The sequence below is a fragment of the Manihot esculenta genome, chromosome 11 (genome assembly GCF_001659605.2).
Source record: "Manihot esculenta cultivar AM560-2 chromosome 11, M.esculenta_v8, whole genome shotgun sequence".
In the NCBI taxonomy this organism is placed as follows: Eukaryota; Viridiplantae; Streptophyta; class Magnoliopsida; order Malpighiales; family Euphorbiaceae; genus Manihot; species Manihot esculenta.
Genome location: NC_035171.2, coordinates 13,745,908 through 13,817,996, shown reverse-complemented (window position 1 = coordinate 13,817,996; position 72,089 = coordinate 13,745,908). Strand labels below are relative to the sequence as shown.

The 72,089-nt window shown below is 34.8% G+C and overlaps 2 protein-coding genes and 1 long non-coding RNA gene across 4 annotated transcripts; 1 reads left to right on the top strand and 2 right to left on the bottom strand.

The window, feature by feature from the left end:
• Positions 1–11,777: 11,777 nt before the first annotated feature.
• Positions 11,778–26,612, bottom strand: LOC110617734 (protein BTR1). 2 transcript variants are annotated; one of them, XM_021760715.2, is made up of 9 exons: positions 26,559–26,600; positions 26,369–26,478; positions 24,502–24,740; positions 24,313–24,419; positions 19,785–19,978; positions 13,128–13,189; positions 12,355–12,450; positions 12,218–12,279; positions 11,778–12,116 (listed from the first exon to the last, which is right to left on the bottom strand). In XM_021760715.2, exons 2-9 carry the CDS (start codon positions 26,451–26,453, stop codon positions 12,020–12,022), a joined length of 942 nt encoding a protein of 313 aa, XP_021616407.1. In that variant the 5' UTR covers positions 26,454–26,478; positions 26,559–26,600; the 3' UTR covers positions 11,778–12,019. The 2 variants fall into 2 exon arrangements, with proteins under 2 accessions (XP_021616407.1, XP_043817775.1); XM_043961840.1 differs by having other exon boundaries at positions 26,369–26,612.
• A 4,020-nt stretch (positions 26,613–30,632) lies between these two features.
• Positions 30,633–31,370, top strand: LOC110617383. The gene has a single exon (XM_021760126.1). It carries the CDS (start codon positions 30,633–30,635, stop codon positions 31,368–31,370), a length of 738 nt encoding a protein of 245 aa, XP_021615818.1.
• Positions 31,371–58,264: 26,894 nt separating this feature from the next.
• On the bottom strand, positions 58,265–60,623 carry LOC122725057. Its single transcript, XR_006352440.1, has 3 exons — positions 60,312–60,623; positions 60,134–60,203; positions 58,265–58,910 (listed from the first exon to the last, which is right to left on the bottom strand). It is a non-coding gene; the product is annotated as an uncharacterized LOC122725057 (long non-coding RNA).
• Positions 60,624–72,089: the final 11,466 nt, after the last annotated feature.

The following is a 72,089-nucleotide window of genomic DNA, read 5'->3' as shown; positions in this document are numbered from 1 at the left end:
GATTGTTGTAGGATGTTTTAAGGGGGTTTTGGGGAGTTTTATAGAGTTGTTCTTGAGCTAGTTTGGTCCTTCATTTGAGTCCACCTGTGTAGGAACGGACCAGAGGAACCGAAGAGAGCAGCAGTAAGCACTGCTTCAGAGTATTCAGAGTCAGCCAGAGGTGAGTGGAACTAAACTTAATGTTTTAAATTGAGAAAGTAAATGCTTTGAGCATGTTCCATGCATCATGATATGTAATAGGTTGAGTGCACTAGAATACACTAATGTGATGCATTGCATTATTCTATGCTTGTACGGATCAGACATAGTGGATTCATTAGTCCTCGTAGTAAAGTCCTGAGGAGCCCTGAGAGGGCCGGGCACAGATTGAGGGAATTTTGAATCAGTCCGTCTGAGATGATGTGATTTACTTGTGATGTGATGCATTCCATGTGAGCATGTTTTATTGACATGTTTGATTTGTTCTACTCACTGGGCTAGTATAGCTCATCCCTCTCCTTTAACCCCAGTCTTGCAGGATCAGAATCAGAGGGAAGTCAGCAGGGTACAGGAAGAGTAAAGACTTTTGTAATAGTATAGTGTGGACATGTAATATTGTAAAGAAATGGTTTAGTATTGTATAGTGTAGAGTATTGTGCTTGACCCATGTTGTAAATCCTTTCTATATACATAATCTGTTTATGTGTTGTGAATGTTTTTATCAGTATGTGAAAAACCAGGCTTAACAGAGTATGAGTTGAACCCATCTAGAGCAAGCTCTAGTCAGGGGTTTTAGAGTACAGAGATAGTGCATGCACAAGTTGAGCCTTGGTTCAGAGCATCAGTTTTATGTTTTTACAGAAAATCTTTGATCATGTATGGGATTTTACAGGTATGCAGAGAGTATAGCAGGCTTGCTACGGGTCCCGGTGACCTTAAGTCGACCTGGATCCTAGCGCCGTAGCGGTCCGATTTCTGGGTCGTTACAATTAATTTTAAATATTATTAGTTTTTAGTTTGATTTGATTAAAAAAATAAAATTTTAAATTTTAAGGATCACCTCTTAATATTTTAACTCTTAATTTCACCTTTTAATCATTCCCCTCTGCTTAGTCTCATCGTTCTTACCCTTCATAGAATGTGAATAAATATGATATCTGAAAAAAATATCCTATTCGAACTCGAATGAATTTATCGTTTATATAGCTATGTATTTATGAATTTATATTATTTTTCAAGATTATTGTTTCTTGTTATTTAGATTAAAATTGTTTTAATTTATTTTAAAATTTATATTTATGATTTTGTGTGGCTATATATAGGGGTGAGCATTCGGTCGGTTCGATTTTGAATCGAATCGAACCGAATAAACCGAAAACTAAAATTTTATTATTTATAAAAATTGAACTGAACCAATTTTGGTCAGAAACCGAATCGAACCGAACCGGTCTGATTCGGTTCGATTCGATTTGACCGGTTTCGATTTTTAATAATTTTTTAATTTTTTTACACTTTATTTTTAATATTTTAAAATTTAATTAAAATATTTTAATATTAATATGATTTAATTTCTCTATATTATTGAAAAAACATATTATTATCACTAATCGGTTCGGTTCGGTTTTTTCAATTTTTTTCTGATCAAAACCGAAGCGAACCGAAATAACTGAAATTTCTGAAATTAAAAATCAAATCGAATCGAAATGTATAAAAAATCGAACTAAATTTTTAAATCGATTCGATTCGATTGATTTTTTCAGTTTGAATTGAATACTGCTCATCCCTAGCTATATACTATTTTTGAGTTTGTATGTTTTGCATGTTAATGGGCTGTTGTTTGGATTCGAGTTTTCCATATTTGCTTTTAGATTTATATTTCTGGATTGAGATCTTAGTTTGCATTTGGTGTTTTTGAATGAAAGATTTTTGGATTGCATCTAGTGTTTTGAATGGTGAAAATATTGATTCATATTCATGAAATCGGTTTTTACATTGAATCAAACTCAACTAAATTATTTCATTTTAATTATTTCTTCTATTTAATTTTGTGTGGTTCTCCAACATATGTAATCTGATTTTTTTATTTTTTTAATTTAATTTAAAATTGATTGCTTATCTTTAATTATGGATAATCTTTACTCCAACTCGCTCTATTTTAATGTGTAATTCATTTTTATTATTTAATTAATTTACTTTATTATTTCAAAATGCTAAAGTTAATTTCTAGATTCCTAGCATTTTTTCTAATCTCTCAATCTTTTAATTTTTTTTTCTCTCACTTCTTCTTAAAGTTCCATGCTTTCAAAACTGTTGATTGCCGTCCTTCCTCCCTCTCACCCGTCACTGGGTGGGTTTTCCCTTCTATATCAGAGCAGTGCAGATAATTTTTTATTTAGATATCATAGTTTGGGTTTATGGACCTAAGAGATGTTTTATTCTAATAGATATTGTTTTTTTCTTTCTCTTTATATAAGCAAGTTGAAAGAAGTCTTAATTATTATCTTATTGTTCATTATAATGTCTACTTGGCTAGTGATAGGTTGCAGACAATAGTCTGGAAGGTGCAACAGCAACAGAAAAGAAAGAATTAATAAAAGACGGTAGATTCAATTGAGGAGAGGCGGCATATTCCATTGATAAAAAAATAAAAAGATATTTAATAAATTTTTAAAAATATATAACTGATTTATAAATAATAATAATATTTAAAAATTAAATAATAAATTTTTTAACTGAAAATTCAAAATCCAAAATTAAAGAAGCAGTAAAGAGCACAAACATATGTCGCCCCTCCTCAATTGAATCTACATGAAGACTTTTAGAACTATATCATTGATGCATGAATGATAATTAGCCAAAAAATAATAAAATATTTTTAAAATTATAAAATTTTAATTTTAACTTTAATAAATTTGAGTATGATTGAAAACATGAAAAAAAAATAAAAGTAAGGAAAATTTTTATTAATAATTCTAGATTTTTTAAAAGGTATAGTTGGACAATTAATTTAGCGTGAATAATTTTTTTTATTTTAACATTAATTAAAAATCATATCTTTTCAAAAAAAAAAAAAAAATGCTACTGATTCAGTAATATGAAGAAAAGCACTAATCACATTTTCAATACCAATTATTAAAAATTTTAAACATTAATATTATTTTAAGTTCATTTTGTGTCACATTTTGGAAAAGTATTTCATAATTGAGATATTTTGCGATTTTTTTTTCCAGAACAGATATTTTGTGATTCTGAATACCAAAATCCATTATCCATCGATGATCCATTGTCGGTTTTTGCGAATATACAACATAATAAAAAAAATTAATTAAATATTTTTATTTAAAAGTCAAATAAATTCAATTCAATTATTTTAGCTAAATGAATCTTTAAATTTTACTTTTTAATACTAAATATATTTGAACTTAATATAATATTATTTTTTTAATAATAAAAATTTATTTTTTATAATTTGAGATATTAACTTTTAATATTTTAATTATTTTAAAATTAAAAAATAAGATAGAAATAATGAATAATTTTTAAAATTATAAAAACAAAAATTATTATTAAAAATAATACTTTATTAGTTTATTTGATCTTAAAATTTAAAAAATGTATTTAGTAAAAAAATAAATTAATTATTTTTAAATTTTTTTAATAAAAGTATAGACATTTAATTTAAACTTATTTCTAAAACAAAAGTAATGCAAAAATTTGTAAATTAGTATATAATTCGGATACTAGTATCGGAAACGGCTTTTTCCAAAAATTCAAATCATATTTGTTTACTTTGATTTAAAATTTAATTGAATAAATTGAAATTTTAAAATTTAATATTTATAAAATTTAAATTAAATTAATTTTAAATAAAAATTAATTTAAATTAAAAATTTTAATTTAATTCGATACGTTTTAATAAATTTTTTATTTTTAATATTTTAAAATTTAATTAAAATATTTTAAAATATTTTTATATTATTAAAAATAATATATTATTATCATTAAATTTAATTTTTTTATTTTTTTATTAAAATTAAATTAAAATAATTAAAATTTTTAAAATTAAAAATTAAATAAACTGAAATAAATAAAAAATTAAACTAAAATTTTAAATTAATTCAATTAAATCAATTTTTTAATTTAAACAGAATATTTCTCTACCACCTAATTAGAACCTATAATAAATTCAGAGGGCACTGTGGCAAACAAGCTCCTCCAGTCTTTAATCATATGGACTTTAGATTGCAAGACTTCTTGAGGTAAGAAAAAATAATAGAGTGAAAGGCAGCGAGACAAAAAAAAAAACAATGTAGGATTATAGCTTTGGTTTAATTATCTTGATTATAATTGAAATGAATGAAAAAATTTTAATTATTTAATTAAATTAATTTATTGAATAATTGAATCAAAATAATTAATTTAATTCAAATTAATTTTTTGATTAAAATTAATACGTGGTCATTTAATATAAAATACCGAGATGATATCTAATAATTAGATTAAATTTGGCAGCTAAAAATTCGAAAGACAGTGAAAAACTAAATTGAAAGGAGGTAGAGAAAATTATTGGGTACTTTAGATGTATCACATCATCATGTTGAAATGATGTACCAAGCTAATATAATTATTTTAAATGATCCATCAAACTAATAGAATCGCAACAAGTAATTAAAAAGAATTGAAACTACCCACTAAATCAATACTATTACTAAAAAATTCATGCTGATTTCAAAGTTAATTCAATTTAAAATATTTTAATTACTTATTTGAATATTATTGATTTATTGTACTACCTTAATATGATGATGAGGTTGCATTGGGAATATCTAATAATTTAGCCGTGGTCAAGGTATAAGTTGAACAAGGAGTCAGATCAAAATGCTCTTAGAATTTAGAGTAATTTCTAGAGCTTGGCAGGGCCTTTTTTTTCATAACTAAAAGAGACAACTTTCATTAAGGAGAAGAAGTCTTGAAAGTTGTTTTAGAATACATTCCTGGTCGCGTCAATATAAAATAATCACTAAATCAATAATGGGCTTGAGTGACGCCTACGGAACAGTAAGAGATCAGATCCTGGGGATGGACCCTCTGCCCTCTGTAAATAAAGCCTATTCTATGGTACTGAAATTTGAGTCTCAGAAGGATATTCTAGGAAGCATTAATGGGAACACTGAACCTCTAGCCTTGATGAATAGAACACATAAACAATATAAAGGGAGACAAAAAAGACCTGACAAAAAAAGGGGGCATTGCTCCTACTGTGACATGGATAGACATGTTAGAGAGGGTTGTTTCAAGTTGATAGGATACCCTGAGTGGTTTAAAACGAAAATTAAGAATAATGGACAGCCTTCTAAAGCAAATAGAACCATAGGACATGAACGAAAGGTTGTGGCAGCTGTTGAGGGCACCCCAAATAAAAGGGACACACCTCTTGACATGCCTAACACATCTACTCATATAAATGATTTCAATATCATGATGAACTCCTTACAACAGGAGGTAAGCAAACTGATGAAAGAAAAGGCTGTGCTCACAGCAAATAATCATCAATTTGACTACAACAATGAATATCATTCAGACTCAGATCCAACTATCTTTGCAGGTACCTCTAACTCTAAGTCTATGTCTTGTGCATCTATTCATAAGCATTGTAATTGGATTCTTGACACTGGTGCCACTGACCACATGTCTTCAAATCAACCATTCTTTAATGAGTTAGAGCTATTAAATAAGCAAGTTTTAGTCTACTTACCTGATGGCAATACTATGAAAGTTTGCTACACTAGTTCTATCACACTTTCAGATTGTATGCACCTGAAACATGTCTTATTTGTTCCAAAGTTCAATTACAATCTCCTTTCTGTTAGCAAATTAATCAAAGATTGTAAGCTAAGCTGTTTTTTTCTTCCTACTTGTTGTGTTATTCAGGACCTACTGACTAAGAAAGTGGTTGCTGTGGGCAAAGAGGAAGCAGGCTTATACATATTGAATCAGATGAGTTTTATGCCCATTGAAATTGATAAACAATTAGTTGCTATTCTGAATACTATGCCTGGATTACATTCCTTTGTAAATACCATGCTTTCTACACATTCAATAAATAAAGAAAGCCATACTTTTAGAACTGAATCTTGTATGTCTGCTACTAATATTGTCGATTGGCATGATAGACTAGGGCATGCATCCCTTGGGAAACTAAAACACATTACTGTGCTTAAACATACTAAGGATATTCCTTTACAGTGCCAAACCTGTCCCCAAGCCAAGCAGGCCAGGTTACCTTTTTCCCTTAGTACCACTATTGCTAAGGAGCCCTTTGATCTCCTCCACATAGATATTTGGGGCCCTTATAACATAGAAAGTATCACAGGAGCAAAATACTTTCTCACTTTAGTGGATGACAATACTAGGGCCACTTGGACCTTTTTAATGCATCTTAAAAATCAAACTGTCCATATCTTATCTACATTTCTGAATATGGTGCAAACTCACTTCAATACCTCTGTCAAGACAATAAGGACAGATAACGGATGTGAATTTCTTAGTAATGAATGCTCTAGATTGTTAAATCAAAAAGGCATAATCCATCAAAGATCTTGCCCTCATACTCCTCAACAAAATGGAGTTGTTGAAAGAAAGCACAGGCATCTTTTAGACATGGCTAGAGCTATCAAAATACACTCTCATGTCCCACACACTTTTTGGTCTGAATGTGTCCTTACTGCCACCTATCTAATAAACAGACTTCCTATGGCCAAATTTGGGTGGCAGAGCCCTTATGAGCGTCTCTATGGGAAAGCCCCTGATTACTTCCATCTGAAAAAATTTGGATGTCTTTGTTTTGCAACCAAAACAAACACTCACAAAGACAAATTGGTAGCAAGTCCATTAAGGCAGCCTTCATTGGTTATGCCAGTAATCACAAAGCTTACAAACTCTATGATCTAGCTACTGGTACTATTTTTGTTAGCCGTGATGTTGTATTCTATGAACACATTTTTCCTTTTAGCACACAATATCTGCAATCCCCTGTGATGCTACCTATTCCAATACCTGATTCAAAGCCTGCCCCATCTATATCATCACCTTCTCAGCCTTCCCCTGATCTCTCTGGCCTTAGAAGGTCTTCTAGAGTCATTAAACCACCTTCTTGGTTAGATGACTTTGTTGCCTTGGCAATCACCACTGTCCATCCTCCCATTTCAACCATTCACCTTTCACCTTCCTATCAAACATATGTCCTGAATATTTCTCGCATTCCAGAACCTACCACCTACATTCAGGCATCCCAAAATACAGATTGGGTTAATGAAATGCAACATGAATTGCATGCCCTCGAACAGAACAACACCTGGACCCTTACAACTCTTCCTAAAGGCAAGAAAGCTATAGGTTGTAAATGGGTCTATAAGGTCAAATGTAAACCAAATGGTGAAATTGATAGGTTCAAAGCCCGGTTGGTAGCCAAGGGTTACAACTAAATTGAAGGTCTTGACTATAAAGACTGTTTTTCCCCTGTTGCCAAATTGGCTACAGTTCGTATTCTCATAGCCCTTGCTACTCATAAACAATGGCCTGTCTTTCAACTTGACATAAACAATGCTTTCTTGCATGGCACCTTAGATGAGGAAGTCTATATGCTTCCACCACAGGGATATGATAAGGCCCTGCCCGGGCAAGTCTGCCTCCTCAAGAAATCTTTGTATGGGCTTAAACAGGCCTCTCGGCAATGGAATCTTGAGTTTACAAGCTTTTTGCAAACACTAGGTTTCACCCAATCTGCCCATGACTACTGTTTATTTGTTAAATGCACTACTGACTATTTTTTGGCCTTGTTAATATATGTGAATGACATTCTCCTTACTGGTACCTCTACTGTTGTTATGACTGAGGTTAAAAGTGCCTTGCATTCCAAGTTCACCATTAAAGACTTGGGGTTTCTAAAATATTTTCTTGGCCTAGAAGTGGCTAGATCCTCTACTGCTACTCTTTTAAGCCAGACCAAGTATATTTCTGATATTTTGAGGGATGCTGGTATACACTCATGCAAACCAGCCTCCTTTCCCTTGCCTAAAGGCCTGCATCTCTCTCTGGATACAGGAGATATTCTCCCTGACCCACATATTTACAGATGCCTAATTGGGAGGTTACTCTATGTTAATCTTACACGGCCTGACCTCAGTTATGCTGTCCAGCATCTGAGCCAGTTCATGCATCAACCCCGCAAGCCTCATTGGGAGGCTGCCATGCATGTCCTTCGCTACTTGAAAGGCACTATACATCAAGGGCTATGCTTCCCTGTTACTGCCACCATGCCTCTCACAGCTTACTGTGACTCTGATTGGGCCTCCTGCCCCTTTTTGCGCAAATTTCTCACTGGATTCTGCATATTTTTTGGTTCCTCATTGGTTTCCTGGAAAACCAAGAAATAGCCCACTGTCTCAAAATCATCCGCTGAGACGGAATATCGTGCCATGGCTAGTACTGTTTGTGAATTGTTGTGGATTTCTTATATTCTTCAAGACTTGCAGGTACCTACTCAGCTGCCAATCCCTCTCCACTGCGACAACAAGGCTGCCTTGCACATCGCCGCTAACCCGGTTTTTCACGAACGTACAAAACACATTTCGATTGATTGCCATATTGTCCGTGAGCAGCTTCAGCGGGCTTCATCCACCCTTTGCATGTTTCCACTACTGCTCAACTTGCAGACTTGCTCACCAAGCCCTTATCTTCTGATCAGCATCACCGCCTTTGTTCCAAGTTGCCCCTGGTCTCCATCCCAGTTCCAACTTGCAGGGGGCGTGTATAGAATGCAAAATAATCATAAAAATAATATTATTTTGTTGTTGTATTGTTTTGTTATATCCTTTGTTGTCTCATGGGTATAATTGTCCTTTTATGAGTCTGAGCACATGTTATACTCCACGTGAGGGGTATATAGGCTCCACTAAGACAGATTTCAGATAACTTTCTCTTGTAAATCTCATTACATCCTGAATAGAAGGCAAAAGGCATATTTCTCCTTCTCTCTCTTCATTTTCTCTTCCACGTCAGATTCACCAGAAGTATCATCCGGGTCAGATGTTGTTTCCTCCGTGCTCATGACCTCTTCATTGATAGCAACTTGTTCTTCAACCGCGATCTCCTCTTCAACGGCAATAACCTATGCTTCAATAGCAAGTTGTTCCTCAACACTGGATGATGAGAGGTCTTTGTTCCGCTGTTTAGCCTCTTTTCTCAGTTTTCTTGCGGTTTTCTCAATTTCTAGATTGAACTCGAGTCTGCCTGCAAGATTAGAACGTGTCATTCAAAAAGAATTAATAAAACAATTTAGAACCAGTCCCCAACAACGGCGCCAAAATTTGATGGGCGTCGAAACTACCAAAAATAAATTCCTGCTCAAAAATAAATTCCTGCTTAAAAATAAAACTTGTGATAATGGTAAGTAGGGTTGATCCCACAGAAACTGGTAAGTAAATTAATTCTATTGAATGAATAAGAAATAAAAATAAAATAAAATAAAATAAAATGGGAGGTTTTGAATGTAGAAAAATAAATAAAATCAATTCAAAGAAAGAAACAATTAAATTTAAAAGAAAGAATCAAGATGAAAGCATTTAGGTAAAAGAATAATTTAGTTTCAGTTTTTGTTGGTTGATCACAGATATAAAATAATCTCAATTTAATTATTGATAAATCAGTTATAGATATCGAAGACGCTTCAGGTATCCAATCCTTTCTTAGATTTTAAACTAGTTAAGAGACACTCATTAACTAGCTTTAATCTTGGACAACCGTAGGAGAAGCTCCTAATATTTAATCTGATTATTGCATTAAGAATCAAAAGAATCTGATTTTAACTAATAAACGATAGACACTCGGTTCATTTAAGTTAGATTATATTATTCCTTAGAAAGGGCTTATACAATCTAATTCACTACTTATTTCAGTTTAACTAAACAATTACGGATTTAATTAACCTGAATAGCAATATATTATTCTATCAATTGAGCAATGACGCCTTAATGCAACAACCAACAGAATAATATTAAGCAATAAATACAGGAATAATATAAATACCAAGAATAATTGAGAAACAATAGAATCACGTAAATCTCACAACCAATTGAACTGAAACTTTAATTATTTTTTAACTGAAACTTTAATTATCCTTTAACTGAAAATAAGAAACTTAGCCACACATATTTATGGCTAAGAATGGGAGATGAAAGATGAGATAGATATCAGGTACATCAGAATATTTTCTTTTATAGTGCTAAGAGTCCTAATTTAATCTAAATACAAGTAACTAAAGTCAAAGTTGAGTACAGCTTGGCAGATAAAAGTTATCTGTTTGGTTATCTGATTTGAAGTTGGACTCTATTCGTAAAGTATGTTTATACTCATAATGTAATCTATAACACAACTTGTCTGTAAATTAGAGTTTAAGTATGACTTTGTTCCTTATACTTCTACGAATTTGATTGTAACCACGTTTGATTTCAGAATGTAGAGTCCAAATTGGATTTTTCTCTTATTATTCTCTAATCCTACCAAGATAATAAAATTTAAACGAATCAATCTATTTTAAATTAAATCAAATTCAATTAGTAAATATTTTAAAATATTAAAACTACATAATTATGGACATTATCAAGTTGATGCAATAATGTGCTTGTCAATGAATTTAATGTTGAGGTACATAGTGTGGATTCTTCCTTGTATATGAAGTGAGAAGGAGAGCATTCACATGATGAATAGAACAAAATACTTTATCTTCTCTAATCGCACTAAAATCATGTATTGAAACCATTATCGATGCAATTAGAAGGAGAAATACGACTGCGATGATGCTTCTCATTTATTCACAATAAAGAGAGAAAAACTATGTATTTACGATCAGGCATTTGAATTTAGAGATTTTAAAAGTTAAAGGTTTCTCTTATTTTACGTTACATTTAAGACTACAAGATTAACCATGAGTCAAATGTGGGCTAAAGAATTTAATGATGTAGCAATTAATTTAAATTAAAAAAAAAAAGAGAAAATACCACCTTTCATGACATGTGGTCACTCTCACTTTTAGTCAAAATTGATTTCTAGACTTATCACAATTGCAACTAATCTCAAGATTGAGTTATTTTATGTAAAAATTAAAAGATTATATATAATTAAAAATTCAGGCAAAGGTTTAGACTTTTAAAAGAAGATATAAAAAATTATAGACAAGTTGGTGAGTGTTGCTTTGACAGAGACGATAAGACCATAGGAAACTATTCATAAAGAATAATCCATCCGGATGTTGTAAATATAATATAAAGGATAACTAACAGGGACCATGCGCATCAGAAGATCTTCATGCATGGCGTTGACAGATTAGTCTAATCGCTTTTATTTATTTATTTGAATTGGAGTTAATTAGATTTGTATTAGATCTTTATGCATGGTGATAAATTTCCAAAATGTTAAAAAGGCTTTTTTTTTTTAAATTTCTTTTTAAATTAATTGTTTATCTAACTTGGAAAAACTTGGACGTGTGAGTCCCAAAAATAATACTCTTCTCACTCAATAAGGATCGGGTAGACAGCTTATTAATGGGTACTTGAAGCAAAAGATGAAGGAATTTTCCCAAATCAGTCTTCTTCCTTCTGCAATGAAAATTTCTTGTTTTTATTTTTTAACAAATTTATTTTCAAGTTTATATTAATAGTAAAACTTCTTTTTTTTTTCTCCAATTATGAGAGGCATGCCCTCAGAAGAAAGTCTAATTCCTAGCCACCCCGCACAGGAACTGTTTTTAACACTCAATTGAGTGATAACTTGAGTATAATTAAATAAAATTCAATATATTATTCTGTTTTACTTATAGTTCTCTCCGAAAAAATTCCAGTTCTTTTTGCTCGTCTGAGCGAAGTTTTGGAATTGCCAACTCTCTTTGAGAAAAGTGTATGGACAGATTTCTAGATTAACAAGCATTGAAATTGACAGATCCACGGAAAAAATTCAGATTAGAATAATTCAGAATTCTTGAAAGCTAATCTGCCCCCCTCTCAGAAGCATAGGCTACCTTCTGCATGATCATTCCCTCGGCTGCACGTATGGCTCTCTGTGATCCAGTGATGGTGATTTTCCTGCCAAACAACAAGGAAAATATTTACAAATAACTCAACATCCGACAAGTCCAGAGAACTTTTGGCAGCAGAATAATCAACTCAAAACTTGTTATTTTTACCTATCATTTGTTCCAGACATGAAATCGCCTCTATCCGAAATTTTTATCCTGGCTCCGCTAACCTGCACAAATTAATGTGCCCCCCTTCAGACCATTATCAATATCACATAATAATTAAGGAATCTGTTATTTAAAACCTGGCTGATTTCCGTTATGTTTCTGCCACCGCGACCAACAACCAGTCCAATATGCTCATCTGCAACACCAATTGTCACCGAGTTGGTACGATCCTCCTGGAAAACACCAGCAGGTCATCAATCACAGTAAGCATCATATGTGTTATATGACCATCGCTGAAATATACTACAATCACCATTTCAAAATTTTTTGTGAACATCACTGAACTTTAAAATAAATAAATAAATAAATAAAATTGATAGCACGAAGACACTCTGGAATGAGAAGAGGCAGATCATCAACAGAAAATTATCAACTAGAAAGCCTAGCGATCTGAAAAAGAACACAACATATCACAGGCATCACCACTCGTATATGACCGTATACAAAGAGTACAAAGTTGTATGTCCTCATTCTTCAATTTAATGAACTTTGGACATTATCAACTATAAAGCCTAAGCCATCTAAAAAAGAACACAGCTGATCACTGGCATCACCGCTCGTGTATAACCATATACAAACAGTACAAAGTTGTATGTCTTCATTCTTCAATTTAATGATCTTTGGACATTGGAAGCCAATTCTCAACAGTGCAGCTCAAATTTTCTGTGATCAATCCACAGAGCATATAAAGGAATCTCGATAGAACTGAAATACAACTACTCATAAAGCACAGAGCATCAAGTGTATTTGTTCATAGTATGGAAACAGAAAGAAACCTATTTCTGACATAGAGCAGTACATAATGCAAAGAAATACAATTAAGATTAGATCATTATGGAATAAAATAAACCTTGTTATTCTGAAACTTTCCAGCAGCTCCATTTGCTCCATAGTTCACTGAATTGTATGCTACTGTTTCAACAGAAAGAAGCATTTACACTTGAGAATATAACCAAAGCCAGAGAAGAACCATCTAACATTAAAGTTCAAGACATCCCACAAGGTATTAAATTTCAGATAAATGAAACATCAAGAGCACAAAGAAAACATCCATCAGACATCTTATGTGCAATTAAAATGTAGATTAAGGGCCACTTATAATCATTGTTAGATTTATAGAACTCAAAATTCTTGAAGGACTTCACTGCAATACAATAAAAACACACCAGGGATCATCCAACTTGAAACAAAACCTCCAAGTATCTTTCAGTCAATCAAGTCCAATTGGAAAATGGTACACAATAGTACAAAATAACAAAAATATACCATGTGTGCCACATTTACATGCCAGTCACATTGACTATGATTACTATAGAGTGTTTTAGGACTTACAGAGAAAGAGCACTGCAAGATATAATTGAACAATCATTATAAGAGGCCACAACGTTCTCAGAATTGTACTAGGACTTGAAGGCCACTTTACCAGAGTCACAATTGTAGAACTCAGTTGACATTAAAATCTTTCTTGTAACTCAACCAACAATGGTAAATTCTGTTCCAGTTGTATTCAATGGGTCTAAGATACATGCACATAGCAATATTTTGTTGAGCTACATATAAGCCCTTTAAAATAATTGAGCCCCTCAACTCCTGAGCTCTAAGAGCCAGTAAACAATTATGTTTGTAAATATGGATCTCAAAAGGCGGTTGAAGCAACTTAACAAGAGGAGGAATTTGAAAAAATCAACCATTTAATGTCTCTGAGGCCTCAGGAGGGGCCTACCTCTAAATAAATAAGTTATTTCCATGTCTCCCTTCCATCTCAACAAGGCATTAACATGTGCATATGCCCCAAACCAGTGGATACAACTAAAACAAAAATAAGCAGTTTACTAACCAAATTGATATAATTATCAGGAAAATTTTATATTTTTATAATCAAATACTAAATGCTAGAGTTATTAACTGACCCTACAAGTCGAAAACAATACTTTAAAGTAAAAGTGATCAAAGTGCATGGAGGTTTTAGCAATTTACCCATTTAAAAGTTTATTGAATAAACACTTTACAAAGTTCATAGAAACTGCCATATAGGAACGTAGTTATAGTTTGTTTAACCATTTACATTTAAATTTTCATATACACAATTTTCCCTTTTTCCCCTCACCAACTAAATACATTTCTTTTTCCTTTTGTTTTGGTGGAGAGAGACAGATCCTAAACCGCATTGATATTGTAAAGACAACTTTGATTTTCAATGCATTGTGCAAGAAAACTTTACTTGATGCAATTTTTTTTTTCTATTCATAATAATAGTCCTGAAACAAGTTGGCATCAATTGTTATGTTTTTTGGAGGATTAATTAACTTTACTTTGTATAAAAGATCATACATTTACAAAACAATTAATTAAAAGCAAGAGAATCAATTCTAATTAATGAGGACACTTCTGAAAACAGGCAGCAATTTAATTTGATAAGAAAAGAGAAATTTTCTAAATTTATGACACAAACCCCAAAAGATCTGTGTAATTTCATTCAGCTTGCAATCAAACAAAATTCTGCAGTTCTCTCTCTCTCTCTCTCTCTCTCTCTCAATCTTGTGAATTGTCAGTGGGGGTTTTTTATAAGCTTCATGCCATCTCAGTTGGTTCAGAACAAGGAACTTGCCTCAATTGAGATGGAAAATCCTGATGGATGTGATGATTACATTGATTCTTGCAACAACGATCCAAGAGCTAGAGCCCTTAATCATAGGGACCAAATTTTGCAACCATGGGTGCAACGTCTAGCAAATGGATCTCAACTTCAGGTGTATGGAAAGATGCTTTGAAGAAATTGTGGTTCATCTTGATGCTTTGGAAATCACTACAAACAAAATCAGTGTGATAGAAGGCCAAGAGGGGTAAAGGCAGCTCGTGTGATCCTATTAACTGACCTTTTTCTACATGTAGGAAAAATATCTATGAGGAAGATTCAAAGGAGGACAATGACTATGAACTAGGTGCTATGGACATCCATGCAATGAATTGAGAGAGAGATAAAGAGGTGCACATTGACCAATTCTGCACATTCTTAGTATGTTTATGGAGAAGATTCAAAGGATAATGACCTTGAACCCATCAGGTTCAGTATGCATGAATAGAGAGACGATTATTGGAAAAGCAGTGCGTGTGGATATGATGTGGATTTCTCCAACTACAACTCAAGCACACATGAACTTGTAGCCAAATGCAAATACACCCAACCAAAGTAGAGATGGCGAAGGAGGAAAACAAAGAACAAGAAGAGCAACTTGAATCCAAAACTCAATGTGAAGTTGAGGAAACGAATGTCGAAGGATCAAAACTAGAAGCTTTCATCAAATTTCCTCTTGCTATGGTTGAAGATAGAGCAAGAGGAAATGTGTCTTGGGGAACAAATAACATCAAGTTATGGAAATATGTTAGGACTCTCAGAAATAGGATCGATTTATGGGACGAGGATGAGGAATTAATGGATCAATGGGTGAAGAATAAAGTGGTTATTTCTTTTTTGACCTATAATAAAGATCGTACAAGCTCATTATGAGATAACTTAAAAATCACTTGAGTTCAGTACTCAACAACTTTTTGACAAATTTTTTATCCTCCTTCCTTTATTAATTTACTACACTTAAATAGCAAAGAGAATAGCAAAGAGAAGAGATAACCTCTTTTAACAAACCATAAATCTCAAAAGTATGAACTAAACATGGAGGATCACCCTCCTACAAGGAATTGGAAGCACATGACTGAACTAAATCCACAGCTCAATCATGTTGCAAGAAAAACAGAATTTCTCAATTGTCTTGTTTAGTGGCTTTGACCTGATCCTGCATTTCAATATTTTTCTTTCTCCATGTGTGAATTTCTTGTATACTAGCAAGGGTTTGCTAACAAGATTACATAGTTATTAAAGGCTCAAAAAGCATCAAGATGCAAAGGGTCCTAGGACTTAGACGCAAAGCATGGGCACAAGCCTAAATGAAGTGAGGTGTAAAAATAAAATTTAATAAACAAGAAATTCTAGACAACCAAGAAATAAATAAGACCCAAATAAGAAGTTAATATTTCTTTTCGACATATATGACATATAATTAAGAAATATAATATATTACTTAAATAGCATGTTAATGCCTTCTTAAAAAAATAAAGAGAGATTTCAATAAATGGCAAATCTATTCATTCTATCAATAACCAAGTTGGATATGGTTTGTCATCAGAGAGTTACCTTTTTCTATTGATTCCTACGGATTGTATCAAAAACAATCCCAGAATGAGGTATTCAACTCCAAGGATGAATTGAAAAAGACATCTCTATTGGCGAATGCCACAATAATATTACAAAAATAACTCACATAACACTATCAATGAAATTTAAAAATGATAATTCAAATAAACTAGAAATAAAGGAATATGAAAAGTAGATAAAATGAGAAAGATAATAAGAGAATATTGGAAACTAGCTTATGAGGAAAGAGTTTAAAACGACTAACTTCGCTATTGTTAATGTCTGAAAACATCTTACTCATCAATATTGGATTTTGGCAGATTCATAAAATTTTAAATCAAGATTGTTTTTGTCGTGGATAGAAGTACTTGCTTAAGGTGAAGACAAAGGTGTACTTTCCTAAATTATTGCGATTGGGACAAGGCACATGTCTAAGCGCTTAAGTCATTAGGTTGGCCTAGTGAGCTTGAGCCCAAAGTGTGCTCAAGGCATGCTTTCAATAACTACAAGAGATTTTAATGGGAGATGAGGAAAAACAACACATAGAACCAACATTGAAATTGAAAATTTGTCTCTAATTACTCTACTATTTTTGTTTGTCTAGGTATTTTTGTGGATCCAAAGGACAATGCGGAGATGCTCACTTCAATTTTGCATTGTTCACCTTTTCTGATGATTAAGAAAGCAACATGTTGTGCCTTCCCCATGAAGATTTTCATTCCCTTTCACTTCAAAGATTTCAGGACAAGTCTATTCTAGGGAGGAGAATGATATGGAAGAACTCCAACTAGGGGACAAGCTCTTGTAATGTTGGGGAATATGACACGGTGGCTCTAAGCCCAAACCAGGGTTGGAAGTGTATGCACATATACCAGCTGCCCACACAGGCGTGTGGTCTCCTATCCACCAGCATGAAGAGACAATTTTCAGTCCCTAGATGCGTTCCAAAGCAACCCAAACTCACTTAGAATACCTAAATTGTCAGGACAATACTGCATATTTAATTTATTATAGTTTCCTATTTTAGTTAGGACTTGCTTTTGTTTTCCTATTTCAAATATAGGAGAAGAGATCAGTTTCATGTTTTATCTAGGACTTGGTTTTCCTATTTAGTTTAGATACTCTTGTCTGTACTTTAGTTTATCTAAGCTTCCTAGCTAATAGTTTCATATTCCTAATAGGTTTAGGAGCCCCAAAAAGACACTATAAAACCCAAAAATCTGCATAACTTCATTTCAGATTCCAATCAATAGAGATTCTGCAGGGTTTTTTCCCCGCTCAATACTTGTACATTGTATGTGAGTGTTTTTGTAAGCTTCACATCCCATCAACTTATATATGATATCCCCAGAAGCGGAGGACTTTGAGTCAATCAAATCAGCTGCTATTAAATTCCAATCGTCTCTTCACTCTGCAATCAGATCAAAATCATCTTCATTCCAAATCATCTTCTATCATTGGAAAAAAACAGTCTAGTCTTTCAAGAAGAAATTTTCTGAAAAAAGAGGTTGGGTTGTTTTCCTATTATTTTTAAAGACAAGATTGACGAGTAGGCAGGAGGAGTAAACATGGTTTTAAATCGCGGTCACGGCCACATTCGCAGTTGCGGGTAACGGAAAGAGACCTGTAACGGCCATAACGTAATGGTAACGGCCTGGCGCTACGCAAATTTTTAAAAAAAATTTGCAAAATTCATAAATAAAATGATATTGATTAGATTTAATTTATAACAATGTATACAAATGCATAATAAACATAAATATATAAAATATAGATTATTTAACTTAAGTTAAACATCATATAGTTTAAAATAAGAAAAATCAACATAATCTTTATAGATCGAGTAAACTAATAGTTCAAAGTACAATTTTAACTCAAAACTAATACTTTAATCCACAAAAACTTACAAAAAAAAGGGAAAAAAACAACAATTAAAAACTAAAATAGATAAAATTTAACTAACTTTTTAGAAGAAATAAGCTTGGAAATAGAGTAATTTATAATGTATCTAAGTTTATACGAGAAATATGCAGGGAAGATTGAAATTTGAAAGAGAAAGGGAAGAGAAAACTTAAAAAATATAGTCTTTGAAGCTGCTGAAAAGTGCAGAAACTAATGAAAATGAGAATAGGGAGCAAAAGATAAAGAATATAAAAGAATTTTAATTACGCCTGCAAATCAGGAGGGGCCGTTATATAACGGAATAACGGGTAACGGCCCCCCAAAACCTGTTACATAATGGCCGTTACATCACGTAACGGCCGTTATTTAAAACCATGGGAGTAAACCAAAGAACAGAAAGATATAGCAAGTAGCAAAGGAAGAAGGAACTAAACTTCCTTACGAAGTAGGAGCGAAAGCCAAAAGGCTAGAGAAAAGGAAGGTGATTCCTTGAACGCTTAGCACGTTGTCGCAATAGGCTGTGATGCTAGATGGTGAAGTTCGAAGGGGAAGAAAGCCAGTAACTTTCTTTATCACCGAAAGTAGCAACAGAATGATCTTAGTCCTTTGACTCTTCTTCACTGGATTCCCCACTCTGATGGAAGTGAGCTACGAAAAGGCAGTGAAAGGTTTGACTTTGTTCGGGTGAGTGAAAGTCCTGGGTTGCGTAGAGAAAGGATAATAGAATTTTGAAGCCAAAAAGACTTTCACTTTGCCCTTTTTCCACCATAGACAACACGCACAATAGTTCATTAAGATTCAAGAGCAAAGAGTTCAATGCAAGTTCAATAAAGCTATGCGCATTTATGATCCATTGATCGAGAATCCAATCAATATATAGATAGATAGATAGATAGATAGATAGATCTTGCTACACTAAAAATTCCCCAGTAAAAATGCCACTTTTTGTTCACTTTCCATTTACTGTATGTCGAATTTTACTGTTGTCAATTTGTCATAATCCATAACATATAATTAAGCTTTTAAGTCTCCTTAATACCTGTTATAACCTAGTTATCTTCCTAGACTTTTGATTCAAGGAAATACATAATATTTGGTTTAAGTCTAAATGAATATTTAACTATTGCATTATTTGCTCCACTCACTTCTCTTTCCTGAAGATGCACAAGTTCCTCTTGCTAATCTATTTTCTTAATTTTCTGCATCAAAAGTATATATAATCAATCCCAGTTTGTCTGCCAATTTAAGAACTTCTCAGATCTGCTCAAAAAAACCCCTTGAATTTCCTAATCATCAAACATGTTAGAGCTAATGAAGGTAGATCAGTCCAAGTTTTGGTCCATATAATGGGGCAAGCTAAAATCAGTTGATATAAAAACAATAACATGAACGATAAGCTAATGATAAAAGATAAACCTGCATATGAAAATGGGGCATTCATAGTCTGAGAGTAATGAGGGTCTTCAAATAATTTAGACAAGATGAGATCAATTGCCCGAATCTGCTCTTCCAAAGTTCCAGTCAATGTCACCAGCCTATCATTCAACCCATAAAAATTATTATCCTGAGGAGATATCTTAATGCCAGCTTGAGACTCCTCGATAAATGACCTGTAGAAAAGTAAACCAGAAATTAGCATATTTCCTTTTCTTCCTCTGCCACATAAAGCAAATAATCCAGCTAACTTGTAGCTGATACTGTAATAAACATTATCCAGAAATGAAAATTTGACCAAAAATAATTGGGTAAATTATACTGATGGTACATCAACCTAGGGTAACATCAAGATACTTAAATTTTAACTTTTAGCACAGTACCCCTGATCTATAACCTTCTAGAGCTAGTTTCCAAGTTGCTTATGCTGACTTGGCACTTATCTAATTAAAAAAAAATTATATTTTTCAGTTTTCACCCTTAATTTAATACTTGCCACAAAAATAGTTTAATTAATTAAAATAAGATTTATAATCAATTTCTCTCTCATGTTCGCCCTCTCTCTCCCCCACTGTGTTTCAGCCATCTCATGTCTCATCTTCTCATGCACCAAATTCATTCGAAATCTCCATCTTCGGTAACAAAGGGAGACTACTCAACAACTATTGTCAACAACATTACATCCATCATCACTGCCAATCAATCAAGGACCATCCCCTGCAACGGTGAATTCGTGAAACCAAGTGGCAATGAACAAGCCCTACTATTGTTACCATCAAAGCCTAAGAGCATTTGGTTCCAATGTCTGCCATCGTCATGTCCCATAAATATTTCTTTTTGTTCCATTTCCATCTTTCTTCTTATCTTATTAATTCGAGAATAGCATTCTGGGCTGGGTCTATCAATTCATCACCATTGGAGCTGGGTCTTCCTTTCTTTCCGGCTTATTATTTATTTTTGGTGCTCTATCAATTTCACTTCTACCTATTTATGCTTCTTATTAAAAAGGTAAGTTTAGGAGGGTGGCAATTAGGGCTGGGTCTTGATTCATAATCAATGGAGGCCCACATGATCTGGAGTTGACATGAGAAAAATGAAAATGGTGGTGGAGATTTCAAGGATTTGCAAATAAGACTTTGGTTAATGACGAAGAAGAACAACAACCACCGGGTGAAGGTTGGATTTAAGTGATGAATAACGAGTGGTGAAAATGGGTTGAAATTCAGGAAGCTGTGAATTCCTAACAAATTAAATCTTACTGCCTTCAAGTGGGAATGAATGTTTAGTTTCACAGGCATGAAACATTGTCTCTACCAATACAAATCCTACCATTTCAGATAAGCTTACATAGAAGTCATTCCAGATAAGCTTACAGAGAACTCAAGGTTTCAAACAATAAAAAACAGCTACCAAAATTATAGCATCGAATAAGTAGTCAAGACTATTATCAAGTCTAGCTCTCTGAATTCATCATCCACATTCTTTAAACAGCAGCATTTGCAATAATTAGGATATATAATTTATAAATTTAATGGAAGATGAAGTTGATTAGAAGTAGTTTGTGAGGGTTTCAACAAGACATCTCAATATGCAGATGGTGATTAAAGGTTTTGTTGCCAATCAGCCTTTCTCCTCCACCACAATCACACAAGTCTTTTAGTTTTCTAGTTGATGGCAATAGGAATGGCTGGAAACATTGTAAGCCACAGAGAGAAGGGAAAAAGAGAGAGGGAGAACAAATTAATCATAAAAATACTAGTTAATTAATTTATTTGTCAAAATACATATGTAATAAATGCCATGTAAGGATCAAGCAACCTGAAAACTGGCTTTAGAAGGTGATAGGAGGTATTGTGTTACTTGAATTAAAGATCAGGGAGTTTTGTATTACAAATCAAAGCGTAGCTACATTATAGTTACATACTACTAAGCTGATACCGTCAGTGTAATTTACCCAAACAAATAGAATGGCAATAATTATAATGTTACCCTTCTTTGCTAAATGATGTCACCATGAAATGGTGTTTACGAAAATGAGAAAAAAATAATAATAATAATCATGTAACACCATAGGCTAAAAGAACAAACTTCAAAAAAATAGCAAGGAATAAGGCAGATGGCAGACAAACATCCACAAATAAATATATACAGAATAGATCACAACATGGCTATGGGATGGAGGGGTAAATGCCTTGGTGCATGATCCAGGGCTAGTTACACAGTTACAGTATAAAGGAAAAGAATGAAAAAGCAAAAGCAAAAGATTGTATGTATAACTTTCTCTCTGGGTAAAATGATCAGCAAGACCAACTTCAAATCCAAAAAAAAAAATGAGATGGGTAGTATACTTGATTTATATTGAAAAAAAAAAGGACCCTTGGTGAAATGAAAGCAAGAACAACTTCACATTTCAGTAGAATGAAAGCCAAAAAACAACTTAATCAAGGTAATGGGTAAAGCTTTGAGATGAGTTTCTTGGACAAGGCTGGTCGGAATTGGCTAGAGGAGATTGCTTTCAGCTGCTGCCAATTCCTCTCTTTTCCCCCTCTCTATTTTGGTGATGGTAAGCTTTCTCTCATCCTTTACTCTCTTGTCAAGACAAGATTCTGGTTACAGTTTCTAGAGGATTCTGAAATCACTCTTCATTCCATTTTTCTTCCCCCCCCCCCAAGAAGATTCTTTTACTTATTCAAACGTTCTAGCCCGCGACAAATTCTGTTTTCTATCACAGACAGGTGTTGCAATTCACTCCGCCTGAAGAAATTTTGTTAGTTAAACTTCAAAACTCAAGCAAACATCACCACACTATATTACCGCCGGCTAATGCTCTCGAGTTGGTTGCTATCTTATTTTAAGAGTTAACTTTCTTGGGAAAATTTTCTTTTTTGTAATAGTATTTGAATTTATTTAGCTTGCATTTCCAGCGAGGTAAGCTTTCACATTTAAACATAAAGGACATGTCCATATTATCTAGTCCCTTAGACATACATGTATTAAGTTCTCACTTAAATAAAGCTATATATAAGCTACCACATAAACAATTGTTGGATTCATGTTCAACTCATTATCTTCATGGTAACCACCTAGCATTCACAAGGCACCAAGATTAATCTCTCATAAATTTAGTGTTGCCATTGTTTTGCGATCGTTAAAACGACAAACATCCTTGCCCAGATGTTGTTCACTAATTACCATCTCTTTATAACTCAAACAAGTGTTCCACTCTACATATGAAAGCTCTGGTATACACGCATTATAATTGTATGCATTTCATTGTACCACTTAACCTTCATCTATATCTTACTATCACTCTAGCATAGAAATACTATGGTCTCAACTTATAGCTAGTAGTCTTAATAACTAATTATGAACGCTATTAGAGCGATATTTCTTTCTCCAATTACAAGCAATACTCCTAATTCCCATCATTTAATCCCCAATACTTACTAAATTTGATTAGTTCTCTCCAAAATATGCATGTACAAGAATTTCCTAGTATTAAAATCCAAATGTGAACTACAAATTCATGTTAGTGCATACCAAACTTTCTAGAACCCATGAGTAATGTATTCAACTGACTTCAAAAAGAAAGCAAAGAATACCTTCAGTAAACAAAATAATATTACATTTTCAAGATGAAAAAAAGGAGCTGGTGTTCACCTAGATTATAAATTCTTTCAAGTCTATTCAAGACCTACTAGAACAGACCAACCATACTAGGAGAAGTTTTACTTTGGGACATGAGAAGTGGATTAAGTAAAAGTTTCATTCCTAACAAAAGAAACAGCCCATAGACCACTACATTGCATCAGTTCAAATTCTGTGCATCTCCACAATACATTCCGCTTGTCAAAAATCCTGTCATAAACCCAGATGCCCAGCATTGCCAACATATGTGGTGTTTCATATGCCAACAATGTTGTTCCATTTTATGTTCAGGCAAGAGGCATTGTTGCAAGTTGCCTACATTGCGAACCAGAGGGCCTTAGGTGTTACTATTACAGATTCACCTGAGTAATGTTCTTGAAAATGGGTTGTACATCCAGGGTTTCCTGCATTGCCCTGGGAAAAGGGTTTTCTGGATACCTCATTACTAGGAAACAGCCATGCAAACTTGAAATAATATTTGCACAAACTTTTGTTTTTGTAAGTAAAATTCAAACACTAAATAGAATGCTATAGTTAAATTCAAACACAAATTAGTATTGCAGTAGTTTCTCATGAAATTAGGAGGATTCTGGACAAGCTACTGACTAGAGAAATTTGAACAAAATTGAACATGTTTTCACTCTCAAATAAAGGATATGAATAACAAAAATAAAATAAAACAACCCAACACTTGTTCACACCTTAATCATACTTGCAATTATTATAAAGGGAATGAAATATGAAACAAGAAACCTAAAGGCATAAAATAAAATTATATTTTCATCCTATAATTTTTAGCCATGACAATTAAGGATATTCTATAAGCATAAGAAAAAAAAAAATTTTAAAGCACTGTTCATACTTTATGATAGCTCCTCCCTTCCCAATTATGCTGCCGCAAGAGCTATTTGGAACAATTATTCTCACTTTTGTTCTTGGATCGATATTGACACCATCTTCAGCATGAAGCTGACAAATAAAAAAAAAAGTGATGAATCAACATCAGAAAACAAATATCATCTATGGGAAAAGCCTGCATCAAAATAATCACCTCGCTTAGCAATTTAGCAAGAATGAGTTCCACAGCCTTTATCACATCATCCAAGGCTCCAGATATCATAATTATCCTATCAGACGTTCCTGGGAAAAATTCATAATTGCGTGACAACTGAATTCTTGCTCCAGATTGTGACTGAAAATCACTGATGGTGGCACCACCCTTTCCAATAACTGAACCAGCTGCGGCATTTGAAACAAGAAATCTAATGTATGTTGGCTTCTCAACATAATCTGACAACAAAAAATGTACAACCAAAAACAGATTAGCATATAGAAATAAACCAGTATATAATCATATGCCATAGCATGAATTCATTTCTCACGAGCATGTGTTAGCGTGAAAATCAACTTTTAAAATTAATATGCGAGCTCTGACCAAATAAAGCAATCTCTTAGTTGCAGGGCCAATAGGGCCATTAAAGCAATACAGAGAAAAAATGCATGTTTCAGGAATCCACATGCTGGTATGCTGCATAACAAAGAAAAAATAACAGTCATCAAATATACATCAAGAGGTAGACAAAGCAATTAATTTTTTATTATGTTTGTATACACTTTTTAAACTGCAAAATATCATTTGGATTTCTGCAAGCACAATTCTTGTCTTTGACCTCTTGAACCAGCAGAAATGGGATATCAGATAATCAAGAAAACTAACTTCACATGCTTTATCATACAAATTAAATTAAAATCACTTGATTAGAGTATAACGATTCCATAAATCATAAACTAAAGAACAAATACAAACAAATTTAAAAAAGAATAGATAAATTCCTTACTTTTAAAAAAATAAGTCCACAATTAACAAAACAGCTACTGAGTATTGATCTCATATACGCAATTATGGAACTCAAGAAATTTTGGGGTGCAGAACAGTACAGTCAATACATATCTTAAGGTCCACAGTTAACAAAACAGCAACTGAGTATTGATCTCATACATGCAATTATGGAATTCAAGAAAATTTTGGGGTGCAGAACAGCACAGTCAATACATATCTTAAGGCATAATGTGGTTCAGGCCTCAATTTAAGAGATAAAATATATTAGCAAACTCAATACTGTGGAGAAATTTACATAAAACGAAATTTCATCCAAGAACAGAAAACATAGGATTCTCCTCAGCATTGAAAATTGGAATAACACAAATAATAAACAAGAGAAGCCAACCAGATAGCTTATCAAAGTATACATATGTGGAGATGCAAATGTCAAAGAAAGCATGTAAGGTAACTAAATTATTTAAGATGGACTTTGAATATTTTAATGCACTTAAAGAGCATAAATTAAGAACTCATACCCGGAATTGAAATTAAAACACTACATTTATTACAAACCACAACATTGATAGACTTGGAAACAAGAATTTGATTGATTAGGCAATTTTTAAAAAATTTTAAGCTTCCTTCACTTACATGGGGATATAATTCAAAATTAATAGAAACTATTTTTTTTTTCAAAAAAAAAAAGGTGTTACCCATTGACAAACAGAAAATTAGCACATATGCTGAAATAAAACATAAACATCTGTCAATTCTCCACATTAGAGCGAAACTAATCCAATGAAGTATTAGAAACCGAACAGAATCTAGCACTTTCATTTCCTCACCCCCCCCCCTACATTTCTTACCATACAAACAGAAAAATTAGGGTTAGGGTCTAAGTCAATGTCAAAACAACCATAAACGAAACAGAGTAGCAAAATTAGCACATAAATTCATCACACTTCCTTTCAGTCAAAATTAGCTCTAATAAACACAGAATGTAAATAAACTTTTATTTATTTGAAAAATGAAAGGAACTACTGGCTTCACTCATTGCTTGAAATCGTAGAGACAGAAAGCAGATCAGATCAGATACCAGAAGTAAGCGATTTCGGCGGTGGAGGAGATCTCTTACGCGGCGCCTCCGGTGACGACACGTAAGACGACTCCGTGGATTCCATTTGAGGTTATCGTCTTCACCTCCTCCTTATCCAGAGAGAGCGACGCGACGGTCAATAGTAAGAAAATGTAATAGAGATAGAAAATCAAGCAAATTGTATACTCACAACAGCGGGAGAGAGAGAAAAAGAGAGAGAAAGGGAAGGTCCTGTGTGTTGGTTCAAGTAATTTTATTTATTTTTATTTATTTTTTTAATTTTTTTCCAGTTGGGTGCCCCTGCAAATTGCAATGGCTAATTAGGTCTCCTACACGTATAGTCGTTTTGTTTTAGGCATTAGACGCGGAGAAAACCGCCTTTGCCAAAATTCTAAACATTAATTTACATGTGAATCCCTGAATTTTGAAAAATCCACAAACTAGTTCTTGATTTAAATTTGTATAACTATTAAATCCTTAAGTGTTAATTCTGATTAACAAATTCATCCTTTCGTTAAAGAACAGTGATAGTTTGTCGTTAATCTTCCTTTAATTGAAAATTCATATTTTTTTAATAACAAATATGCCCTTCAATTACAAAGCATGCTTGAACCTTCCCTAAAAATTGTAAGGAAAAATTAATATTGATCCTCATATTATAAGAAAATTTTATAATTTTTAGCGGATAACACTAATTTTATTTTAATAGCACAATCTAATAAGAGACTACTATATTTGTTCAATTTATGTTTCTTAATTTAAATATCATAAGGAACTCTTATTAATTAGTTTCTAAATTTTAAAAAATATATTAAAATATTTTAACATTTAAAATATTTATTAATTAATTTTTTTATTAATTTTAATCGTTAAATATTATAAAAAAATTTTAAAATATCTTTAATAATTAATAGATTTTTTATAAAATTAAAAGGATTAATTTATTAATTTTTTTAAATTATAAGAATTAAATTATAAAATATTTAATAATTAAAATTAATAAAATAAATAATTAATATATTTTTTAAATATTATAAATATTTTAATATATTTTTTAAAATTAAAGAACTAATTAATAATTTTTTATAATATAATAATTAAATAATAAATTTCTCAAATCTTAAATGGGATTGCAAATTGTATGTAGTATTGGGATGTCACATCTAGATTTGTATCATAATAGCTTATGTTGTTGTTTGCAATACACATCAGTTTATCATGGGTCAATCAATGATTCTCTTCAATGTTTTGTTTGGATTGATATAAATTCAGAGATAAAAAAAAAAAAAAGAAAGATAAATTAAAACTTTCAAAATTCTCTTATTTCAACATTAAAAAAAAAGAGAGAAAATTAAGATAGATTGAGCGAAAAGAAAGAAAATTATGACAGTTTGTTTTATAGAAAATATTTTTTATAAATATTTTTTTATATTTTAAGTATTTAAAAAATTTAATTAATAAAAAATATTTTCTGATCAAAGAAAAAAAATAAAACATTTTAAGAAAAAAAATATCCTCTAATGAATAATAGTTATTTTCATTTAAAAAACTTAATTTAAGATTCTATTTATATGTGGAAAATAATTTATATTTATAAGATATTTTCTGTAAAATTCATTTTCTGTAAAAAATATTTTTTAAAAAATATTTTTCAATAATATAACTTATTTTCTATTATCTAATTTTAATTTAAAAAAATAAAATTTATTAATAAATTTATATATAAAAATTTTAATAATATCTCGAAAAAATAATGTTTTTTTGAAAAGAAAAAGTTATTTATTTTTTTTGAAATTGAGAGAGTTATTCATCTTAAAATTGCTATAAAATATGTAAAATACTTTTTAAAAAATATAAAAAATATTTTTTAAAAAATATTTTTTTATAAAACAAATGAAGTTTAAGATAATTAGATTATATTCTCATTATTTGGTATGAATGATTTTGCAATTAATCTAAAACTTCAAATGGTATTGTTTTAGTTTTCATAAATTATTTTTTTCTCATACTTTTCATTTTCCAAATCTTCTGAAAAAAACTAAATAAGGAAAAAGAGAATACAGGTCATTTTTTTTTTAAATCATCAAATATTTATTTATAAAAGATCTAAAATCATAAACATTTAGTTAGGATTTGTAAAGTTTAACATGAGCCTCTATTTTACCTGATGACACATTAAAATCTCGTCTTTTAAATGAACTTCCATATTTCGATTCTAATTCAATAAATACACCATAGCATAATTAATGTTGTAGCATAAACAAAAATATTAAAGCTTTAAAAGGAATGTATGAAAATTTCATACTTCATTAATCTTCTTAAAGGATAAAGGCAATCCGGTCTAGATTTTGTAAGAAAAATATAATTTGAAATTTTAATTTCTTTTAATTTAGGGATATTAATATTGAAAAATATAACAATTTCATTGCATTATTTGCCAAAATATTTGATACTTTAACTTGTTTTTGCTAAGAATGAAAGATTTGGATTAATTTTGCAAAAGCATAAAACTTTTAAATTTTGACAATAAAGTTAAATTTGTTCATAAACTTTTAGATGAGAGTCAAATAACCTCAATTTAATTTTTTTGTTTAAATTTCTTTAAATCTCTTGAAAATGGGCAAGACGACTCATATCATTGTTAGACTAGTAGTATTTGGGGAACATATTCTAAAAAAAATATAAAATTAAAAAAAAAAGGAGAAGAGAAAAGAATATTAAAAAAGAAAACATAACTCTAAGTTTAAAAAAAAAAATTACAGGCATTAGAGTAACAATAATAGCACTCAGCATCCACGCGAAGACAAAGTATTGAGAATTTTTCCAAATTTGAGCTTCTGCAATAACCCAACATCACAAACAAAATTTGTAAAGGTTTTCATTACATGGTAGTTATTATAAATTTCAGATCTAAAATAATTAAACTTCAGCACATTTTAATATTCTTTACAAATCTAATACAATCAATCATCTTTGAAGATGAGACTATACAATCATAACCCATAACAAAATCAACTAAAGAATAATAACAATGACCAAGACTACGTTGGATCATGATTTATTTAAATCAAAACTCAATTTCTTACCTTGGAAATAGAAGAACTCCCCAATCTCATTAAGTAAAAACAACGAGAAAAATTTTTTTTGAAAACAATCAAAGATATATACTTATATGTTTAAAAGGTAGAAAATTTTACTTCTTGAACATATTTTTGTCCGAAATAAAAGAGAAAATACACGTTGTCATTCAATGACCTATATTCAAGGAAATCATAAACAAGAAAACCAAGCCCTCTAGTCACTATACAATATCTAATAAGACAAACTAGATTCACATACTGAACACTAACAATAGCTGCAACTTCCAATTAAAATTCATTCACTTCACTCTTTCTGAAAATACCCAAGGATAAATCCCTCCCTCTCCAAAATGCAGCAGTTCAAGCATTTAATAATGCTCCATATAAAAACTTCTCTAATTGCGCTAAGAGCTCACAATTAACAACTTATCCAATGGACTAATAACTCACAAATAGCAATTTTTCTAATGGTGCTAGCAACTCACAGATGAAAGATGAAATGAGACTGTGCTGCAATGTTAAAAAATTAGAGATTGGAGAATTGTTGTTTTCATTTTGGGATACTTTGAGGGATTTTAGATGATTATGCATTTTGCACATTAGGGATTTCACATCTCCCATTGTAAAAAATAGTTTTTCATTCTGAATGTTTTCCACATGTCTAAAGTTGTTAATATATAAACTGCAGTAACTTCAGCAATGTGGCAATGACAGCAACAACAGCAACTTCCAGAGCTTATTTGCTGTTATTTTACAGTTGTAACATACTTCTCTCAAGTGGACTTACTTCTCTCAAGTGGACTTCTCTCCAAAAGAGTTACAACTAATTTCTCTCAAGTTACTTAGCAATGAAGTGTTTCAAAACAGCTGTTTAATTTATGAGCCAAATTTAGCGCCAATTCTGTTTTAATAGTTAGTTAGAATGAAAGATTCTGGATTAGTTAAGAGTTGTATAAATAGTAGAAGCAGGAGCTTAGATTGATGGGTTGTACAATTGTAATCATTTTTTGATCATTAATGAGAAATTCTTCATTTCTTCTCATGGTATCAGAGCTGAAGTTTAGACAGTTTGCTCTGAAGCTCCATTTCTTCTTCATATTTTTTGTTGCCTTTTGTGATCATTCTTGATCCTTGTGGATCGTGTCTGAGATAGCTTTCTTTGTGATCCTTGTTGATTGTGTGAGATGGCAAATGCTACAAACCCTACTGCTGCAAATGTAACGCTTAATCCAGAGCTTGAATTAGCATTAACACTGTCAAATTCAGATAATCCTGGCATAAAACTGGTTAGTAATCCTCTTACTGGTCCAAACTACTTGTCTTGGACAAGATCCATGATAATTGCCTTAAGAGCCAAAGATAAGCTTGGATTTGTTACAGGCAAGATATCTAAACCTAATTCTGACGCTCCTGAATATAAGAAATGGATAACAGTAGATTCTATGATCATTTCATGGATTTTAAACTCAATTTCTAGAGATCTATCAGATGGATTTCTGTATGCACCATCTGCTCATGATCTATGGAATGACATAGCTGAGAGATTTGGGGAAAGTAATGGTCCTTTATTTTTCCAAATCAAGAAAGAATTGGCTAATATAAGCCAAGGATCTATGACTCTTGCTGCTTATTATAACAAATTAAAAAGATATTGGGATGAATTGTCAATACTTTGTCTCTTGCCACCATGTGCTTGCGGTGTAGCTAAGGAATTAACTGCTTTTGAAGAAAGGGAGAGATTGATACAGTTTCTCATGGGCCTGAATCATCAATATGAGAATGTGTCTAATCAGATTTTGTTGCTTGATTCATTACCTTCTGCAAGTAAGGCATATGGAATGGTACAAAATGTAGAAAAACAGAAAGAAATTCAAGTAACATTTCCTGAATCTTCTGACATCACAACTGTTATGGCTGCTTAGAGATTCAACAACTCTAGAAGGCAATCTTCAGGTGACAGTAAGTTTAATTTTAAGAACAAAGCGGACAGGTACTGTGATTTTTGTCAGACCTCTGGACACTTGAAGGAGAAATGCTTTAAACTCCATGGCTATCCAGAATGGTTTTCTGACTTCAAGAAGCAGAAATATGGAGCAAAATCCAACAATACAATGGCCTTTAATACCATAGCTGAATCTCCTTTGGATACTGAAACTACTAATGCTCCTCATATTGTCACTGACAATATGATAAATAGTATCTCCAGAATAGTGCAATTTGAGATATCAAAGGCTCTTAAAGGGAAATCTATCCAGTCAAGGGTTGAGGAGGTTGCCACTGCACATCAAGCTTCAAGCTTTGCAGGTATTGCTTCTGTTAATTGCTCTAGCAACTTTAAATGTATGGATAAAGGAACCTGGATTATTGACTCAGGTGCCACATACCATATGTCTGGTGACCTTGCCCTTTTTGATTCCATTTCCAAGCTAAAAACACCTAGACATGTCAGACTACCAGATGGAAGAACAAAACTTGTTACCCACATTGGAACCATTCAACTTTCACCTAGAATTACCTTGTTCAATACATTTTACATCACAGATTTTCATTGCAATCTTTTGTCTGTGAATTACCTTGCCTTTACCTGTAAAATCTTTGTTACTCAATATCTTGACCACTGTGTGTTGCAGAGTAAAGAAGAAATTGCTGTTGGATTAGTTGTTGGTAGGTTATATCATATCAACAAACAGTCCTTTTCCATTACAAAAGTAAATAATACTTGTACAGCACATAAACCTCACTTGTTTCAGCTTTGGCATAGCAGATTAGGACATCCTTCTACCAATAAAATGAGGCATTTATCTGTTGTACCCATCATTAGCAGTGATGTACTTCCTTGTACTGTTTGCCCAATGGCTAAACAAGAAAGATTTGTGTTTCCCTCCAAAGTTGAACATTCTCTCACTATCTTTGAATTGTTACATATGGATCTATGGGGACCATATAGAATTAAATCTGTGACAGGTGCATATTATATGTTCACCATTGTTGATGATCATTCTAGGTTCACTTGGACCTATATGTTAAATTCCAAAACTCAAGTACCTTATGTGTTAACCCATTTCCTTGCTCATATTGAAAATCAGTTCAAAACTCATGTCAAAACTGTCAGAACAGATAATGGTTCTGAATTCTTAAACAATGACTGTTTTTCTTTGTTTAGTTCTAAAGGTATTAGACACCAAAGGACATGCGTATATACTCCACAGCAAAATGGAGTTGTTGAAAGGAAACACAAGCATTTGCTATAAGTGGCAAGGTCCTTAATGTTTTAATCCAAGTTTCCTTTATATTTTTGGTCAGAAACTCTTTTAACTGCCACACATTTGATTAATAGACTACCATCGGAAATTTTAAAATGGAAAAGTCCATATGAGTTAGTTCATGGTCATAAACCCAAACTTGATTATCTGAGAGTTATAGGAAGTTTATGTTTTGCCACAAATCTATCTCCTGGCAAAACAAAATTTTCTGTAAGAGGTCTACCAAGTGTCCTATTGGGCTATGGTCCACAACAGAAAGGATACAAACTATATAATCTTCATACCAAACAAATTTACATTTCCAGAGGTGTTAGATTTCATGAAAATGTGTTTCCCTTTCATCTCACTAACCCTTCATCTGTTAAAGACTTCTGTTTGCCTGAATGTATAGTAGATGAAATGGCTATACATTCTTCCACTATTCCTATTGAACCTTCTTTCAATCCTCTTACAGATCAAATTCCCAATGTAAACATCTCTGATTTATCCTTGTCTTCTCCAATCCCATCCATGGGTTTGTCATCACCAATACATAATTCAACTCCTGTTGAACCAAATATTGAGTTAGAACCTTTATCTACAGAAATTACTATGTGTAACACCCCTACCCGGTTATTTAATTAACTGAGTCGGAGACATTATATTCTGTAACAATTCTCTTATCTTTCCTTTATTTTATATCATGTAAATCATGGCTTTTTTTTTTTAACCAAAAAATCCGGCAGAGTTTCCCCTAAAATATGGACTTAATTCCACCTGTGAAAAGTAATATCACACTTCTATCAATTTCAACCTTAACCCCCAAACTTCTTTCATCAACAATATCATTTCAATTAAGATCAAACACTTCATAATCATCTCAATACAAAAACTTATACTAGTCATCCATATTTACACCAAAATTAAAATATTCAAATATATCTAATTCAAACCATATACAACCTTATCTCTAAAACTTTATGTACATGCCATATTTTCAAAATTAATTTTGTATAAAATGTACAAAATATATCCCAAGACAGTCAATGATGTAACTCCGGCTGGGTTGATGCAGACCTTGATCTACTATTCCTTGAATTTACAACCTGCGCGAGGAAAAAATAAATTCCTACGCGCTAAGCAATTTGCTTAGTGGTGCTCAACTCTTTTTTTTTTTATAAATAAAACATTTAAATCAAAATTCATTTAACCACAGTAAATACAGTAAACTATATAGCAAATAAGTTGAAATAAAACTAAATCATATTATGTGAAATTTCACATATATACATATTTTCATTTCATAATCTTTTTCTTTTTATTTTTTCATCATGTAAAAAGGTTTATTTCCTCTTAATACTTTTATTATTCTCTCTATATATATATATATATATATATATATACCAACAAAAATTAAGGATCGTTTACTAAATTAACAAATTTCTGATGTGGAAGATCAGCCTAGGCCGCAACCACAGAGCATACTTAGGCAACAATTAAGCACAAATTTATTTTTAGGCTTGGGTTCCTGCAACCTTAACCTGGGATCCCCAGAGTTAAGTTTGAGTGTGGAGGGAGAAGAGAAAGTTGCCGTCAACACGGGCTTTTTACAGTAGCAGTTTATAGCAAAACAAGATATAAAACTTACTTTATAAAAATTTAATAACTGAATACAGAATTATTGAAAGAGAGTTTTACAGAGGAAGAGTGTGAAGATAGAGAAAAAAGAGAGAGAGGAATACAGGTGTGCCTTCACAAGGGGAGAGGCTCCCTTATATAGAAAATTCTAAGCCTTTACTGTCGATTCACGAGAACCTTACTGTTAGTTCACGCGGATTTTACTGTTTATGAACAGTGCTTTGTCTGCCACTTTATCTGATGCTTTTTACTGTTGACACATAATCTTTCTGCCACTTCTTTATTTTTTACTCTTTTCCACCGAAATTCTGATTTAATTGGTCTGTCTTTCTTTATTCTGAGTCTGTCGAGGACGATGAGGTGTCCTTCTTTTTTTTGTTCTTCTGCTTTAGTTTGTCTTTCTTTTCCCTTTTTACTTTTGCTGTCTTTTTACCTTTTCCTTTTCCTGTTTTACTTCGAATTTTTACCGGCGGTAGAATTCTGTAGCAATCATCTTCATTACTGTCATAGTGTGAAGATATCGAGTTTTTACCGGAGGATGACGTACTAGAGGACGCTGTCGACTCCGTCTCTGAGCTTGACTGCTTTTTAGTTTTTCTTCTGCCCGCTTTCTTTTTCATTTTTGATTTACCAGAGGATTTTACTGATGATTCTTTGGAAGATTGTTTGTCTTCCGGTTTTACTGATACTTCCGGGCTAAGCCGATCGAGCATTTTTTGACAAATCAACTTATACTCTTCGGGTGTTTTAGCTGCTGCTAACATGGCCTGGCATTGAGCCTTTTGGGCTCCAAATGTGGGCTCTCCTTGCATTGTTAATTTACCAGCATATGAGGCCTCTGGAAATTGGGCCTTTTTAATGATCCATTGTTTTACTGTTTCTTCCGTGGTCGGGTTCCTGAAAGCTCCCCACCATTTTATTTTATGCCTTTTTACTATAACAGGGATATTTAATTCTGTCACGTACTGAAAATCAAAATACCATTGATATACCCAAGGTAAAAAGAAGTTTAGCCCAAAATACATCAAAGGTGGTATATATTTTTCATTCTGAGGTGGTTTAAAATTGGTTTTAAAATATTGATATATATGAAGTATTTCCTGAGATAAAATATCTTCAGTAATACCTCTAGACTGCCACCATGTAAAGAACCAGTTTGGGAATTTGGTGACAGTCTTAATAGTATGTTGGTCAAAATATATTAACCATGAATGGGTTGTTGTAGGATTTTGAATACTAAAAATATTGGTCCAAGCATCAATATAATCAAAATAATTATATGAAATAGAATATTTTTTTAATTTTTTAAATGCAATTCCAGTATATAAACTTGGCGCAGGCCAATCTTTAGGATGTATAACATTCTTAATTTGAATAGAAGAATATGCTATTATATCCTTATGGGTTTTATCAAAATTATGCTTGATTTTAACAGATCCAGTTTCTTCCAAAATACTTTGATAATAATTCTGAGGTTTTGAAATATCTTTCGGAGTGAAATACCAATTCTCAGGATAAAATTTTCTGACTACTTCCCATGGGTTTATATTATTAAAACCGTATTCAACTTCAATCTCAAACTCAAAAGCGGGTTTTAAATGCCATTTATAAAATCCAGTGTTATACCCATGAGATGATTGGATTTTTGGCAAACCCACAGCCTTCAACGGATTTGATAAGTCTTTACTGTCTACCGTTTGAGACAGACTAGTTGTACCATGAACGGGTACAATCGCTTTAGGGTTTAGATTCATACCTGAGGCTCCTGAAGAGGAGGCCATACCTTGCAGGGCTTTAATGACTTCTGGGGATTGGCTTAACTGCTCAATCCAAATTTTTAAATCTGTCTGGCTATGGTCTTGGGGTTTTATTTGAGTCTTGCTGATCTCATCTGAATGTTCAGACAAGGCTTTAGGAGTTGGACTTGGGCTTCTCTCTTTATCTTTATTTTTGCTCTTCTTTCGACCCATTTTGCTGTAAAAATTCCCTTGTTAGAAAATCTGGAATATTGTTTTTGCTTCCTTTAATAAATTCAATATCAAAATCAAAAATACTTAAAATTGCTTGCCATCTGGCAAAAATCTGTTTTGATGCAAGATTTTTAACATCTTTCTTTAAAACATCTTTTGCAGCTTTACAATCAATTCTGACTAGAAATTTTTGATTTAAAAGATCAGATTGAAATTTATTTATACAAATTACAATACTTAAAATTTCTTTTTTAATGGTAGAATAATTTATTTGGGTAGAGTTCCAGTGTCCTGAAGTAAATTGGATTATCTTCTCTTTTTCTTCTATCCTTTGTTTTAGAATTCCTCCATACCCTATATCCGAAGCATCTGTTTCGACAATTTTAAAAGCTTCAGGGTTAGGGAGATATAGGCATGGGATCTCTTTTATTAGTGTCTTTATGTATTTTATAATATCTGTGTGTTCCTGGGTCCATGGTTTTGCATTCTTCTTTAATCTATTATGAAGAGGTTTTATCATTCTATTTAAATTTGGGTAAAAATCTATAACATAATTTAAACATCCTAAAAACCTTTGTAATTGGACTTTATTAGTTATCTCATCGGGAAATTTATCTCCAAAAACCATTGTTCTTTCTATTGGTTGGATCTTACCTTGTTCTATATAATGGCCTAAAAACCTAACTTTAGTCTGAAACAGGTTCATTTTAGTTTTACTTAATGCTAATCCATTTCTTTTTATTATCCCACAAAATGTTTTTAAGTGTTTAAAATGTTCTTCAATACTTTGGCTGAATATTAAGACATCATCTATATATACTATACAAAATTTTGAATAAGGGTTAAAAATGTCATTCATAATTCTTTGAAATTCTGATGGCGCGTTTTTTAAACCAAAGGGCATAACGTTCCATTCATACTGTCCAAAAGGGACTGTAAATGCCGTTTTATACCTGTCATTAGGGTGAATTTGAATCTGCCAATATCCTGATTTCATATCAAATTTACTGAAGATGTTTGCATTATATAATCTATTTAAAAGATCCTTTTTATTTGGTATAGGATACCTAATCCATTTTAATGCTGTGTTTAGTGGTTTATAATTTATAACTAGTCTTGGTGTACCTCTCTCTATTTCTGCACTTTTATTTACATAAAAAGCTGCACATGACCAAGGACTTCTGGATTTACTTATTAATTTTTTATCTTCTAATTCTTTAATTTCCTTTTTACAATGTTCTAATAATTCTGGTGCCATTTGAATTGGTCTAGCTTTAGTTGAAATTGATTTTTCTTCAAACCCTTCTTCATATGGCAGATCTACAATGTGTTGTTTCCTATTCCAAAAGGTATTAGGATGATCTGCACATAATTCTTTTTCCATGTCATTTTTTAGATTTTCTATTTTCTTTTTTATAATTTCGCTTTCCAATTGCTTTCTAATCCTTACTACATGTACACTGTTTTTTAAATCTTATTCTTTAGACTTTATTACTGAATTTATCTCCATTGTCCTAATAGAATGAGCTTTTATTAGATTTAAATTTTTCCTTTTTGGTTTTTCTGTGAAATTTATCTTAACCCTTTTATTTCTTGTCTTAAATTCTATGCAATTTTCCTTGACTGTATAAGGTGTTATTAAGTTTATAAAGGAGGTTCCTAATATCACCATATGACTTATTTGTTGTGATAATAGAAATATAGTTTTTATTTCTAAATCCTGATTTATTATTAATGCTTCTGTTTTTCCTAATATATTCAGATTAGTTTTATTTGCAGTTTTTAGCTTTTCTTTCGTTTCCTGCCAAAATTTTTTAGGCACTAAACTGGACTTTATACAATTTAAATCTGCTCCTGTATCAAATAATGCTATAGTATTTAATTTAAATTCTGCTGATAATTTAATTGTTAGTTTTACTAAATATTTTCTGGAAGTTATTTCTTGTAATAATAATATAAAATTATTGTCTTCTTCATCATTTTTTAATTGGTTCATTTTACTAGGTTCTTCTTCTTCTTCTTCCTCCGAAGAGGAGGATGGTTCAGAAACTAGTTGGTTTTCTAAGATTTTTATTTTCTTTGAATCTTTCTGAAGTTGCTGCTTTAATTCTTTTACCTCAGCTTTTATTGTTTTAATTTCTTTTTGCAGTTCTTCAATAGTTATTTTTTCTTTAGGTTTTTTATTTTTACTTAATATTTTAGTTAAGTCATAGGGTTGTTTTTCTATTTTGGGCATGGTATTTTTAATTTCTTCTGATTCATCAAAGCTTTTAATTAATCTTTTAAGGAATTTCTCTTTGGTTTTGCTGTCCTCAATACCATTTATTAATTCTAATAATGAATCCTGTTCTTTAGTTAAAACATTTATTGACTGTTCAGACGAGCTAGTTGCTAACTCATCTATTTGGTTTTCGCTTTCAGTTATATCTAATTCCGAGGTTTCTGAATATATATATAATTCTTGGATTTTATTTGTTATTGCTTCATCTAATTTTAACTCATTTAATCTTTTATTAAATCTACAAAACTTAGATGTATGATCCTTTTGTCCACAATTATAACATGTTAGATCCTTAAAGGACTTTTTATTTTGGCTTTTGTCTTCTGGACTTTTCTTTGTATGTTTTTTATAGGTTTTATAATTTTTTCTTTTATAATATTCTTCTTTATTAGGTTTTGTTATATATCTCTTTTTATAATACTTATCTTTTTTATAGTATTTTCTTGGCTTAGTTTTAGAGCATTGTCCATTACAACTTCTATCTTGTATTGTTCCATAATCAAATTGCTTGCAAAAGGATCCTAACTCTTGTTTAGTTCTATGCATTTCATATTTTAAAGTTTTTTGTAGTTTTAAATCCTGACATATCTGTAATCCTTCTTTCTGTATTATGCTTACTAATTGTCCATATGTTAATTTTTTATAAGGTATAGGATTTCCAAAATGCTGTTTTACATTATTTCGGACTTTTTCTCCTAAAAAATAAGGGAGTCCTGCTAAGAATTTTTCTTTCCAAAAATCTTGGTTCGAGTCTTCCCTTAGCATTAATCTTGTTAAGAAGGTAGTTTTATAGCTCTGAAAATCACTTAACTTTTTACATTTTAAATTACCTAAAAGTTCTGCATTTTTGTCTTTTAAAAGGGAAGGGTCTCCTATAAAATGTAAAGAAATTGTTAAGATTAAAGTTGATACTGCATCTTGGATAGTATCTCTAGACTCATTGTATATAGGTTCTCCATCATTATCTACCTAAACAGAATTTAATATTTCTAATTGCTGTATATCTGTCAGATGGTAATCCCACCATCCTTTTAGTTGTCCTGTAAATCCTGCTATAATTATTTCAGCTATAGCTCTATCTGAAGCAAATGACTGGGTTTTATACGCATTGGCTGCCATAGTCATTTGTTGTAGCAAACTTAAGATATTATACTCAGATAATCCATCTATATTCCATTCATAGACTGTCGAAGCATTATACTTAAACTGAGAAGTGGTATTGGGTTTTTCTATTATTCTTAGGTCTGGTGCCCTACTAATTATTTCTTTATGTGATATAGGATTTATTTCAAATTGTTTTATATCTTCTGAATCTGGCTGACTTTGCTCAGACTCTGATTCTTCATTTAACACATTTATATTTCTAGATTGAGGAGTTTCTGGGGTAACATTTTTACTAGATTCTGAAACTTCTATTTTACTTAACTGGTCTTTTAGATTCTGCAAAAATTCATTTTTATTTGCTTTTAATTCTTTCTGGCTTGAACTAGATATTTGGTATGGTTTAAACATGTGTGGTTTTATTTCTCTTCTCTCTTCTATTTCTTCTTCTCTATTTTTTAAAATTTTCTCTATTTTCTTTAACTGGGTACCTATACATATTAGGCTTGCATTACCAAAGTTGTTCTGCTCTATGACCTTTTTATCTGTATCACTTTCTTTAGCTATCTTATAGGGTGCACAAATTATTTCATTTTCTCCATGCTTTATTTTACTAATCGTTTTAGGTGGAAAATCACTCTGTATTACTTTATCATTTACTATCCATTCTGGCCTTTTATCTGTTACAGTTATTGGATTTATGCTTTTACTTTTACCTATCTTGAACCATTCAAAGAATCCTATTTCTTCTTTATTTTGACTGATAAAATTAAGATATTCTTCTTTTAAATTTTCAAATTTATGTTCTCTAATAATTTTATTTAGCTTACTCAGATTCTTTGTCTTTGTTATTTCTTTTAAAAATTTCTTTTCAATTTTTTCTTTACTAAGAACATTTACTTCTCTGTTTATATTTTCTGTTATGGCAGATGCTGATGGTGACTCTGGTGATGAAGGTGCTATTTCAGCTTGTTGATTTAAATAATTTTCTACCGGGTTATAAACTGCCTGAGGGACTGAAGCACTATAATCTACTCCTTTCATTCTAAGCTGTCTATCTGGGATATCTGATGTAGAATATCTAGGTCTTACTATAGTTTGTAGAACTGGTTTAGGTTCATTTCCTTTATATGTAGCATATATTACCGAGGGTAGGTTTGAGACTCTACCTATATCTTCTGTTACTTCTGAAGATGAAGATCCTGTATACCTAGTACTTACACTTCTGCTAAACTTTAATGATACTTTACCGTCCTCAAACTGTTCAATTTTGCTCAAATTTGTATTTGGTTTTACCTTTTCTGGTTCTGGTGGAGGAACTACTCCTTCTAGTATCCACTCATCTGGTAAGGTTATATCTTTCCATTGAATCGTTTTAGGAATTACCGTATTTGTTTTAGTCAAATCTGTCTGTAAGAATCTTGTTTCCCCTATTTTAGGTTGTAATTTATATTTAGTCCCAAAAGCTGAATTCATAGCTTTGTAATGAATTTTATATATTAATGCTATAGGAATGGAACCTTGTTTCATCCTATAATTATGGGTTTTTATTTCTAAAACAATACTTTCTAAGATATTTAAATCATTTAATGAAATTGTCATATCTGGGTATACTTCAAAAGATACAGGTCCCTCACTAAGACTTGTCTCAACAGATCCTAACAAAGAATCTTGAAAATTTAAAAATCTGGCATCTCTAACTACTGCTAATATACTGGTATTCAATCCTTCCCTAGTTAGAGGTTTTATTCCTACCTGGATTAATCCTATATGAATATATTTATATTTTTTACTTCTATGATGATTTAATGTTTTAGATGATAAAAAAGTTATTCTTTCAAAAGGTTTACTTAGTTGAAAATCTCTTTCCTCAGTTTTTATCACATAATCTGTTTTAAAAATATTTAATTTAGGAATTTTATAAATTTGTTCTTTATCTACTTTGGGAATTTCCCATTCATCTATGGCTTTTACAAAGTCTTCCAGAATTAACTCATTTTTACTTATTATTCTTTTAATTTCTGAAGATTCAGAGTCATCTGATTTTACTGTACTTACTGATTTACACAAAAAAGGATCCATTTCTTAGAATTTTGAATTATGTTGCGGCCACTGCCTGTTATACCCTATGACGCCTAATACCTTTGGCTAAAACGGGTTCAGTTGGCATACCCAAAACATATTTTCAAAGTGTTTCAAAAATGAATTCTTAATTACGTATTTCCCTCCTAGCACAAAAATTTTTTGGCTTTGAAACCATACCAAATATCTAGTTCAAGCCAGAAAGAATTAAAAGCAAATAAAAATGAATTTTTGCAGAATCTAAAAGACCAGTTAAGTAAAATAAAAGTTTCAGAATCTAGTAAAAATGTTACATTAAATCATCATAGAAGTAAAAAATATAAATATATTCATATAGGATTAATCCAGGTAGGAATAAAACCTCTAACTAGGGAAGGATTGAATACCAGTATATTAGCAGTATATATATATATATATATATATATATATCTTTTGGCCCCTATAAATTTAAATGGGACTGTTAAGTCAGATAAGGAAACTGTAACTATAGGGCACAAAGTGCCAAATAACTGTATGGCTCGAAAGCCGAATCTATAACTGTAGGATACCTCATTGTATCCCAAAAATCCGTGTAACTGTAGTGCAGTACTGCAAGATCTGTATATGGCATGCCACACCCTTAAACTAACTCACAATTCCCATCAAACTTACTAGGGCCACACTTTAAATAATTTATACATTTAAACAGGGACAAAAACTTGCAATACAGTGTCACTGTCAATTATTCAAACTATAATACTTTATCATATTACAACACCACTTTAAAACCTTACTTTTAAACATTGTCATATCATGTAATTCTATTAATTTAATACACCTACATAAATTATAAATTCATACTTTAATCCTTAATTAATTCACTATTATTCTTTTTAATTATTATTATTATTTTTTTTAATATAATATTTATTTATTTATTTATTTATCACAATATACCTTATTTCTTTTTTTTTTTCTTTGAATTTCTATTCTTATCTCATATTCTTACACTCTATCTCACTTTTCTTATTCCTTTAATTTCTATATTTTTTTTTTCATCTAATCTAATACCTTTCTCTTTCTCTTTTTTTTTTTTTTTTTCTTATTGCCACTATATCTAACCAACTTATATTTCTATCAAAGAAAAATGGAGTCATTACATTAGATCCATAACCTAAATTTTTGGTTAAATTACATAAAAATTTTAAAATTTTCTATCTATTGAATCTATTATTTCTCAACTTTGATTATACAATATAATTACACTATTATTCACTTGGTCTTTCTATTAGGGTAGTAAAATTTCAAATAGAACATAAATAACAATTTCTTGAATTTATTAAAATAGAGTTGAGCACAAACCTTCCCAAGATCTTCCACAAGCCTAAAATTCTCTAATTTTCCTTTTCTTTTCCTTTCCCTTCCACTTCTTCTTCATGAAAAAAAAAAACCAATAAATCAAATTAATACAATATTTTTCATAATTATGCACATAAAATGATAAGACATAACCCTACAACAAAAACCCCTAACATACCTTTCAAATTTCCAATATGTAATTAATATTTCCTCTCCCTCCACCTTGAATTTTCTACTTGATTCTTCCTCCTACTTTGAATATTTAACTAGGGAAAAGACTTGGATGAGATGGGCTAGCAATTTGGGGTGAAAAATTGGAAGAAAATGGAGTAGAATTGAAAAGAAGAATTTTAGGGAAGAAAAATGGAAATAACGGGAGAAAGAAAGAAGATGATCCCTAACTCTTTTCTTTTCTTTTTTTTTTTTTTATTCATTTGGGTTAAAGTGGCTAGCATTAAGCCACTTGTCCCAAATTAAATGTTTAATTTATCTTTTCTTTATCTTCTCTCTTTTTCTTTTTTTTTTCTTTCTATTATTGTTATTGATTTATGATTTATTTTTATTTTATTTTACTTTATTATTATTATTATTATTATTATTTATTTTTATTTTTATTTTTTTGGGATGTTACAACTCTACCCCTCTTATAAAAATTTCGTCCTCGAAATTTTACCTGTATTAAAGAGATGAGGATACTGTGCTTTCATGACATCTTCGCTCTCCCAAGTTGCTTCTTCTACGTTGTGGTTCCTCCACAGGACTTTAACAAGAGGAATTCTTTTGTTTCTCAACTCTTTTATTTCTCTTGCTAGAATTTTCACAGGTTCTTCTTCATATGACAAGTTTGGCTGTACATCCACAGATTCTGCTGGGAGGATATGAGAGGGATCTGACCTATATCTTCTAAGCATTGAAACATGAAAGACATTATGTATCTTGTTAAGTTCTGGTGGTAAGGCTAGCTTGTAGGCTACTGGTCCTACACGTTCCATAATTTCATAAGGACCGATAAACCTAGGACTCAGTTTGCCCTTTTTGCTAAATCTCAGCACTTTCTTCCAAGGTGAAACTTTCAGGAATACTTTATCGCCCACTGAAAACTCTATATTCTTTCTTTTCTTATCTGCATATGACTTTTGTCTGTCTGCTGCTGCCTTTAACCTTTCCTTGATGATCTTAACCTTTTCTTCTGTTTGTCTTATCAAGTCAGGACCCACAAGTTTTCCTTCACTTAGCTCTGTCCAGCATAGAGGAGTCCTGCATTTCCTCCCATACAATGCTTCATAAGGTGCCATTTTAATACTGGCCTGATAGCTGTTGTTGTAAGCGAATTCCATTAATGAAAGATACTTTTCTCAGCTTCCTTCAAATTCAATAACACAGCTCCTTAACATGTCTTCTAAGATCTGAATTACCCTCTCTGACTGTCCATCTGTTTGGGGATGAAAAGCTGTACTGAAGTTCAATCTGGTACCCAAGGCTTCATGCAATTTTTCCCAAAATCTTGATGTAAACCTCGGGTCTCTGTCAGATATGATAGAGATAGGTACGCCATGCAGTCGTACTATCTCATTTATGTACAATTCTGCTAATTTCTCAAGGGAATAATCTATTCTGACAGGTAGAAAATGTGCAGACTTCGTCAATCTATCAACAATCACCCATACAACATCTTTCTTTCTTGGTGTGAGTGGCAGACCAATGACAAAATCCATAGTAACTCAATCCCATTTCCATTCTGGTATAGAGATTGGTTGTAGCAACTCAGAAGGAACTTGGTGCTCTGCTTTTACCTGCTGACAGGTTAAGCATTTTGAAACAAACTCTGCTATGTCTCTTTTTATTCCTAGCCACCAATAATTTTTCTTCAAATCTTGGTACATTTTGGTACTACCAGGATGCATTGCGTATGGACTACTATGAGCCTCTTCAAGTATACTCTTCCTTAACTCAGTTATGTCTGGCACACATATTCTGTTATGGTAATACAAGCAACCATCAGCTTTAATTTCAAACCCATTGTCCTTCCCATCCTGTATTTGTCTTACCTTCACTGCAATATCTTTATCTTCCTTCTGAGCTTCCTGGACTTGTTGAAGCAAACTGGGCCTAACTTTCAGTTCTGCAATAACAGCTCCATCTCTAGCCAATGTCAAGTGAGCATTCATAGCTTTGAGTGCAAGCAAATATTTTCTGCTAAGAGCATCTGCCACCACATTTGCTTTGCCAGGGTGGTAGTCAATAATACAATCGTAGTCTTTTAACAGCTCCATCCATCTCCTTTGTCTCAAATTTAACTCTTTTTGAGTTGGCAAGTACTTTAGGCTTTTATGATCCGTATAAATATAACACTTTTCGCCATATAAGTAATGCCTCTAGATCTTTAATGCAAAGACTATGGCTGCTAATTCTAAATCATGAGTGGGATAGTTTCTTTCATGTGACTTTAATTGCCTGGAAGCATAAGCAATAACCTTTCCATCTTGCATCAACACGCAACCAAGTCCATTGTGAGAAGCATCACTATAAATCACAAAATCCTTACCTGACACTGGTTGTGTAAGGACATGTGCCTCTGTGAGCAGAGCCTTTAATCGATCAAAACTGGCTTGACACTTGTCATTCCATTCAAACTTGATATGTTGCTGCAACAACTTTGTCAGTGGAGCAGCTATTTGAGAGAATCCTTTCACAAACCTTCTGTAATAACCAGCTAACCCCAAAAAGCTTCTGACTTCTGTAATGTTCTTGGGTGGCTTCCATGCAAGGATAGTCTCTATCTTTTTGGGATCGACCCTTATGCCTTTTGCAGATACTACATGTCCCAGAAAAGATATTTCATTCAGCCAAAATTCACATTTGCTGAATTTAGCATAAAGCTGTTTCTCCCTCAGCGTTTGTAACACAATCCTCAAGTGCCTGTCATGCTCTTCTTTTGTCTTTGAATAGACAAGAATGTCATCTATGAACACAACAACAAACTGGTCCAAGAAAGGGTGAAAGATACGATTCATCAAGTCCATAAATGCAGCTGGAGCATTAGTCAAACCAAATGGCATAACAAGGAATTCATAATGCCCATATCGAGTCCTGAACGTAGTCTTTGGACTATCTGCATCCTTTACTCTGAGCTGATAATAACCTGATCTTAGGTCAATTTTAGAAAAGACACCCGCTCCCTTTAGCTAATCAAACAAATCATCTATACGGGGCAGTGGATATTTATTTTTGACGGTCACCTTATTGAGTTGTCTGTAGTCCACGCACAATCGCAGCGAACCATCCTTCTTCTTAACAAATAGCACTGGTGCACCCCAGGGAGAGATACTGGGGCGTATGAAGCCCTTATCGAGTAATTCTTGCAGCTGCACATTTAATTCTTTTAATTCTGTGGGAGCCATCCTATAAGGAGCAATTGATATGGGTGCAGTGCCTGGTACAACTTCTATGGCAAATTCTACTTCTCTTTCTGGAGGTAATCCTGGTAATTCGTCTGGAAAGAAGTCAGAGAAGTCGCAAACAGTAGGTATATCTTGCACAATAAGTTTCTCCTTCTTAGCCTCCAAAACACAGGCTAAGTATGCCTCACAACCCTTTCTTATCATTCTTCTGGCTGCAGTAGCAGAAATAATATTGGAGAGAAAATCTGATCTCTTGCCCACAACTACTACTTCTTCTGTAATACCCGGCTAGACTCCGGTATCGAAATTCCTACCGTCCGGTGGAATTTCAGATGTCGGAGACCTCTAGAAGGGTAAAACCATGTTTTTATGAAATGTTTTAATGTTTTTGATGATTTTAAGTAAAGAGGAAATGAGTTTTTGAATAAAAACACCCTTGGAAGAAACTCAGGTTCGGCCGCCGAAACTCAAGTTCGGCAGCCGAACATGCATGCTTTTCGGGTGCGCCTTAGGCCCCCGAAGGCATAAGTGAGGGAAGCCCAGGTTCGGCCGCCGAACCTCAAGTTCGGCCGCCGAACATGGCATGCATGCGGAGGCACTTTCGGCCCCCGAACGTGGCCTGGCCAGCCACTATAAAAGGGGCCCTTAGCCGAAAACGGGCGAGCTTTTTCCCCATTTTCGGCCAAGGTGAGTCCTTCCGCCATTCCTCACCATCCCTGAGTTCTTTCCTTCAAATCTTTCAAGTTTTTCACAAGTTTTTGCTTTGTTTTGAAGATTTTCGAGTTTAAAGCAAGTTTTGGAGCTTTGAGGTTTAAGAACTCAAAATCTCCCACCTTCTAGTTTAGGACGTCTCTCTCTCGATCTTCAAGAGGTAAGAGCCGATCTTAAGCTCATTTCATGTTTAAAGTAAGTTTTATGCAAGATCTATGGGGTAGAATGCATGTTTAGCTCATAGTTAGGTTTTTGAGTTAATGTTATGTTTTGAGCATGTATGTTGGATTTGTGTTGTTGTTGTGTGTTGTAGTTGGGGTTTAAGTTAGTTTGAAGCCCCTAGGAGCCAATGTATGTATATTTGCATGATTTGGATGAGTTATATGCATGTTGAAGGATTTGGGAGGCAAATGTGCATAAAGGAGCCAAGTTTCTGCCCTTTGGCAGAAACCAGGTTCGACAGCCGAAGGAACTTTCAGCCGCCGAACATGGCTGGGGAGGCAGGCCTTTCGGCTGCCGAAGTTGCCCTCGAAAAGAGACTTTTGTCTCTGTCTGGGACTTTCGACCGCCGAAGGTGCCGCCGAACCTGCCTGGGTTTCGACTCTGGAGGGACTTTCGGCCGCCGAAGGTGCCGCCGAACCTGCACTGTTCTGCCTTCCTTTGCATGTTTTTGCATGATTGTTTTGAGGTGTTTTAGGGGGTTTTTAGGGGATGTTTTTAGAGTTATGTTCTAGTTGTTTGGTCCCTCATTTGAGTCCACCTGTGTAGGTTCGGACCCGAGGAACCGAGGACCCCAGCAGTGAGTTCAGCTGCTTCTGAGTCAGTAGAGCTTCAGCAAAAGGTGAGTAGAATAAACCTTTATGTTTTTAAAGCAAATGAATTATAAAGTTGAGCATGTTCATGCATCATGAATGTCATGTGATGAATTAGGTTGTTTGCATTAGAATTCACGAATATGTTGCATTGCATTTATGATGTTGATGTGGATTGGTCATTGAATGATCCTTTAGTCCTCATATGGTATGATGATGCTACGGCATGAGATGGTATGGAAGTCCAGGTTGTACCCATTCTACGTCCCTGGCACTATGTAAGAGAAAGTCCAGGTTGTACCCATTCTACGTCCCTGGCACATTGGTATGTATGATATGCTATGTTAAGAGAAAGACCGGTTGTACCCATTCTACGTCCCGACACTTTGGAAATGTGGAGGACTATTGGTGACAATACCATCCGAGATGTGATTTGTTGTGATGTGTTGCATTACATAATGGCATGAGATTTAAATATTGTTTTCTATTATTCTGCTCACTGGACTCTAGTAGCTCACCCCTTTTCCCTAATCCCCCAGGATTGCAGGTACGGGCTAGACAGAGAAGTCAAGAAGAGTAAAGTCATATGTATGTAATAGTTAGAATGTGGACATGACAAACTGTATAATGATGTATAGATGTGTAATGTAATGATATTGAGGTTTAGAAGTGTGCTTGACCATAGTTATTGTAATCCCTTTTTTATTACATGATCCTGGATAATTATTGATGATTATGTTAGCCAACTCAACACATGTTATGCTACCCATTGGGGGCATTGATGAGATCCCATAGAGGGGTCAGGTTATGATGATGATTATGTATATGTTCAGTGCATGCACAGGTTGAGTTTGGCGTATGATAGAATGTATGAAAGAAAAGTTTTAATTTTTATGTATTTTTCTTGATCATGTATGGGATTAAACAGGTTTCCAGGATGTATGTTTGGCTTGCTACGGGTCCCGGCGGCCTTAAGTCGACCCGGATCCTAGCGCCGGTAGCGGTCCGATTTTCGGGTCGTTACAGAATGGTATCAGAGCCCTAGGTTCATATGGTCGGACCTAGAGTGTCGGGCTCATAGATGTTATAGAAGGTCAAGCATAATAGGAAGATCATGTCCACTAGGATAGGATGTAGAGTCCTGTCTTGATTGATGATGTGAAATGCCATGATTATATGCATGTGCATTAATGATATGTGATGTATGTGATGAGGGTTCATGTGTGCCCACATGAACCATATGATGCTAATGTTTGCTTGTTATGTGCTGCCTTTCAGAAAACAGGATGAGGGGAACTCGTCGATCAGTAAGATTGACTGGAGTACCACTTGAGGATGAGGGCATGAGCGCCCGTCCTCCTACATTGCCTAGGGCAATGTCAAGCAGGTCCAACAGGGACAGAACAGTAAGAGACCCTAGAAGGTCTTTGGATCTGGGTAGAAGCAGATCAGTCAGAGGAACAGTTCAGGGAGGAGCGTCAGAGGACATGGGGGATGATATGGATGTAGAGCAGAGGAGGGATGGCAGTTTGGGAGTTAGTATGTCAGAAGAGGGAATGGGAGAGTCCCAAGGAGGCACTCAGGCCTCGGGATTTGTTCAGCCACCCCACTACCCACACTACTCACAAAATCCCGGGTATTCGATGGGAGGTACATCGGATTACCCTAGCTTCACCCCTTATCCCACACAGATGCCATACCCACCCTACTACCCACCATATCCACAATACCCAATGTATCCACCCCCACCTCACTATCCAAACCCTACCTCGGAAAATGTTGCCCCACCTCCACCACCTACAGAACCAGCAGCCCCAGCTACTCAACCTCCTAGACCTAGTTCAGCCAGTGGGAGCAAGGTCAAGATGACCGACTACATGAAGTTGGGTGCTCCCTAGTATGAAAAAGGGGATGACCCGTTTGTGTATCTGGAAAGGGTTAAGGTGATTACAGATGAGATTGGGGCTGATGATAGTAGAGCCATCCAGATGGCTGGGTTCACTCTTAAGTGCAAGAAGGCACGGGAATGGTTCAAGAATTATGTGAACCCCAGAGTAGACAGCATGTCTTGGGAGGAGTTTGCAAACGAGTTTGCAGGATGGGCTTTCCCAGATAGTTCAAGGGAGCTGAAGATGATAGAGTTTGAGCAGTTGAGGCAGACTGATGAGATGGGAGTAGAGGAGTTCACAGACAGATTCTTGGAGCTGTTGCCATTTGCAGGGCAGAATCTTGACTCAGACCAGAAAAGGTCAAGGAGGTATATCATGAAACTCCACTCTAGATATTCCTCCTTGATCCAATCAGCAGACAGGGAGAGCTTTCACGCCATAGTGGATATGGCCCGGAAAATGGAGGCCAGTGCCATCGTTCAGGGAACAGTTAAGCAGTCAGTGGCACAACCTTCTGGTTCTAAGACCCCAGGCTCTTCTTCTTTCAGTGCAGCAGCTTCAGGTAGCAAAAAGTGGAGTAACACCACTAGGAAGCCCAAGAAGAACAAGTTTTGGAACAAGGTCAAGCCTAGTCTAGGACTAGGGAGTGGCTCAAGCTCTGGCGCGGATAATGCAGTTTGCCCAAAGTGTGGTAGGCTACACAGGGGGGTTTGTCGGGCTGGGACAGCAGCCTGCTTCAGATGCGGGCAAGAGGGACACATGGCTCGGGAGTGTCCCAGGGCAGCTTTTGGAACACAGTCTCAGCAGACAGCTTCTGGCAGTGTGGCTCAGCCAGCAGCTCCAGCCATGACTCAGGCCAGCGCCAGAGGCAGAGGGAGAGGGGCAGCCTCTTCTTCAGCGGGTTTCAGAGGTGAAGGTCCATCAGCTCCAGCACGGATCTTCACGATGACTCAGCAGGAGGCAGACGCATCTAACACCGTGGTGGCAGGTAATTTAGTCATTGGTTGTTCAGATGTGTATGCCTTGATGGACCCTGGTGCATCTCATTCTTTTATTGCTTCGAGAGCCGTTCAGAGGTTGGGGTTGATGATCTCTGAGTTAGAGTGTCCTCTCTGGGTCAGTGGACCCAAGTGTGATCCATCAGTGGCAGAGTCAGTCTGCCAGTGTAGTCCTGTGTTTGTTGAGGGAAGATGCTTGTCCGCCGACCTTGTGGTTCTAGATTTGACAGATTTTGACGTCATTCTAGGGATGGACTGGTTATCTACCCATGGTGCAACCTTGGACTGCAGGGACAAGGTAGTTAGGTTCAGAGTTCAGGATGGGTCAGAGGTTGTCTTCAGGGGAGACAGGAGGGGTACACCTAGAGGTCTGATATCAGTTCTTCAGGCTCATAGGTTGCTTAGGAAGGGATGTCAAGGGTATTTGGCTCATGTGAGAGAGCTTAACAGTCAGGTTAGAGAGCCCGCCTCGGTGCCAGTGGTTAGAGAGTTTCTAGACGTCTTCCTAGACGAGCTGCCAGGTTTACCACCTGCTAGGGAGATAGAGTTCGAGATAGAACTGATGCCTAGAACCCGACCGATCTCTATCCCTCCCTACAGGATGGCTCCAGCCGAGTTGAAAGAATTGAAGGAACAGTTGCAAGAGTTGGTAGAAAAGGGCTTCATCCGACCGAGCACTTCACCTTGGGGTGCACCAGTTTTGTTCGTGAGAAAGAAGGATGGATCCCTTAGACTTTGTATCGACTACAGGCAGTTGAACAAAGTCACTACCAAGAATAAGTACCCATTGCCAAGGATCGACGATCTATTCGACCAGCTAGCCGGAGCAGGTTGTTTCTCCAAAATAGATCTGAGATCAGGGTACCATCAGTTGAGGATCAGAGAAGAAGATGTGCCAAAGACAGCTTTCAGGACCAGATATGGGCATTTTGAGTTCCTTGTAATGCCGTTCGAGTTAACCAACGCCCCTGCAGCATTCATGGATCTCATGAACAGAGTGTTTAGCCAGTACCTGGATCACTTCGTTATTGTCTTCATAGATGATATCTTAGTGTATTCCAGGAATGCAGAGGAGCATGCCCATCATCTGCGGTTGGTCTTGCAGACCTTGAGGGAACATGGCTTGTATGCCAAGTTCTCTAAATGTGAGTTTTGGCTGAGGAGCATTTCGTTCTTGGGGCATGTAGTGTCAGAGAATGGGATTGAGGTGGACCCCAAGAAGACAGAAACTGTGGCTAACTGGCCTAGACCCACTTCAGTGATGGAGATCAGGAGTTTCTTGGGTTTGGTAGGTTACTACAGGAGGTTCGTTCAGGACTTCTCAAAGATAGCAGCTCCTCTGACTAGACTAACCAGGAAGAATCAGAAGTTTCTGTGGACCGACTAGTGCGAAGAGAGTTTTGAAGAGCTTAAGAAGAGGTTGACTTCAGCACCAGTTTTAGCTCTGCCATCTAGTGATGAGGACTTTACAGTCTTTTGTGATGCGTCCCGTGTGGGACTGGGTTGTGTACTGATGCAAAATGAGAGGGTGATTGCTTATGCTTCTAGGCAACTGAAGAAGCATGAGTTGAATTACCCCACACATGACCTTGAGATGGCAGCAGTAATCTTTGCGCTCAAGATGTGGAGGCACTACCTCTATGGGGTAAAATGTGAGATCTTTATAAATCATAAGAGCCTGCAGTACATCCTGAGTCAAAGAGATTTGAATTTGAGACAAAGGAGATGGGTAGAGCTGCTGAGCGACTACGATTGCAAGATTCAGTATCATTCGGGTAAGGCGAATGTCGTGGCAGACGCCCTAAGCCGGAAGTCACTAGGCAGTCTATCCCACATCACGGCAGAGAGGAGACCAGTGGTGAAGGAGTTTTACAAGCTCATTGATGAAGGTCTACAGTTGGAGTTGTCTGGTACAGGTGCCTTGGTTGCTCAGATGAAAGTGACACCCGTGTTTCTGGAGCAGGTGGCTCAGAAACAGCATGAGGACCCAGAGTTAGTGAAGATTGCCAGGACTGTTCAGTCAGGCAAGGACAGCGAGTTTAGATTTGACAGTAAGGGGATCCTCCGCTATGGGAGTCGACTGTGTGTACCAGATGACATAGGGCTAAAAGGAGACATTATGAGAGAGGCTCATAATGCAAGATACAACATTCACCCCGGGACCACCAAGATGTATCAAGATCTAAAGAAGGTTTATTGGTGGCCGGCTATGAAGAAAGAGGTGGCACAGTTTGTGTCAGCCTGCGAAGTGTGTCAGAGGGTGAAGTTGGAACATCAGAAGCCGGCTGGAATGCTTAACCCGCTACCTATTCCAGAATGGAAATGGGAGAATATAGCTATGGACTTCGTAGTGGGGTTACCGGCAGCGTCCAACAGATTAGACTCCATATGGGTGATTGTGGACAGACTCACCAAATTTGCTCACTTCATCCCTGTTAGGAGTGGCTATTCTGTGGACAAGTTGGAGCAGGTATATGTTGATGAGATCGTCAGGCTACATGGGGTTCCTGTTTCGATAGTGTCAGATAGAGGGCCCCAGTTCACCTCCAGGTTTTGGCGGAGTCTGCAGAATGCCATGGGTACTAGGTTGGATTTCAGCACTGCCTTCCACCCCCAGACTGACGGACAGTCAGAAAGGACCATCCAGACTATCGAGGATATGCTTAGAATGTGTGTGCTGGATTTTGGCGGTTCTTGGAGGCAGCATCTACCTTTGGTGGATTTTGCCTACAATAACAACCATCATGCTAGCATCGGGATGGCTCCATATGAAGCTTTATATGGGAGGAAGTGCAGGTCGCCTGTTTGCTGGGAGGAAGTTGGAGAGAAGGCCTTGGCAGGGCCTGAGTTAGTAGAGATTACCAGCAGGGTGGTACCCATAATCAGAGAGAGAATCAAGACTGCTGCAAGCAGACAGAAGAGTTATGCAGACATCCGCAGAAGACAGGTAGAGTTTCAGGAGGGGGATCTGGTATTGCTCAAGGTGTCTCCAATGAAAGGAGTGGTTCGCTTTGGGAAGAAAGGTAAACTAGCCCCACGATACATCGAACCCTTTGAAGTCTTGCAAAAGATTGGGAATGTGTCGTACAAGCTGGATTTACCTGCTTCAATGGAAAGAATCCATCCGGTTTTCCATGTTTCCATGTTAAGAAAGTTTGTGTCAGATCCGGGCAAGGTTCTTAGTGAGCCTGATGTGGAGATCCAAGAGGATCTCACCTATGTTGAGCAACCAGTACGGATCATAGACACCCAGATCAGAAAGCTAAGAAACAAGGAAATCTCGATGGTGAAAGCCCTATGGAACCACCACAAGATGGAATAGTGCACTTGGGAGACACGGGAGTCCATGCTCCAGCAATACCCTTATCTTTTCTAAGGTTAGTTCTTTGTGAGTTCTATGTGTTTTGTGTGTATGCCATGCTATATGCTAGTTGAGGAATATTCGGAGACGAATGTTCTTAAGGGGGGGAGAATGTAATACCCGGCTAGACTCCGGTATCGGAATTCCTACTGTCCGGTGGAATTTCAGATATCGGAGACCTCTAGAAGGGTAAAACCATGTTTTTATGAAATGTTTTAATGTTTTTGATGATTTTAAGTAAAGAGGAAATGAGTTTTTGAATAAAAACACCCTTGGAAGAAACTCAGGTTCGGCCGCCGAACATGCATGCTTTTTGGGTGCGCCTTAGGCCCCCGAAGGCATAAGTGAGGGAAGCCCAGGTTCGGCCGCCGAACCTCAAGTTCGGCCGCCGAACATGGCATGCATGCGGAGGCACTTTCGGCCCCCGAACGTGGCCTAGCCAGCCACTATAAAAGGGTCCCTTAGCCGAAAACGGGCGAGCTTTTTCCCCATTTTCGGCCAAGGTGAGTCCTTCCGCCATTCCTCACCATCCCTGAGTTCTTTCCTTCAAATCTTTCAAGTTTTTCACAAGTTTTTGCTTTGTTTTGAAGATTTTCGAGTTTAAAGCAAGTTTTGGAGCTTTGAGGTTCAAGAACTCAAAATCTCCCACCTTCGAGTTTAGGACGTCTCTCTCTCGATCTTCAAGAGGTAAGAGCCGATCTTAAGCTCATTTCATGTTTAAAGTAAGTTTTATGCAAGATCTATGGGGTAGAATGCATGTTTAGCTCATAGTTAGGTTTTTGAGTTAATGTTATGTTTTAAACATGTATGTTGGATTTGTGTTGTTGTTGTGTGTTGTAGTTGGGGTTTAAGTTAGTTTGAAGCCCCTAGGAGCCAATGTATGTATATTTGCATGATTTGGATGAGTTATATGCATGTTGAAGGATTTGGGAGTCAAATGTGCATAAAGGAGCCAAGTTTCTGCCCTTTGGCAGAAACCAGGTTCGGCAGCCGAAGGAACTTTCGGCCGTCGAACATGGCTGGGGAGGCAGGCCTTTCGGCTGCCGAAGTTGCCCCCGAAAAGAGACTTTCGTCTCTGTCTGGGACTTTCGGCCGCCGAAGGTGCCGCCGAACCTGCCTGGGTTTCGGCTCTGGAGGGACTTTTGGCCGCCGAAGGTGCCGCCGAACCTGCACTGTTCTGCCTTCCTTTGCATGTTTTTGCATGATTGTTTTGAGGTGTTTTAGGGGGTTTTTGGGGGATATTTTTAGAGTTATGTTCTAGTTGTTTGGTCCCTCATTTGAGTCCACCTGTGTAGGTTCGGACCCGAGGAATCGAGGACCCCAGCAGTGAGTTCAGCTGCTTCTGAGTCAGTAGAGCTTCAGCAAAAGGTGAGTAGAATAAACCTTTATGTTTTTAAAGCAAATGAATTATAAAGTTGAGCATGTTCATGCATCATGAATGTCATGTGATGAATTAGGTTGTTTGCATTAGAATTCACGAATATGTTGCATTGCATTTATGATGTTGATGTGGATTGGTCATTGAATGATCCTTTAGTCCTCATATGGTATGATGATGCTATGGCATGAGATGGTATGGAAGTCCAGGTTGTACCCATTCTACGTCCCTGGCACTATGTAAGAGAAAGTCCAGGTTGTACCCATTCTACGTCCCTGGCACATTGGTATGTATGATATGCTATGTTAAGAGAAAGACCGGTTGTACCCATTCTACGTCCCGGTACTTTGGAAATGTGGAGGACTATTGGTGACAATACCATCTGAGATGTGATTTGTTGTGATGTGTTGCATTACATAATGGCATGAGATTTAAATATTGTTTTCTATTATTCTGCTCACTGGGCTCTAGTAGCTCACCCCTTTTCCCTAATCCCCCAGGATTGCAGGTACGGGCTAGACAGAGAAGTCAAGAAGAGTAAAGTCATATGTATGTAATAGTTAGAATGTGAACATGACAAACTGTATAATGATGTATAGATGTATAATGTAATGATATTGAGGTTTAGAAGTGTGCTTGACCATAGTTATTGTAATCCCTTTTTTATTACATGATCCTGGATATTTATTGATGATTATGTTAGCCAACTCAACACATGTTATGCTACCCATTGGGGGCATTGATGAGATCCCATAGAGGGGTCAGGTTATGATGATGATTATGTATATGTTCAGTGCATGCACAGGTTGAGTTTGGCGTATGATAGAATGTATGAAAGAAAAGTTTTAATTTTTATGTATTTTTCTTGATCATGTATGGGATTAAACAGGTTTCCAGGATGTATGTTTGGCTTGCTACGGGTCCCGGCGGCCTTAAGTCGACCCGGATCCTAGCGCCGGTAGCGGTCCGATTTTCGGGTCGTTACATCTTCTCCTGTTGGTGTCTTTAGCGTGATTCTCTTCTTCCTACAGTCAACTATAACTTGGTGTCTAAACAACCAATCCATTCCTAGAATCACATCAAACTCCCGAAAAGGTAATTCAATCAAATCTCCATGAAAAATGTGACCGTGAATCAAGATGGGACAATCTTTAAATACTTTACTGACAACTACACTGTGGCCAAGAGGATTAGTTACCACTATATCCTGGTCTAGAATGTCTGCTTGTAGTTCTTCTTTATTTGTGATAGGCATGCAAATATAAGAATGTGTGGAACCAGGATCTTTTAAAGCATGAACAGACTGGCCAAAGATAGAAAATGCACCCATGATAACATCTGGGAAATCCTGATCCTCTCTGGCTTTGATGGCATAGGCTCTGGCAGGTGCTCTAGATTCCGGTCTATCCACAGTCTCTGACACTCTTTGACTAGAGGTACCTGTCGGCTCACTTCTACCTTTGCTTCTGGTCTTTTGAGTTACTGGTGCAGTTCTTTCTGTTGCTGGTGCTGAGGCTGTCTGCTTCTTAGGACAATCCCTCATAATGTGATCCATAGACCCACATATGAAACAAGCTCCCGTCAATAGTCTGCAAGTACCAGTGTGTCTCCTTCTGCAGTGGTTGCACTCTGGTGGAAGACTTCTTCCTGAGCCTCCTGAACTGGCCACAGAAGCAGTCTGTTGAACAGACCCACTTGCTAAACTCTGAGCTGATTTTTGGCCTTGCCTTTGAGACTGACTTGATCTAGCGGGTTGAAAACTTTTCGGTCTCTTACTAGAGCCCTGTGAAGCTATCATCTGCCCTTGACTCTGACTCTGACTGTGAGTCCTTTTTTGCTGACTCCTCTGTCTTCTACTCTGGTCTTCTTCCCTCACTTTCTCTACATTTAAAGCTGCATTCACCAGTGCTGAAAAATCTCTGATCTGAAGAGCAACTAGAAGCATCTTGATCTCAGTGTTTAACCCTTGCTCAAACCTTTTACATTTTGCCTCCTCTGTAGGAATCATCTCCCTGGCATATCTGCTCAATCGAATAAACTCCCTTTCATACTCAGCTACTGTCATACGTCCCTGCCTCAAATAGATAAACTCTATTTTTCTCTCATCCATATATATGTCTCCTACGTATCTTTTCCTGAACTCATTCAAGAAAAATTCCCATGTCCTCTGTATTGGTTGCATTGTCTGGGCCACAGTGTCCCACCATTGGTAGGCTTCTTCTTTCAGGAGTGACACTGCACACACTAGACTATCTTCTGGGGAACACTATAGCTGCTGAAGCACCCTGTCTGTACTTTGCAACCAATATTCTGCTGTGGATGCATCATCTTCCTTACGTCCTTTGAATTCTGTAGCACCATACTTTCTCAATTTATCAATAGGCGGCCTAGCTGGTGCTGGTGCAGGAGCTGGTGGAGGAACTATAGCTGGCTGAGCTACTCCGGCCACCTGCCTGAAAATCTCTGTTAATTGCTGTAATAAGACCTCCTGCTCTGGCCTTCTAGCACCAGGAGGGGCCTGTGGCGGTGCATGGCCAGTGGCCTCAGTCGGTACATGACTTTCTACTTCTTCTCCGACTTGAAGTTCTCTCTGTTCTTCAGACATCCTATAATATTAAGATTCATAAAATAGATCTGCATCAGAGTTACATAAGAGTTACATCATATCTTTAATATATATGGCATATACATATTCTTATACCTATCTATTTACCCACATACTGTCTAGAATCGACTAAACTTGCTCTGATACCACTAAATGTAACACCCCCTACCCGGTTATTTAATTAACTGAGTTGGAGACATTACATTCTGTAACAATTCTCTTATCTTTCCTTTATTTTATATCATGTAAATCATGGCTTTTTTTTTTTAACCAAAAAATCCGGCAGAGTTTCCCCTAAAATATGGACTTAATTCCACCTGTGAAAAGTAATATCACACTTCTATCAATTTCAACCTTAACCCCCAAACTTCTTTCATCAACAATACCATTTCAATTCAGATCAAACACTTCATAATCATCTCATTCATCTCAATACAAAAACTTATACTAGTCATCCATATTTACACTAAAATTAAAATATTCAAATATATCTAATTCAAACCATATACAACCTTATTTCTAAAACTTTATGTACATGCCATATTTTCAAAATTAATTTTGTATAAAATGTACAAAATATACCCCAAGACAGTCAATGATGTAACTCTGACTGGGTTGATGTAGACCTTGATCTACTATTCCTTGAATTTACAACCTGCGCGAGGAAAAAATAAATTCCTACGCGAGGAAAAAATAAATTCCTACGCGCTAAGCAATTTGCTTAGTGGTGCTCAACTTTTTTTTTTTATAAATAAAACATTTAAATCAAAATTCATTTAACCACAGTAAATACAGTAAACTATATAGCAAATAAGTTGAAATAAAACTAAATCATATTATGTGAAATTTCACATATATACATATTTTCATTTCATAATCTTTTTCTTTTTATTTTTTCATCATGTAAAAAGGTTTATTTCCTCTTAATACTTTTATTATTCTCTTTATATATATATATATATATATATATAAATATTGACCCCTATAAATTTAAATGGGACTGTTAAGTCAGATAAGGAAACTGTAACTATAGGGCACAAAGTGCCAAATAACTGTATGGCTCGAAAGCCGAGTCTATAACTGTAGGGTACCTCATTGTATCCCAAAAATCCGTGTAACTGTAGTGCAATACTGCAAGATCTGTATATGGCATGCCACACCCTTAAACTAACTCACAATTCCCATCAAACTTACTAGGACCACACTTTAAATAATTTATACATTTAAACAGGGACAAAAACTGCAATACAGTGTCACTGTCAATTATTCAAACTATAATACTTTATCATATTACAACACCACTTTAAAACCTTACTTTTAAACATTGTCATATCATGTAATTCTATTAATTTAATACACCTACATAAATTATAAATTCATACTTTAATCCTTAATTAATTCACTATTATTCTTTTTAATTATTATTATTATTATTTTTAATATAATATTTATTTATTTATTTATTTATCACAATATACCTTATTTCTTTTTTTTTCTTTGAATTTCTATTCTTATCTCATATTCTTACACTCCATCTCACTTTTCTTATTCCTTTAATTTCTATATATTTTTTTTCATCTAATCTAATACCTTTCTCTTTCTCTTTTTTTTTTTTTTTCTTATTGCCACTATATCTAACCAACTTATATTTCTATCAAAGAAAAATGGAGTCATTACATTAGATCCATAACCTAAATTTTTGGTTAAATTAATACAAATTTTAAAATTTTCTATCTATTGAATCTATTATTTCTCAACTTTGATTATACAATATAATTACACTATTTTTCACTTGGTCTTTCTATTAGGGTAGTAAAATTTCAAATAGAACATAAATAACAATTTCTTGAATTTATTAAAATAGAGTTGAGCACAAACCTTCCCAAGATCTTCCACAAGCCTAAAATTCTCTAATTTTCCTTTTCTTTTCCTTTCCCTTCCACTTCTTCTTCATGAAAAAAAAAATAAACCAATAAATCAAATTAATACAATATTTCTCATAATTATGCACATAAAATTCTAAGACATAACCCTACAACAAAAACCCCTAACATACCTTTCAAATTTCCAATATGTAATTAATATTTCCTCTCCCTCCACCTTGAATTTTCTACTTGATTCTTCCTCCTACCTTGAATATTTAACTAGGGAAAAGACTTGGATGAGATGGGCTAGCAATTTGGGGTGAAAAATTGGAAGAAAATGGAGTAGAATTGAAAAGAAGAATTTTAGGGAAGAAAAATGGAAGTAACGGGAGAAAGAAAGAAGATGATCCCTAACTCTTTTCTTTTCTTTTTTTTTTTTTTATTCATTTGGGTTAAAGTGGCTAGCATTAAGCCACTTGTCCCAAATTAAATGTTTAATTTATCTTTTCTTTATCTTCTCTCTTTTTCTTTTTTTTTCTATTATTAATATTGATTTATGATTTATTTTTATTTTATTTTACTTTATTATTATTATTATTATTATTATTATTTATTTTTATTTTTTTTTTGGATGTTACACTATGCCTGAGTCTTCACTATCCCAACCAGTTAGGAGAAGCACAAGAGTAAAACAAACACTAAAATGGTTAACTGATTTCATTGTTCCTTCCAATATATCCAACAGCAATGCTGCCTTTACTGTCTGTAATTCTGTAAATTCTGCTAATGCTTATCCTCCCATATTATTTTTTCCACTTCTTATAATGTTTTCCAGGCACAAGTGTCTCAAATCCAGGAATCTTGTTCTTACAAGCAAGCTGCAAAAGAAATTAATTGGATCAATGCCATGCACCTGGAACTTGATGCCCTGGAGAAAAATAAAACTTGGACAATGTCTGCCTTACCTAAAAACAAGAAACCTATTGGTAGCAAATGGGTATACAGAATTAAGTACAAGCCAGATGGATCAATTGATAAATTCAAAGCCAGGTTAGTGGCCAAAGGATTTACACAGTTGTTGGGACTTGATTACACAGAAACTTATTCTCCAGTGGCAAAGTTAGTAACTGTCAGACTATTACTTGCTGTTTGTACAAGCTTAAACTGGCATTTACATCAACTTGATGTTAACAATGCTTATCTTCATGGTGAGCTTGATGAAGAAATATATATGGTGCCACCGGAGGGTTATGCTAAAGCTTTGCCGGGTCAGTATTGTAAGCTTAATAAGTCCCTTTATGGCCTGAAATAAGCAGGCAGACAATGGAACAAAATGTTTACTGCTACTATAGCAAAAATTGGCTTTGTGCAGTCCACTCATGATAATTGCCTGTTTATTAAAGATAATGGAGATCAATTTCTGGCTTTATTAGTCTATGTTGATAATATATTGTTGACTGGACCAAATGAACATTTAATTGATGATGTCAAACAGTTTCTAGACAAGACTTTTACTATAAAAGATCTTGGTTCAGCAAAGTTTTTTCTTGGAATTGAGATTGCAAGATCACAGCATGGCATGTTTATTTCCCAGAAAAAGTTCATTATTGATATGCTTTCTGAGGCTGATATGTTAAATTGCAAAGCTGTTTGTACACCTTTAATACAAGACTTGAAACTTGTTCCTGAAATGGGGGCTCAAATTGATAATCCAGAAATGTATAGAAGGCTAGTTGGCAGGTTGATTTATTTGAGTTTAACAAGGCCTGATATAGCTCAAGGTGTTCAACAGCTTACACAATTTATGCAGAGCCCTTATTCTGATCATTTGAAATCAACACTGCATTTACTAAAGTACCTCAAAGGGACACTATCGCGTGGTCTCTATTATCCTGTTGAATCAAGTTTACAGTTAACTGCATATTGTGATGCAGATTGGGCCACATGCACTATAACCCGGAAGTCGGTTACAGGCTATTGTGTGTTTCTTGGAGATTCTTTAGTTTCTTGGAAAACCAAGAAACAAGCAACTATTAGCAGATCATCTGCTGAAGCAGAATACAGATTAATGGCAACTACAGTTTGTGAACTTCAGTGGATTAGTTACGTTTTACAGGATCTTCAAGTCCCTTTACATTTGCCAATCCCTTTGAAATGTGATAATCTTGCTGCCATGCATATTGCGGCAAATCCAGTGTTTCATGAGAGAACAAAACACTTGGATATTGACTGCTATATTGTTAGAAAGAAATTAAAAGCTGGATTCATCACTACTTCTCATGTTCCATCAAAATTTCAGATAGCAGATATGTTTACCAAGGTTCTTCCTGCTACTGCATTCAAATTTCTTGTTTCCAAGCTAGGAATGGTTCATATTTTCCCTTCCCAAGCTTGAGGGGGGGCTGTTAATATATAAACTGCAGTAACTTCAGCAATGTGGCAATGACAGCAACAACAACAGCTTCCAGTAGCTTCCAGCAACTTTCAGAGCTTATTTGCTGTTATTTTACAGTTGTAACATACTTCTCTCAAGTGGACTTCTCTCCAAAGGAGTTACAACTAATTTCTCTCAAGTTACTTAGCAATGAAGTGTTTCAAAACAGCTGTTTAATTTATGAGCTAAATTTAGCGCCAATTCTGTTTTAATAGTTAGTTAGAATGAAAGATTCTGAATTAGTTAAGAGTTGTATAAATAGTAGAAGCATGAGCTTAGATTGATGGGTTGTACAATTGTAATAATTTTTTGATCATTAATGAGAAATTCTTCATTTCTTCTCAAAAGTTACTAATTTATTTTATTTCACTCGATCACTTTGTACATACAGTGTATATTAAACACTTCACTTCTAACATATGAGTGCACTGGTCGAGCTAATCATAAAGAGATTTAGGGAAATACATGCTAAATTTTAAAATTGGATTTATTTGGTTTCCGACTAAGAGTTTAGGTGTAGATTTGATCTTATTGCCTTTAGATTATTATGTTAATAAGCTTATTTAAACAAATAGTTATTCCACGTGGCAAGCAAATTCATGAGAAAATAATAAAAAATAACATGTCAAAACATATTTTATCAAATTTTAGTTTTAAAATTAAATAAAATCATTAAAATATTTTTAAAAAATTGACCTGTAATATAAAAAATTGAAGATATAGATCAAATAACTAAAATTTATAAACATCTAATTTTTTTCATACCAATATCTTTCTTTTTCAGATTCAAACTCGGACGGTGAAATAACAATATCTGCAATGTGAACTATATTAAATAAACTTTTTTGTGTCCAAATAATTGAAAAATATCCAAGGTTTATGTCATTTTATATTTTAATCCAAACATTCAAATTTTGGATGAATTGACCCAATATTTACATTTTATTATAATTATAATACCCGTCTAAACTCTGAAATTCATAAACATTTAATTTTTTTATGCCAATATCTTTCTTTTTAATATTCAAACTCGGACTATCAACGTGAAATAACAATATCTGCAATGTGAATTATATTAAATGAACTTTTTTGTGCCCAAATAAATGAAAAATATCTAACGTTTGTGTCATTTTATATTCTAATCCAAACATTCAAATTTTGGATGAATTGATCCAACATTTACATTTTATTATAATTGTAATACCCGACTAAACTCTGAAATTCATAAACATCTAATTTTTTTCATGCCAATATCTTTCTTTTTAAAATTCAAACTCAGACCATCAATGTGAAATAACAATGTCTGCAATATGAATTATATTAAATGAACTTTTTTGTGTGCAAATAACTGAAAAATATCTAACGTTTGTGTCATTTTATATTTTAATCCAAATATTCAAATTTTGGATGAATTGACCAAATATTTACATTTTATTATAATTGTAATATCCAACTAAACTTTAAAATTCATAAACATCTAATTTTTTCATGCCAAGATCTTTCTTTTTAAGATTCAAACTTGGACCATCAATGTGAAATAACAATGTCTGCAATGTGAACTATATTAAATGAACTTTTTTGTGCCCAAATAATTGAAAAATATCTAAGGTTTGTGTCATTTTATATTTTAATCCAAACATTCAAATTTTGGATGAATTGACCCAATATTTATATTTTATTATAATTGTAATACCCGACTAAACTCTGAAATTCATAAACATCTAATTTTGTCATGCCAATATCTTTCTTTTTAAGATTCAAACTCGGACCATCAACGTGAAATAACAATATCTGGAATGTGAACTATATTAAATGAACTTTTTTGTACCCAAATAATTGAAAATATTTGATGTTTGTGTCATTTTATATTTTAATCCAAACATTCAAATTTTGGATGAATTGACCCAATATTTATATTTTATTATAATTGTAATACCCGACTAAACTCTGAAATTCATAAACATCTAATTTTTTCATGCCAATATCTTTCTTTTTAAGATTCAAACTTGGACCATCAACGTGAAATAACAATGTCTGCAATGTGAACTATATTAAATGAACTTTTTTGTACCCAAATAATTGAAAATATCTGATGTTTGTGTCATTTTATATTTTAATCCAAACATTCAAATTTTGGATGCATTGACCCAATATTTACATTTTATTATAAGTGTAATACCTAACTAAACTCTAAAATTCATAAACATCTAATTTTTTTCATGCCAATATCTTTATTTTTAATATTCAAACTCATACCATCAACGTGAAATAACAATGTCTGCAATATGAACTATATTAAATGAACTTTTTTGTGCCCAAATAACTGAAAAATATCTAACGTTTGTGTCATTTTATATTTTAATCCAAACATTCAAATTTTGGATGAATTGACCCAATATTTACATTTTATTATAATTGTAATACCCGACTAAACTCTGAAATTCATAAATATCTAATTTTTTCATGCCAATATCTTTCTTTTTAAGATTCAAACTCGTACCATCAACGTGAAATAACAATGTCTGTAATGTGAACTATATTAAATGAACTTTTTTGTGCCTAAATAACTGAAAAATATCTAACGTTTGTGTCATTTTATATTTTAATCCAAACATTTAAATTTTGGATGAATTGACCCAATATTTACATTTTATTATAATTGTAATACCCGACTAAATTCTGGTATCAGAATTTCAACTTTTCGATGGAATTTCCATTGAAATTCAAAATTTCGGAACTAAAAACTTTAGAAGGGTAAAATGGATTTTTTATAAAATGAATTTTAAGCATTTTAAAATTTATTAAAAAAAATTTCAAATCATTAAGGTTCGACGGCCGAAACTAATAAGCTGGCAGACCCAGCTATAAAAGGCTCCAACCCAATTTTAATAGGAGTTTCACTGTCTTCTTTCGAGCAGAGGTGAGCCTATGATCTCTTGATGATTTTCACTTTGTTTTTTCATAAATCCTTTAGAAATTCATAAGATTTACCTTTATTTTGAAGAATTAAGTTGAATTCTCGAGGTTTTTGCCATCGAACCCTTAGGAGCTTATCTTTTTATCCTCAACTTCTTTCTTGTTGTGCTTTGCTTTCTCCGAAGATGTAATACCCAGCTAGACCCCGGCATCGGAATTCCTGCTTTCCGGCGGAATCTCGGATATCGAAACTCTCTAGAAGGGTAAAATATGTTTTTCTAAAATGTTTTCATGTGTTTTAAGGTTTTAAGTAAGAAAGAAATTGAGTTTTTGAAAGAAAAGCACCAAGGAAGGAAAGCCAGGTTCGGCCGCCGAACCTCATGTTCGGCCGCCGAACATGGTGAAGTTTAGGGAGCACCTTTGACCCCCGAAGGTGGTCTAGCCAGCCACCTATAAAAGGCCCCATGTCCGAAAATGGGCAAGTTTTCTTCTCCATTTTCGGGCAAAGGTGAGTCCATATCCTTCCATGGTTAGTTTTGATGTTTTCCTTCAAATCTTTCAAGCTTTTAACAAGCTTTCATCTTGTTTTGAAGTTTTTAAGCTCAAAATCGAAGTTGTGAAGCTTGGAGACCTCCGGAACTCGTTTTCCCCAAATCTCCAAGTTGGGTCACGCCTCCTCTCGATCTTCAAGAGGTAAGCGTCGATCCTCACCGTCTTTGATGTTTTAAGCAAGTGTTATGTAGGGTTATGGGGTAAAGATGCATGATTAGGCTAGTTGTAAAATGATAGGGTTTATGGTAGTTTAAGGTTAAATGCATGATTAAATGTATGCTAAATGTTGATGTGGTTGGGGTATAGGCTAGTTTTAATCCCCTAAATGCTTAAGAATGTGTTTATACATGTTTTTGCATGAGTTGGTTTGAGTTGTGAGGTTTGGTTGGTTGAATGTGTGTGAGAGGCTTGAGTTCTGCCATTCTGGAAGAACTCAGGTTTGGCTACCAAAACCATGTTCGGCCGCCGAACCTGCCTGTGGAGGTGGTTTGGCCACCTAAACTTGCCCTCGATAGTTTGGACTTTCGGCTCTAGAGTGGAGTTTCAGCCGCCGAACCTGCCGCCGAAGGTTGGTGACTTTCGACTCTGGACAGACTTTTGGCCGCCGAACCCTGCCCCCGAAAGTGCCTGACTTTCGGCTCTGGAGGGACTTTCGGCTGCCGAACCTGCCGCCGAAAGTGCCATGTTCAGCCTTCCTTTGCATGTTTTCTATGATTGTTTTATGATGTTTTAGGGGTTTTTGGGGAGATGTTTAGAGTCATGTTAGAGTTTGTTTGGTCCCTCATTTGAGTCCACCTGTGTAGGTTCGGACCCGAGGAACCGAGGACCCCAGCAGTGAGATAGCTGCTTCAGAGTCTGTTCAGAGTCAGCCTGAGGTGAGTAGAATGGATCTTTATGTTTCAAAGCAAATAAATTTCGAGCATGTTCATGCATCACGAATACCATTGTAACGACCCGAAAATCGGACCGCCATCGGCGCTAGGATTCAGGTCGGCTTAAGGCCGCCAGAACCCGTAGCAAGCCTGCTATACTCTCTGGGTACCTGTAAATCTCATACATGATCATACATTTTCTGTGAAAATAAAAACTTTTCTCTGGACCAAGACTTAACCTGTGCATGCACTATCTCTGTACTCTGTACCCCTGACTAGAGCTTGCTCTAGATGGGTTAATTCATACCTGTTAAGCCTGGTTTTTCACATACTCTGGAAAACAGTTATATAAACAGACCATGTATACAAAAGATTTACAACACAAAAAGAACTAAGTCAAGCACAATTCTAACTTTATACACAACTGTTACATCTCTTTAATGTTACATGTCCACAATATTCTATTACAAAACTCTTCTCTCTTTCTGTACTCTGCTGGACTTCCCCTGTACACTGAACCTGCAAGACTGGGTTAAGGAAGTGGGATGAGCTCTATAGCCCAGTGAGTAGAACAGTAAAACAAGTCATTACCACATGCTCTTATGAAATGCATCACATCACAGACAAGCCACATCAAGGGTAAACCTGTCACCACATAGTCCCAGTAACTGTTCCGTGCCAGGCCGTAGACTGGGGTCCTGGTCTTCCTGTACTGTATATGTATACGTGTATATAACACCTGTACTTACCATTTGCCAGGGCGTAGACTGGGCACCTGGTCTTTACTATACCTGCCAGGCCGTAGAATGGGGTCCTGGACTTTACTCTACTTGCCAGGCCGTAGAATGGGGTCCTGGACTTCCTGTCTGGAACTATTGGATCATTCAGCATTCACCCACATTAACAAATAAGTATGCAATGCAACATCTTTGTGAATTCTAATGTAAGCACCCTATGGCATAATTATGGTGCATGACATATGCTAAAAGCATTCAATGTCTCAATTAAAACGAGTATTAAAGTTAGTTCCACTCACCTCTGGCTATCTGGACTGACTTTGCAGGCTCTGTAAACGCTGGAGCAGTACTCACTGCTGCTCTCTTTGGTTCCTCTGGTCTGTGTAGGCACAGATAAACTCAAATGAGGGACCAAACTAGCTTATGACCAACTCTAGTAAACTCCCCAAGCATCCCCTTTAAACTCACTCAAACATCCATGCAAAGCATGCAAAGGAAGGCTGGACAGGGCACTTTCGGCGGCAGGTTCGGCGGTCGAAAGTCCTCTCCAGAGCCGAAACTCCTCTCCAGAGCCGAAACTCATGCACCTTCGGCGGCCGAATCTCAACTTTCGGCAGCCGAACCCTTTTGGGGGCAAGTTTCGGGGGTTGAAAGGCACTCCAGAGACGAAAGTCTCTAACCTTCGGGGGCATCTTCGGCGGCCGAAACTCCCCTCCAGAGCCGAAAGTCCAGAGGCTCGGGGGCAAGCTTAGGCAACCGAAGCCACCTCCTCAGTACATTTGGCAGCCGAACCATTCTTCGGCGACCGAAGCTGGGTTCATCAGCAAGGCAGAACCTTGCTCTGCCTCACGCCAAAATGCACCAATCTTCCTCCAACTCAAACACCTCAACTCCTCAACATGCATACACCCAAGTATATGCTCAAAGGGGTCAGAAACTACCTTAAAACCCCAACAACACAAAACATATAACACATATACAAGCTTTTCTCACAAAACATCAAAAAAAACTTTCTTTTACCCTAATCATGCAACTCTCCCCCAAAACCTTAAAAATCTTCCATAAATCATGAAAACAAGCTCAGTATCTTCACTTACCTCTTGAAACCAAGAAGATGAACGATCCTAACGTGGAGTTTTGGAGCAACTCTCTTTCAAACTCTCCAAACTTCACAACTTTGTGTTTTTAGCTCAAAACCTTCAAAATAACATAAAAATCAATCAAATATTTGCAAGATGTAATGAAAACATGAAGAAAACTTAAGGAAGACAGAGTCTCACCTCAGAAAGTGAAAAGATAAACTTATTCTTATCCGTTCAACCGACTGAGGGCCTTTTATAGGTGGCTGGCTAGACCACCTTCGGCGGCCTATCGTGAAACCGAAAGCCATGCATGTTCAGCGGCCGAATGTCACCTTCGGCGGCCGAACCTGGCTTTTCTGCCTTGGGTCTTTTCTTACAAAAACTCTTTTCATTTTAGCTTAAAAACAATAACACATACTACATTACTTTAGCAAAACATAAATCTTACCCTTCTAGAGAATTTCGACATCCTGGATTCCACCGGACGACAGGAATTCCGATGCCGGACTCTAGCCGGGTATTACAACCATGATATATGCTAGGTTGTTTGCATTAGAATTCACGAATATGTTGCATTGCATACTATGATGTTGATGTGGATGGATGTTGGATGACCCATTAGTCCTCGATATGATATGATGACGATGATACGATACGAAAGTCCAGTGAGGCCCATTCTATGCCCCTGGCACAATTGGATATGTAGAGGGCTATTGGTGACAAGTCCATCCTTGATGTGATTTGTTTGTGATGTGATGCATTTCATGAAAGCATAGATTTTAATATATTATTTTACTATTCTGCTCACTGGACTCTAGTAGCTCACCCCTTTCCCTTAACCCCTAGGTTTGCAAGTTCGGGATAGACCAGGAAGTCAACAAGAGTAAAAGCTTTAAGTATGTAATAGTTTAGTTGTGGACATGAAAGATAATGTAATGTAAGATATTGTAAAGATTTGTATTGAGGATTAGTATTGTGCTTAACCCTAGAGTTATGGTTAATTCCTTTTGATACATGATCTTTATGAAATGTTCTTATTAATGTTAAACCAAGCTTGATTAATGTAATGTTGACCCAACTAGAGCATTTGATGAGGGCTCTAGTATGGGAGTTTTATATATTCAGTTTCAGTGCATGCACAGGTCGAGCTTGGTAGATGGAAAGTTTAAAGTTTTTATGTAAATGTATGATCATGTATGGGATTTATCAGGTATGACAGGATGTATGTTAGGGTTGCTACGAGTCCCGGCGACCTTAAGTCGATCTGGATCCTAGCGCCGGTAGCGGTCCGATTCTGGGTCATTACAGAAGAGGTAAGTTGGACCCTCATTTTCCTTTTAGTTTTGAGAAGTTTATAAATTATTTTAAGTGTTTTCTTTGCATGTAAGGGTTGAGATTTTAGTTTAAAGGAAAGCTTGGGGGTTGGATGAGTTTCCTTGATTTGGTGGTTTTGTTCAATGCATGTTGAAGTTTAAGTTAGTTTTAAGTGATTCTTTGTGTTTTGAGTTATAAATTTATGGTTTTGAGTTGTTTCATGTGAGTTTGGGTGCGTTTTGTGGGCTGTTGGCTGAGGCACAGGGTTCTGCAATGTAGAAGAATACGGGTTTAGCCGTTGAATCAGATGCGGTCGCCGAACCTGCCTGTGAAAGCTGCCTTTTGGCTACCTAACCTACCTCTGAAATTTTGACCTTTGAATTTGTAACAGGACTTTAGGCGGCCAAACCTGCCGCCGAAAGTCCTCTGTCCAACCATTTTCAGCTCATTTTTCACACTTCTTCTTATATGTTTTGAGGGATTTCTTGGGATAGTTTCAAGCGCTATAAAAGTTATGTTTGGTCCCTCATTTAAATCCATTTGTGTAGGATAAAACTTAGGAGATCGTAGAGGCCAGCAGTGAGACAACTTCTTCAAAGCTAGGTTTATGTCAGTTAGAGACGAGTAGAACTAAACTAAACTATTATTTTAAAAAAATCAAACGTTTTAAGTATGCTCAAGCAGCACGAATGCCATGTGTATAAGATTATATTATTTTGCATTAGAATTCAGGAATATGATGCATACACAATTAATTATTGTTGTGGATGGATGTTGGATGATCCACTAGCTCTCGACCATGCTATGATCTATTATGACGGATATGGAAAGACCAGGGTTGCCCATTCTAAGCCCCTAGCATTATGTAAGGGAAAGATAAAGGTTACCCATTCTACGTCCCTAGCACTATGGATATGTTATGTTATGTTTAAGAGGAATTCATGAAGAGCACCCGTTATGGACCACGCACTATTGGAATTATAGAGGGTTATTGGCGACAAGTCCATCTTGATGTGAATTGTTTGTATTGTGATGCATTTATATGGTTATGTATCTTATTAAACTATTTTATGATTATATTTCTGCTTACTAGGCTCTTGTAGCTTATACCTTTCCCCTAACCCCAGGTTTGTAGGATCATAGTTAACTTGGGAGGTCAGCAATGTTTTATGGTATAGTTTTGATGCAATAGTTATAGTTGTAGACATGTAATAAACTGTGGTTTAGAATTGTGCTTTGCCCGAGTTTTCTTTTATAATCCCTTTGTTCATGATCCTATTATTTAAAAGTTTTATAGTTTAAGCTGTGTTTGAACCAAACTAAGGCATGCATTGATGACCATACCAGAGCATTGATGAGGGCACTAGTATGGGTTTATGTTTTTAGTTATATTTGTATGGACATGTTGAGTTTTGGTTCATGAGATGGAATTGTTTCTATATATTTTTAAGGTCATGTTTGGAATTATATTAGATGTAATAGGATGTATAGTAGGCTTGCTACGACTTCGACGACCTTAAGTCGACCTGAACATTAGCACCAATAACGGTCCGATTTTTGAGTCGTTACAGAGTGGTATCAGATCCCTAGGTTTATATGGTTGGACCTAGATTGTGGGGCTCATAGACGTTATAGAGGACAAGCACAATTAGGAAAATTCATGTCAACTAGGGATAGGATGTAGAGTCCTGTCTTGATGGAAATGTTTCTATATATTTTTAAGGTCATGTTTGGAATTATATCAGGTGTAATAGGATGTATAGTAGGCTTGCTACGGCTTCGGCAATCTTAAGTCGACCTGAACATTAGTGCCTGATAGAGCATAATTTAGTCCAATTTATATTAATATTATTGATGAATATTTACATGATTTCTGCTTAATTTAGTGCTTTTAATATTATTTTGCAGAAAATGGTGTAAAAGGACAATTTGGAGAAAATCCCCCTAAAACTGCCTTATTTGGAGCAAAAAGAGAGCAAGCCTGCCAAGTTGGATTCAAGACGAGCTAAATGAGGAAAATATTTTGAAATTTAAATCTTCAAGCAACTTGGCACTTGGGCAG

Bases quoted from the DNA above. Each gene is read 5' to 3' on its own strand.
- LOC110617734 (XM_043961840.1), bottom strand. From the start codon at position 26,453: ATGGAATCCACGGAGTCGTCTTACGTGTCGTCACCGGAGGCGCCGCGT. The intron at 19,979-24,312 runs GTATGAACAGTG...ACTTTTCTACAG, and splicing joins AAGGGAGGAGCTATCATAAA to GTCATTTATCGAGGAGTCTC. The intron at 13,190-19,784 runs GTTTATCTTTTA...CTGTTGAAACAG, and splicing joins TGCCCCATTTTCATATGCAG to TAGCATACAATTCAGTGAAC.
- LOC110617383 (XM_021760126.1), top strand. From the start codon at position 30,633: ATGGCAAATGCTACAAACCCTACTGCTGCAAATGTAACGCTTAATCCA.